Genomic DNA, 72,089 nt, shown 5'->3' with positions numbered 1-72,089 from the left:
GCGTTTATAAGATCGTCCAAGGAAGGCACACCGTTTGTCATTTATGCGGCTCCAACTACCGAGGAGAAGATCTCGACAGCAAGTATACCGGAGCAATATAAGGATTTTAAAGACGTGTTTCAAAAGAAAAATGCTGACATGCTACTAGAACACAGACCATATGATTGCGCCATAGACTTACAGGAAGGAACACAACCGCATTTTGGCCCAATCTACAATCTATCGCAGACAGAGTTGGCGGAGTTGCGGAAGTACATCGATGAGAATCTAGCCAAGAACTTCATCCGTCATTCAAAATTGTCAGCTTGAACACCCATCTTATTTGTGAAGAAGAAAGATGGCTCATTGCGGATGTGCGTGGACTATCGAGGCCTCAACAAGGTAACAAAGAAGAATCGTTACCCGTTACCCTTGATTTCTGGTCTCTTAGAACAACTTAGACGTGCAAAGTTCTTTACAAAAATTGATCTAAGGGGAGCTTACAACCTCGTACGAATCAAGGAAGGAGATGAGTGGAAGACAGTGTTGCGTACAAGGTATAGCCATTTTGAGTATAATGTCATGCCCTTTGGTCTTACCAATGCTCCAGCGGTCTTTCAACATATGATGAATGACATTTTCCGAGAGTACCTTGACGATTTTGTTGTCATATATTTGGAAGATATTTTGATATTCTCCAAAAATGAGGTAGAGCATGAAAAATATGTTTGTTTGGTCTTGGAAAAACTATGCAAGCAAGGACTATATGCCAAGTTAGAGAAGTGTTTATTTCACCAAATAGAGATGGAATTTTTGGGATTTGTTGCAACTACGGAAGGCTTGAAGATGGACCCCAAGAAGGTGGAAGCAATTGTGTCCTGGGAGGTTCCGAAGATGGTTAGAGATGTACAATGCTTTCTTGGTTTTGCCAACTTCTATCGGATCTTTATCAAGAATTACTCTCAAGTTGCTGCTCCTCTCACTCGGTTGACATGCAAGGATAAGCTCAAATGGGGACCTCTAGCAGAAAAGGCATTTCAAGACCTGAAGTCCGCATTTACTACGGCTCCAATCTTGGTACATCCAGACTTTACAAAGGCCTTTTATTTAGAAACTGATGCCTCGGATTTTGCTTTGGGAGCTGTACTTTCAAAAATGGGAGAAGACAAGAAGCTCCATCCAGTTGCATTCTATTCTCAAAAGTTTTTTGCTACTGAAATCAATTATGAGATCTACGATAAGGAACTTCTTGCTATAGTAGATTCTTTCCAAGAATGGCGTCACTTTCTTGAAAGAGCTACACATCCAGTGACCGTATACACAGATCATAAGAATTTGGAGTATTTCATGTCGGCTCGAGTTCTAAATCGACGTCAAGCTCGGTGGAGTATGTTGTTATCTAGGTTCGATTTTGTTATCACTTATCGACCTAGAAAGCAACAAGGACTATCTGATGCCTTATCGAGGAGATCGTATCTTGTACCAAAGGCTGGAGAAGCATCATTTGATCAACAATGTACGACATTCTTGAAGCCAGAGCAATTTCAGCTTTACGCTACTTTTGTGCCAATTGATGCTGACTTCTTGAATCAGGTACGTGCTATGACCATTGAAGATTCAGTAGCCATTGATATTAAGCAGCGTGCCAATAACGACAAGTTCAAGGTGGAAGATCTTTTATACTTTGAAGAGCGGTTATATATCCCAAAAGGACCAGCACGAATCCGAGTTCTTCAATCTCGCCATGATTTTCCAACTGCAGGATATTTTGGATTCAACAAGACCTTGGAGCTTATTTCTCAAGATTTTTGGTGGCCCCAAATGTGGAAGGATGTGAAAGATTTTGTCTTCTCCTGCGATATCTGTTCAAGATCCAAGAATCCTCGGCATCGCCCTTATGGACTCCTACAGCCATTGCCGATTCCACGTCGACCATGGTCTTCAATTTCCATGGACTTCATCACGGACCTGCCATCATCGAACTCATTGGACAGCATCTTTGTCGTGGTAGATCCGCTTACAAAAATGGCGCACTTTGTCCCTTGCAAGAAGACATCGTCCAATGAAGTCATAGCAAGGCTCTTTCTCGATAATGTGTATCGATATCATGAACTACCAGATGATATCGTATCAGATCGAGGAACCCAGTTTGTATCAAAGTTTTGGAGATCTCTCTTTGAGATACTGAAGGTGGATATCAAGCTTTCTTTGGCTTTTCATCCTCAAACTGATGGCCAAACAGAACGAGTGAACTAAGTCTTGAAATAATACTTACGATGCAGCATCAAATATCAGCAAGACGATTGGACCACATATCTGTCGCTAGCGGAGTTTGCATATAACAACACCCTCCATGCGTCGATTCAATACATACCATTCTTTTTCAACTATGGATATCATCCGAAGCTTGATTTATTGAGTCCATCAATAAATAACAATCCAGTAGCTGAAAGATTTGCGAAACAACTATTAGAGCTTCAAAATATGCTGAAGCTTCAATTACAATCTACTCAAGAATCCTACAAGGCGTCTGCAGATAGATTTCGGAATCAAGCACCTACTTTCAAAATTGGAGATAAAGCATGGCTTCTTCGATGGAATATCAAGACCAAGCGACCATGTGACAAGTTGGACTATCGAAGATTGGGACCATTTATCATCCAGAAGCAAATCAATCCAATGGCGTACCGTCTGGAATTACCGGCTTCTATGAAGGTACATCCAGTCTTTCATGTTTCTTTTTTGGAGCCTTATCGAGAATCATCTTTTCCTGAAAGAGTGCAATGTCTGCCACCTAGTATTGAGATCGAGAACCACGAGGAATACGAGGTTGAAAAGGTACTGGATTCATGGCGAAGGTGGGGTAAGTTGGAGTATCTTGTTTATTGGTGTAGTTATGACATTAATGAGCGAATGTGGAAGCCAGCTGAAAATCTCGCCAATGCGCCACAAAAGGTACAGGAGTTTCATCAACAACATCCTCATAAACCTAAGCCTGTTCAACGATAGCTTCTTTCTGAAGCTTGTGCACCCAAGAATATAAGAAAGGAGGAGAGTACCACCAAAATTTGTAGTTGATGTAGTTATTTTCTCCAAGATAAAATAGAATTTTTTTAGTAGGCATAGTTTGGTCTTCTGATATGGATAGCCAAGAGATAGATACTATGCCAATCAGATTATGTCAACTGACTAGCTCACGAAGGCGACCCGGAGATGAAGAACCACCTGCACCACGACGACGACGACGGAGGATACCAAGTAACCAATCACTAATGATTGTATTTGAGTCCGAGCCTGCTTATGATGGTCAGCCAGAAGGCATATTTGCAAGACAATTTCACAATGAAGACACGGAAGTTCATGCTTAGTCAGAAGTTGAAGGAGTGGGCCACTACCGTTGGCTTCAAGGATCGATGAACCACTTACCTCATGAATAACAGTTGGAGTTCATAGCAGACGTTATGCGACAGATGTTCATTTTCTTGCTTTGGTACTGATTGACAACAACATTACTTCTCAGAAACCTCGAAGCTAAAAGAAGGGGTGATGTTAGGGACATACTCCTTAGGACCTTCTAAAGACAAGTTTCTAGAATCTTCTAGAGACAAGCTTCTAGAACCTTCTAGAAGCAAGTCTCTGGAACCTTCTAGAAGCTTCTTAGTTGATAGAAGATGTTAGGAACATAGTCCTTAGAATCTTTTAGAGATAAGTTTCTAGAACCTTCTAGAAACAAGTCTCTGGAACCTTCTAGAAACTTCCTAGTTGGTAGAAGTTTCTTGAGAAGCTTTCTAAATAAGAGTATATATTGGAATCGAGGCTAAATAGTTCTTCAGTCTCGACAACACATCTCTTGGAGCTCTAGCTCACCTCTCTGGTGTTATTCTTGTATTCATCTGATTAATTTAGTTCTTGCCAATTCTTCTTGAACTTCTTGTTAGATCTCGAGTTTGTATTTCTGTATCCGTGACAGTTATGACCATTTAAATTCTTAACCATTTGTTTTACTAACAACCTACTTTTACCAACTAAATTGCTTAACTATAAGTCCAATTCTCAAGGTTATCAATAATCAATTAGTAACTTACTACAAAATTTATTTGCCTATTCTACAAGAAGCTAACCACACTATTCAATATTTTTCAAAGAAATGACACAACTTAAAAAATGACGAGTACTGTTGTCAAAGATGAAAAATTTTAAAAAATAAATTTGTCAAGCTACAATAGGGACTATTGTTGTACTGTAAAAGCTTATAGTATGTAAAAATCAATTAGAATATATAATATGTTTATAAATCTTGGTGTATATTAGAATGATTAATAGATTAATTTAAAAAGAGTGGATTTAAGAAACTTTATTTTGATTTATTTTTTATTTTTTATTATAGCATTTAAAAAAATTGTAAGACCTCAATGTTTAAAATAAAGCCTTGAGAGGAGATTAAAGCCTAAAGAACAATGTCCAAACTATTAAGAAGCTTATTGGGAGGGATGAAAGCAAGGTATGGTTGGATGAAGGCATGGAATGGAAAACTTCATTCCTATTGGTAGAAGGCCATGCCTAATGGGCTTCAAGGAGGCTATCCAAGGCCTTATTGGAGATTAGGGTTTCTTTGTCGAAGGATTTGAGCTTTGGAGGCTAGAATCAGCAAGTTCAAGGTTTTGGGTATAATTTGGATAAAGAGTTTGTGTGATTTCGATTTTTTGTGAAGGAGATATAGGTGTTCAAAGTTAAGGTGTTAAATTTGTACCTACTATCACTCTTTGATGCATAAAATATGCGTACGGAAAGCAATGAAAGATCATTGAATGAAGTTAGAGAAAACACTTTCTTGACTATACTTTATATATATTATTTGACAAATTCCAAGTTTAGATAAAGGAGTTATAGGGCATTGAAGGCAGTACATATAATTCAAAGGTAGTAAGTGAGTCATTTTATTGATAGTAATGGTTGGAGCCATATCTTGAGTTTTTGGACGAATTTGTAGCTCAAAATATCCACAAAATATGAATTATTAAGTTAAGAAGCTATAAATCAAAGTTTCATGGTATTTGAGTACTTATTTTGTGAGATATGAAGACATTAGCACATGGGAGTATGTAAGCTAGGGTTTAAAGCTACTATTAGGATTTTGGTGATTTTTCAAGATCCGTAATGAATTTGCAAATGAATTTTTTTGTGGTAGTTTTTGAAGATATGTTAGCACTTTAGGTAAAATTTAAGGTTGTTTGGATGGTCCGATCGTAAGATATGAGTTGTTGAAATATGGAAAATATTTCTCATAAAGATATATAAGGTTTTAAGATACTTTATTATACATTTGGTTGTTTTCTTGGTACTTAGGCTTATGTATTGATGTAATTGCCCTAAACAAGAATGTATTAGATATATGTATATATATATATATATATATATATATATATATATATATATATAAATTTGGTAATTTTATATCTTAGACTTGATTGAGCATTTAGTTGCAGCCAGAAGCCCAATGCTTTCTTGAGGCTAACTCTCTCTACCTTGACACTGTGTGGCTGGAATCTTGTATAATTCCTAATTAAGGTCTTATTCTCTCATCAGAACCCTTTTCTTGTTTTACAATAGATATGTGTTTAGGATCTAATAATTACAAAGCCTCTACATCAATAGATTTAGGAGGCTCAGCTTATTTTTTAAATAAAGAATTTGTTAAAAGCCATAATATATAATTAGTATAAAAAATTAAACCCGTACACGTAGAAGTCATAGATGGTCATCCGTTGTCTTCTAGAAATGTTACTCATGAAATAATTCCTATAGATGTAGTAATAAATGGTCATAATAGTTGTATAATTTTTAATATAATTAGATCTTCCTCTAATCTAGTTATTTTAGGTTTATCATGGCTAGAAAAGTATAATCTTGTGGTAGATTGGATTTTTTGTAAACTTGACTTTTTTTCAAACATCATTAAGACTTTTTCTAATCCAATAGAAAGTTATAAGTCTAGTGTAGCCAAACATGTACTTGTAGGTGCAAATGTTTTTTTACATACTGCAAAAGAAGGATCATCTTTTGTATCTATGCTACATCCATTTTAAATGATGGAAAGAATTCAAGTGAAATTCCAAGTCAATATGAAGATTTTTAAGATATTTTTGAAAAGAAGAATATATATATTTTCTTAAAGCAACATCCATCTGATTGCTCAATCGATCTTAAAGAAGGAACTCGGCCGCCATTTGGTCCAATCTATAGTTTATCACAAAATGAGTTGGTTGAACTCAAGAAGTACATTGATGAGAACTTGGCCAAGAATACTATATGCCATTTAAAATCTCTTGTAGGAGCTCCTATCTTATTTGTGAAGAAAAAAGATGAATTATTGCGAATATATGTGGATTATCGAGGACTCAACAAGATTACCATCAAGAATAGATATCCTTTGCTTTTGATATCTATACTTCTTGATCAATTAAATCAAGCTAAGATCTATATAAAAATAGATCTACAAGGAGCATATAAGCTGGTGCACATTAAAGAAAGAGATGAATTGAAGATTGCATTTTGAATAAGGTATGGATATTTTGAATATAATGTCATGCTTTTTGGACTTACAAATGTACCAACTACTTTTCAACATCTTATGATTGATATTTTTTGTGAGTTTTTAGATGATTTTGTTGTTTGTTACTTAGATGATATTTTAATCTATTCTAAGAATGTAAAAGAAAATGAAGTTCATGTTTGACATGTATTACAAAAACTTAGAGATGCTGGATTGTATGCCAAGATAGAAAAATATGTATTCCACACTATTCACGTTGATTTCTTATGATACATCATTTCAAACAATGGCTTAATGATGGATCCTAAAAACATTCACACAATCATGGATTGGAAGATGTCAAAAATAATAAAAGATGTATAATGCTTTTTGAGATTTGCCAATTATTATTGGATCTTCATCAAGAACCTTTCTCAAGTTGCAGCGTTACTTATATGCTTAACTTATAAAGACAAGCTTAAGTGGAATAAAGAAGCAAAAATATTATTTGAAGCTTTGGAGAAAGCTTTTATTTTTGCACCAATCCTACATTGCGTTAACTTTTTTAAAGCATTTTTTATAGAGACAAATGATAAATTTCATTCTGTAGCTTTTATTCAAGAAAATTTTTAGCAATTGAGATTAATTATGAAATCCACAATAAAGAACTTCTTACAAATATAGATTCTTTTTAAGAATATCATCATTATTTAGAAGCACTTCAAGTCCAGTTATTATGTATATGGATCATAAGAACCTCAAGTATTTCATGTCAGTACATATTTTGAATTGTTGTTAGGCTTATTGGGACATATCTTTGTTAAGATTTGCATTCAATATCACTTATTAGCTAAAAAATTAATAAGATTGATTTGATGCTCTTTTTAGAGATTCTTATCTAATACTAAAAGAAAGAAAATCATCTTTTGAATAACAAAAAATAATTTTATTGAAGCAAAAATAATTCATTTTCAAGCAATGAAATCAACATTGACTATTGATTTGACTTTTTTCAAGCAGATCCAAGGAAGTATGTCCTCAGATCTTTTTATTCATGATACTAAAAATAATTCTTCTAAGTCTCAAGATACTTCCAAGTTTGAGTTTAAGGAGGATCTACTCTATTTCAAAGGATACTTATATGTTTCAGAAGAAGAAGTACAATTACGTGCTCCTAAAGCTTGTCACAATTTTCCTATAGTAAGATATTTTGGATATAATAAGACTTAGGAGCTTATATCTAGAGATATTTAGTAGCCTCAAATATAGAAGGTTGTTAAAGAATTTATGTAGACATGTGATGTTTGTTCAAGATCAAAAACTCCTTATCATCGACTTTATGGACTCCTCCAATCATAACCTATACCAAAATAACCATGGCCTTTTGTCTCTATGGATTATTATAGATATTCTAATTTTAAATTCATATGTTCTATATTTGTGATTGTAGATCGTTTCACCAAGATGGCACATTTTATATTATGTATAAAATCTATAATAGGTGAAGAAATAGCTAAATTCTTCCTTGACAACATCTATTGCTATTATCGATTATCAAGGGATATTACATCAGATAGAGGAACATAGTTTTTATTGAGATTTTAGAGAACTCTTTTCAAAATATTGAAGGTGGATATAAAACTATCTTTGTCTTTTCATCTTCAAACTGAATGATAAACAAAAGAGATAATCTAAGTTTTAAAGCACTATTTGAGGTACACCATCAACTATCAACAAGATGATTGGACAATCCTTTTGTCATTGACAAAGTTTACTTATAATAAGTTGATACATTCTTCTACTCAACAAACACCTTTCTTTGCCAATTATGGTTATCATCCATGATTTGATACTTTTGACTTTTTAAAAGTTGATAAACTTGCAGTGGAAGATATAACAAATCGATTGTTAGAGCTACATGCAACAATAACGGCACAATTAAAGGATGCTCAAGGATGACAAAAAGCCAATACAGATGTCTATCATAAGGAATAATATCAATTCCATGTGGAGAATAAGATATGGTTACTTTTTTGTAATATTAAAACTATTTGTCCTTGTGATAAGGTGGATTATCGTAGATTTGGATTATTTTCCATTTGTGAATAGATCAATCTAGTTGCTTATCAATTATACCTATCGGAGTCTATAAAAATCCATCATGTATTTCATGTTTCTTTACTTGAGCTATATAAGACAATGGATATATAAGGAAGGAGATAAATACCACCATTTCTTATAGAAGTAGACAATAATGAAGAATTTGAGATAGAAGTCTTAAATTCAAGACAGCACTGAAATAGGTTAGAATATCTGGTACATTGGCATAGATATGACATTAATGAATGTACATAGGAGTCATTTAAGAATCTAATAAATGCATCACCCAAGTTAAAACTTTTCATCAACGACATCCATCAAAATTAAGATGAAGAGTTAAGAAATTCTTTGCTATAAAACAAAAGAAGCCCAATGGAGATTTCAATCTATCTTGTATCATTGCTTCTTTGGATTTTTTAGTACTTAGGAGATGAAAAATCAACAACAAGCAGATTCAATTCAAGAGCTAACATATGTTGAGCTATCAGATGAGACGTTGTGACTATCACAACCTTTAAGATGGAAAAATTGAGATAAAGACCATCAAAAATGACATATTCTTCTTTGAATAGATGGCAAAATTCAACTCATTTGGTACCAAGACCTTAGAGGAGATTTTTAGTATTTAGTGATAGTTTTGGAGGTAAGAACCACTCTTGATGGTATTACTAATGTTTTTTTTGAAAGAAGTTATGAAGGCCTTAATAATGATAAAATATTAGGATAGTCTTTTTGCCCTGGCATGGAACATTATCGATGGTTGAAAGGACCTATCAAGTACTTTTGAAGGGAACAAAGATCAGAGTATATGACAAATAGAATTTAGCGCATCTTAGACTTCATCAACATATAATCACTGCTTCTTGTGGAATTCATTCTTAGAAGGGGGGATAATGCCATAGACATACATATTTATCATGATAATTATCTAGAAAATAAGAATATGTAGAAGTAAGTTAAAGTAAATAAATATGATAATATCTTGTAGAAAGCTTCTTAGAAGCTTTATGGATGCTGCTTTACCTTTATACATGTCTATAGGTGATTGATAGGTTGAAAACTTGGCCAACAAGGAGGCCACGTGTTGACATGTTGACCACTTGTAGTACAAGTTGGACATATGGCACATATCTAAGAAAGTTGTCTTACAAATTAAACATATGTCTTGCAAGTTGGATGCATATTAGAGGTCCTATAGCATGTCGCCACATATTTCTTAGTTAAGTAGTATATATAGAAGCAAAAATGAGGCCTTTCTCACTCTTATTAATTCCTTTCTTCCTTTTAGTTTAGTTTCAAGAGTCTTATCTTTTCTAGTCTTTGGCAATAGCTATTCCAGTTCTTCTTTGAATATACATACTTTCTTCTATTATGTCACTTTTCTTTTAACATAGATTTTATAAGTTTATTTACCTTTTTTTTTGTTTGTATCCCTGATATGGAATTAGGTTAGTGGATCAAGTAGGATCCTCCATGGAATATTTTAAAAAGAGTTTAAAATGTTTATTTGAATAGAACCTACCATAGAACCTTCTAAAAAATATTTAAGGCAAATATCTGGGTGAGTCTATCATAAAACCTTCTATAAGGAGTTTAAGGCAGTTATGTAAATGAGATCCATCATCTAGAAACATTCTAGAAAGTCTAGGGTGATAGAAAAAAGTATAAATATCACTAGCCAAGGCCTTTAGGAGCATTTGGTCAGATATGGCTTTCAATTCTTTTTTTTAATACAATTGGATTTTATATCTTTTTGTTTTTTTTTTTGTTTTGTTATAATTTTGGTTATTTGATTTTATCTTTTGTATCACATTCTGTTTAGTTTTGTTTATTTCTATTTAGTTTTGTTCTAGTCTAATTTATCATACCTTATGATAAGATTTTATATCGTTGTAGATTAGAAAGGTCTTAGATACTTGAGATAGATTGGTATTGTTTCATTGATATCAAAGTGAGTATTATACTGTTCTTTGGTAGTGTATTGATAGTCATTCTTTAGTTCAAGGTGAATTATGGTGGTCACACTAGGTATTATGTTGGAGCTACCATGAGTTACTCTTAAAAAATCTAGCAAGAAATGAGAAGGCATTATAATAGTAGAATCGAATAGAAAAATTACAATATGGAAGATATGGTGGAGTAATCCCAGATAGAAGTTCAAATACAACACCTCTTAGGCTAGGTAATTACTTTGTAAATGCAAATAGAAGCCTTGAGGATAAAGGAGTCAACATCTGTTAGGGTAAAATTGAATAAGCCTAGTACATACTTTAGAACTTCAAGACAAGAAGATGTATGTCAATAGCTCTTCATCATGCGATAATACCTTCAATTATTTGAGGCAAATACTATTGAAGGAATTATGTATATAACCATTTATTTGAAAGATGCGGCAACCATTTGGTGGTGACATCGAGTTCAAAACTATGAAGTTTAAGGTGGATTTTGTAATTAGGAGGAATTTGAGACCAAGTTTACAAATTAATTTTGGATTGTCAATGCGAAGAAGATAGCATACAATCAGTTGGCAAATCTTATACAATCTAGGTTGGTGCAAGATTATATCTCTCGATTCAAGTTCCTATGTCTCCAAATTGACAATATTTTGGAGGCAAAGATGACAGATAAATTTATATAAGATTTGAAATTAGGATCTAAAAAGAGGTAGAAGTAAGAGATCCACAAATATTTGAAGAAGAAATTTGGATTGCAGAGATGATCAATGCTATAGATTTTAGAAATCATAGAGTATGACCTATAGCACAAAATTCTATGCCGCTATCTAATACTATAGTACAACAAGCAATGCCAATAGAGATTGATGCCCTACAAGGATGATTGACATCACAAAGACAATAAATATTGGTGTAAAAGGAATTTTATTTTTATTGTTGGGAGTCAGGCCACCAAATTGAAAATTATCCAAAATATCAAAATTCAAGTACTAACAAAACAATCCAAGTTTACAATCTCAAACCTCACCAAGTTGATAATGAAATAGAATAGGAAAAAGAAGTTCTCTAATAAAGGTGTTGAGAGCTAGTACTAAAGATAGCTACTATCTCTTAGAGACAAATGGCATGGCCTTGGACAACTATAAAAAGAGTTTATTAGTGCATTTAATAGGACACTTAAAAAGAAAACTATATTCAGTACTTGTACGTTGTGGCTCTACAGAAAATTATATCTCAATTGAAATTGTCAACTAACTTGGAATTAAAACTAAGGCAATCAAAAGAGGAAGTATATATCTTGTAGATGACTAAGAGAGCATATTAAGTGAGACATGTGAAGAAAAAAACTTGAGGTTGACTGACACTTACATCCTAAGAGAGAGGTTCAAGGTGACAAAGCTAAGATATGATGTTATCCTAGATATGCCATGGATAGAGATGAAAAATAAACAAGTAGATTGGCTAGTACGGACAACCTCTTAAAGATGGTGGATGCAAGGTGACTCTTTGCACTTCCACATCAAATGAAGAAGAAATATAATTTTGAGCCAAAGACTTACTTGTAGGGACGACTTTTACGAAGAAGCAAATACAACATAAGTAAGCAATATATACGATAGTTTCAAATCTTGCATTAGTGGTAGGAAAGACAATCAAAAGAGTAGAATGGGAGATCAATTCATACTGAAAAATTGGAATGTTATTTTCAACCAATCTATCGAGTAGCATGCCTTTTTATTGAGGTGCATCTTTTTAAATGGAACTATTGCTTAGAGCCAAAGCAACAAGTCAACCAATTTATCACCTAATACCAAAAGAACTTGAAGAGTGGTAGAAGATATTAGATGAACTTTTGAAAAAAGACCTCATCAAAGAAAACACATCACGATAGAAAGCATTTGTATTCTTTGCACTAAAGAAGGATGATAGACTTTGCCTTTCCATCAATTATTAAAGCGTCAATAAGCAGACTGTTAAAAATGCATATCCACTTCTACGAGTGGATGATCTTCTTGATCTACTTTGAGGTGTGGAAATCTTTAATAAATCGGATCTTTGGAGCGGCTATTAGTAGACACCTATTGCAAGACAAGATGTAAAAAAGATGGCATTTTGTATGCACTATGGATATTTTGAATGGCTGGTTTTTCCTTTTGGCTTTACTAATGCTCCAACTTCTTCTATGGATCATATGAATAGATTGTTTTGGAATCTTTTGGACAAGTATATAATTTTCTTCATTGATGATATCCTTGTATATAGCAAAACCTTTCAAGAGAATGAACAACACCTATAAAAAGTACTACATCAGCTACAAGATAATTGCTTCTATTACAAGCAATCAAAATGTGAACTTTGGAAGTGGAAAGTCATCTTTTTGAGGCATGTGGTGTCTTTTAAAGACATGTGTATGGAACAAGATAAGGTAAAAGTAGTAGAAGATTGGCCAACTTCTAAAGATACTTTTAAAGTTCGCTTATTTTTAAGCCTTACTAGATATTATCACCGTTTTATTCAATAATTTGTATATATTGCTGCATTATTGACAAACCTATTAGAAAAGAATATTTCATTTGAATAGAAATTGGAATAGCAAAGTACCTTTAATATGTTGAAGAAGACACTTATTACTGCTCTAATATTAGAATTTTATAATCCCAACCTTCCTTGTATGCTTGACATTGATAATTTTGACTTTGCTATTAGAGCAGTCTTTTAACAAGACTTTGGTAGGAGCCTTCAACTTGTGGTATATGAATCTTACAAGCTTAGAAAGATAAAGCACAATTACTCTATACGTGATCAAGAGCAATTAGTGATTGTACATGCCATAAAAGTGTGGCAACACTATCTCTTAGAGAAGCCAATGGTTGTTTCAAGTGACCATTGATCTTTGTTATACGATTTACATCTAGAAAATATGAAATCATAACATCAATTTTGGGAAGAATACTTGTAGTTTTTGATATGTAGCTTGAGTACAAGCAAAGGTGACAATATATTGTGCCAAATAACTTATTGTAGAGGCCAAACTTGAAGGAAAAATTGAGAGATAAGGTAAAAGTTGCTACCATTAGTAGTGCCATTTCAAATCTAACTAAAGAGGCAAAATAATAAAAAACTATATATCAAGATGCTTATTTCAAGATGATCAGTGATCGATTGAAGATGAGTAATATATAGTATCAAAATTATAGTCTTAGTGATGGCTTGCTCTATTTCAAGAAGTAGATGTATATACTTGACAATGCTATATTTTGGACACGCATACTTCAAGAAAGATATGTCATTCCTATATCTGGATATCTAAGGCAAAAGAAGACTCTAGAACGGATCTCAAGGATATAATTTTGAATAGGTTTGAATCATGTTGTTTGAACTTTAGTATATTCTTACGAGTCATGTCAATATAATAAAATATGCAATGTAGTGTCTCTTGGACTATTGTAGTTGATTCAATTATCTATGGTACGTTGGAAGTACATGACTATGGATCTCATTATGTATTTGCCGCAAATACTTCATAAGCATATCACAATTATTATCTTTATGGATCAACACTCGAAGCAACTTCACTTGACTACAATGTGCTTGGATATTGATGCCTCTACGCTTACACAAGTCTTTTTTGATACTATCTTTTATCACCATGGATTATATTATGTCATCATTTTTTTATAGAGATCCATGCTTCACGAGAAGTTTTTTTGTAAGTCTTGTTCAAGTTCTTGTTACAAGAGGCATGACATTGTCTCTTTACCACATAGAATCAACAAAAGCAGTATGCAGATAACCACCGGTAATATAAGACCTTCTAGAAGGGCAATCAGGTGTTATTTTTCAATACCAAATTGCCACTTGTTACATCAATCCAAATTTGTAAATTAGCACCTTAGCAACTTGGACCTTCTTGCATTTGTATAGTGATTTCTAATGTTGCATATCGCCTTGAGCTTCTACCACATATTCCAATCCATCTAGCCTTCTATGTTTTGCAGTTGAAGGAATATCATATTGAGCCAAAGCGCTTTCCAGGTTGACATCAACTACTACCACCACCAATTGTAGTTGATGATTAATAAGAGTATGAAGTCGACAACATTTTAAAGCATCGCTATCTTTGATGTGGCAATGGACATCCACAACTTCAATACAAAGTTCTTTAGAAAGGTTATCTCATCCTTGATGCAATGTCAAAACCTACACAAAACCTCACCTATTACCAAGAGACAATTTTTAGATCACATCGAGAGTGAAATGAAGACGTTTTACATTAATAGAGAGGAATTAACTGTAACAGAGTATAGATAAGATATTTGTACTATTGACACATAGGAATAGATAGTTAGAACCATATTTGAGAAGTTATGGGAGTTTTTAGAGTTGAAGTTAGGTAACAAACTAAGTAGGATCTACTATAGAACATTCTAGAAAGAATTTAAGGTAGTTATGTAGATAGGATCTTCTATAAAAATTTCTAAAAAAGGCTTAAGGTGATTATCTAGATAGGATCTACTATGAAATCTTCTAGAAGGAGTTTAAGGTGATTATCTAAATAGAGTCCATCATCTAAAAAATTCTAGAAAGTCTAAGGTGATAGAACAAAGTATAAATAGGAATAGCTAGGGTCTTTTGGGACATCTAGTCAAGTATAGCTTTGGATCCTTTCTCTTAATACAATTGAGTTTTCTATCTCTCTGTTTTGTATTGTCTATTTTGTTTCAATTCCAATTACTCTATTTTATTTTTTTATATTCCATTTTGTTTCATTTTATTTAATTTTGTTCACTTTTATTCTAGTCCAATTTGTCATACCTTGTGATGAGATTTTATGTTGCTTTGGATTAGAAAGATCTTGGACACTTGAGGAAAACTCCTTCTATTTCAACTAGCCTTCTCTTCCAACCTTGATACCAATCTCTTAGTTCAAATATTTCTAAATTTCATATTTTGCAGAATTTTTGGAAATAATTTTTTTTATTAATATAATAAATTTGATTTCAATCCAACTTTTAAATTAATGCAAATCTTAGAAACTTTCATTGATCTTTCAAACTTTTTTTTTTAAGACTCCAATCTACTTGAGCTTCAATAACTTTCAAATTAATTGGTTAATTAAGTTCAAATTTACAACATGTATATAATACAACTATGATGACAAATCTATAAATTTTCATCCATAGATTTCTTACAAATCTCACGAAATGCTCTAAAGTATAAAGTCTCTTTATTTCTCAAAAATCAAAGTCAATCCAAAACAACTTTAACTCAGTAAACTTCTTGCAAAGTTGTTGTAAATCCAAATCACTCAAATCAATGTCTAAACAACCTCTTGCTTATTTGTCCTTAAATTCTATCTTTTAATCAATAAAATAATCCTACATTTATTGTGGGCATACAATTTTGTGTCTTAGAATTTGATTTTGATTGTAATTAAAAATCAATCTTCTTCGGATATTAATTCAAGATTTTCATAAGAATTTTATGCCAAAAGCTATTTTTTAATATCACCTTAAGATTTTTTTTATTATTTGTTCCAATTTATTCTACTTAATTTTATTTATGATTCTATAAAATAAATATAATTTTTATTATAAAAAAATAGTACTAACACTAATTAATTTTATTACCTCTTTAAATATTATTAATCTTTTTAATATAATTTTTTATAATATTTTAAAATAAGATCTTTTATAATATGATGATTTTTTTTTCTTATTCATCTATTAGTTATATTAAAATTTGATTGTGAATGTTGCAATTAAGCAAGATTTAGAAGCTAATTCTTTTGAATTTATACAAGGGAAGAATCCATAGTTCTTTGATTCTAGTACAAGCACACATCTAATTGGAGAATATAGCAAATTTTCTAGCAATATATCTATAGGTATTTATTTTGCAATATTCACTACTAGATGAATAACAATAGATATTATGAGTAAAAAAAATCTATTTAAAAAAAAAAAGATGTAAATAATATCTTGTACATGCTACATATTTTTTGTAATTTTTTTTTTAAAAAATATTAAAAAATTTAAATTTACTATATATTTTATATCTAAAAAATAATTGATTTTGAATAAAAATAAAATTATTTTTATACATGAAAAACGTGATCTTTCTAATGAATTACATAATTTAGAAATCATTCGACAAAAAATTTCAAACACAAGAAATAACAACCTCTTAATGATCTTTTCAAACTAAGATGAAATAATGCCAATAAAAATTATGTGAGCAATATTGACTTGTGGCAATAATAACTTATTCATATAAATTTTTAGAGCCTTATTCAAATTATTAATTTAAGAATAATTTTCAATTTTTTTTAGCTATTAACAAAACATATATTTTATCAAATATATATTATAGTTAAAAAAAGAAAAAAATATTTTTAAAATCTCTTAAACAAAGAATATTTAGAGCCTTCAGCTTTCTTATTTAAATGTATGGGATTTAAATAGAATTTGGTCTTTTTCAAAAACTTGATATTTGCTTACAATCATTGATAATTTTACCTAATATATTTGGATATATTTATTTTGATAAAAATTTGAGGTTTTTTCTCAATTTTGTAGTACAATATTGTTTCAATATCAATATTAAGACTCTTTGTTAAGGCTAAAGAAGAGAATATATATTAAAAGAATTATCTATATTTTAGACTTTCAATAAGATCCATCAACAACTAACTAGTATTTATATGTCTCATCAAAATAATATATCAAAAGAAAAAAAATGATACTACTAGAAGTTGTTAGAAGCTTATATATTATTGTATAATTATTTATTTTTTTATAATATAATTATGTCAAGGATATGAATCTCAAACAAAGAAACTTTCAATATATTCTTGTATCACTTGAAAAGACTAAAAAATCACTTAAAGATGGTAATATATTGAGTTAGAATGGCTATTGATAAAGACAAGAAGATTAAAAAGTCTTGAAATAAGACTAAGGACTAAAAAGGTGTTGATAAGAGTGAAGAGGCTTCATTCTTGCTTCCATATATACTTTCTAATTAAGAACTAAGTAACAATATGCTATAGGATTCCCAACATGTATTGACTTTGCTGGAAAAAATGTCTTAAATTACAAGAAAAATTATCTATATGTAGGCCACATAGTAAACTTGTTCCATAAGCTTTAAATATATATAATATATGGCTAATTTTCTGAATAATGTTTATAGGCTACCAATTAATTACAAACATGTGTGAAATCAAAGCAGTATCTATGAAGCTTCTAAGAAACTTTTTTAGAGGATATTATGAAATTAATCTATTTTTACATAATTCTACTTAAATCATATAAGTAACTATTGGAATAAATATATATGTTCATGATATTATCTTCTCTTTTAGAGACAAGTTCCATGAAAAGTGGTCATCAACTTTTATAGATCTTGATATTCTTTATCTTGATTTTGATAGATATTATTGATGAAAAGCTTCAATTTTCTTTGCTACATTTGTAAAATTATTTGTTGTCTTTCATGTCTATTCATTAATATTATATTCCCATTAATAAACAAGATATTCTAATCTATTTCAATGCCACCTTGAATATAAGACTTCTTCCATTTCAAACTTTTAATTATTATCTATTTCTATAGAAAGAGATGGCATTTGTCTTCTTTTCGAGATATTCATTATTTTATATTGCTCAAGGAGAGATACGTGGAATATGGAATAAATTTTCATAAATTCTAATAGATGTGATTGATAAGCAACATGATTGACTTGTTCACAAATAGAAAAAGTTCCAAGCCTATGATAGTTTAATTTGTCACAAGGACAAGTAGTCTTGATATTGCAATGAAATAATCATATCTTGTTACTCATATTGAATTGTGATTTTTTCTTATGATAAGCATCAATATTGATCTTTGTTGTTTTTTTAGTTTCTTTTAATTACATATTTTTTATTGTATGTAGCTCTAATAAACAATTTTTCAAATCTTCTACCATAAGATTAACAACTTTTAAAAAATCAAAAATATCAAATTGTGGATAATAACCATAATTGAAAAAAAATAGTATTTGTTAATTAAAAAATTGTATTGAATTATTGTATGCAAACTCTATCAATGGCAAAAGAGTTGTCCAATCACCTTAATGATAATTAATGGTATACTTCAAATATTGCTCCAAAATTTGATTTACTTATTTTATTTGCTCATTAATTTAAGGATGAAAAGCCAAAAAGAGCTTTATATCTATCTTTATAATCTTAAAAAGTATTTTCTAAAATCTTGATATAAATTGAGTCTTTCTATTTGATATAATATCTAACGGCAATTCATGATAGCAATAGATGTTGTTAAAAAAAAGCTTATCTATTTCTTCACTTGTAATAGATTTTATATATAATACAAAATGTGCTATCTTGATAAAATGATCTAATATCACAAGTATAGAATCATACAAATTTTAGACTAAAAGATTTGTGATAAAATCCATAGAAACAAAAAAACCATGATTATTTTGGAATTGGTAATGGCTAGAAAAGTCCATAAGATCGATGACAAGGAATTTTTGATCTTCAAAAAATACCACATGATTGTACAAAGTCTTTAACTACCTTCTATAATTGATGCCACTAAAAATCTCTTGATATTAGTTCTAAAGTCTTATTGTATCCAAAATTTCTTATTAACAAAAAGTCATGACAAGCTAGAAGAACATATAATTGTCTTTTACCTTTTGGAATATATAATCATTTCTTGAAATAGAATAGATTTTTGAACTTTAATTTAGAAATATCATGAGACTTTAAAGAAGTATTTTTAACATCATAAAGAAGAAGATAAGAGAACATACTTGATTGAATTTTCTTGAAAAATATTCAATCAATAATCAATGTTGATTTTATTGCTCAAAGTTGAAAATACTTTAGGTTCATTCTTTGTTAATAAAAAGCTACATTTCTTTCGTTTGGTGCGAGATAAAAATATCTAATAAACTTTTTTTTTTTTGAATTAATAAGTAATCTTGAAATCAAATCTTAATAAAGACATCCTCCAATGAGCTTGGTGATGATTCAAAATATATATCAACATGAAATATTTGAGATTCTTATGATTTATATATATGGTGACTATATTCAAGGCACCTTTTAGATAATGACACCATTCTTCAAATGAATCTATAATTTAAAGAAGCTCTTTATTATAGATATTATAATTAATTTTGATTGCTAAAATTTTTTTGGAATAAAAAGCTATCAAATAGAGCTTTTCATTGCTTCCAATTATAATAAAATGACATCTATAGCAAAGTTTGATTCATCTATTTCTATGAATTATGCCTTCAAAAAATTGACATGATAAAAATTAGTATAGAAATAAATATTAACTTCAAGGCTTGAAAAGATGCTTCAATTTCTTTATTCCACTCAAATTTATTTTTACATGTCAGATGTATAAGAGAAGTCACAACTTAAAAAAAGTTATAATGAAGATCATATAATAATTGAAAAATCTCAAAAAATATTATACATCTTTGATTGTTTTTGGAATATTTAAATCTATGATAATCTGGACCTTCTTCAGATCTATAATTAATCGTTCATTGGAAATGATATATCCTAAAAAATTAAGTTGAATAGTGTGGAATACTCACTTTTTCATCTTGGTATATAATCTTGTATCTCTAAGTTTTTGTAACATACAAAAAATATAAAGTTCATATTCTTCTATGTTCTTAGAATAGATTAGAATGTTGCCTAAATAGTAGACAACAAAGTCATCAAGAAACTTATAAAAAATATTATTCATGAGATGTTGAAAAGCAATTGATTTTTTTGTGAGTCCAAAAGTTATGACATTATATTCAAAATATCCATATCTAATTTATAAAGTAGTTTTTTATTCATCTCTTTCTTTGATGAAGACTAGATTGCATGTTCTTTATAGATCTATTTTTATATAGATCTTTGCTTGATTGAGTTGGTCAAGAAGTCCTAAAATTAAAAGAAAGAGATACCTATTCTTGATGGTAATCTTATTAAGTGTTTAATAGTCTATGTACATTTGTAGAGATCCACCTTTTTTCTTTATAAATAAGATAAGAGCTCATTTTGGAAATTTTGAATGGCATATGAAGTTTTTAGTCAAATTTTCATTAATATATTTTTTTTCATGCAGCCAATTCATTTTATAATAAGTTGTAGATTGGTCCAAATGGTGTTTGAATTTTTTTTTGTAAATCAATTAAACAATCATATGAATGATACTTTAGAAGAATATCTATATTTTTCTTTCAAAAAATATCTTTAAAATCTTGATATTGGCTAAAAATATTACTTGATATATTTTTACCATCAAAAATAGGCATGGTATATATATCAAAAGATGATCTTTCTTTTATCACGTGCATGAAAGCTTTTACACTTGATAGTAAGGATTTTGATATATTAGACTTATGTATTTCTATTTGACTAATAGAATTTTGGATCAAACTACAAGAAACTTAAAAATTATGAAAAATCTAATCTATTTTAGGATTACATTTTTTTAATCTTGATAATTCTAAAATAAACAAATTGAAAGGAGATGTCATCACATTAAATATTATTATGCTATTATAATCTTTAATTTTAATATTTAAATAAAGAATTTTATTAAATACCATCTCTAGAAGATAACAAATGACCATCTATGACTTCTACATATATGGATTTAGTTTTTTTGATTAACAATATTTCTTATTTTTTAATAAAATCAACGTCTATAAAACAAATTGAGGATCTTAAATCTTATAAGGCTAAGATTTTATGATTTTTTGGTCCTAAAGAAACTTCTATTATAAAATAAGGTGAAGGATCTAAAGAAAGAATAATACCTTTACTAGGAATTATACAAGATTTTAGGTGCATAGTCCTTATTGTAGCTAGAAAAACTTATTTTTTGACACATTGTCTTCTTTAGCAACTATGCTCCTCATTTTGTGGTTGTATTGCTTCTTTGAATAATATTAAATAGTGTATTTGGATTCTTTAAAATATAGGTACAAACCTTCTTGGTAATGAAGTATCTTTTCTTGCTTAGTAAGAAATTTAAAATGTATTGTGTTAATTTGTACAAGTTTTAGCCTAGATAAGTAAACTTCCAAAAACTTAGAAGATGTTGCTATGGCTTGACTTATACTTCTCCAATCAAATCTTTCTTCTTAGTGTTTTTCAAAGAATCAATTGTCACATGTAATAACTTGAGCAATAAATTATCCAATGAATCTACTTTTGATATTGCAAATAATACATATTATCATTTAATTTATATCAAAAATAATTAAAAAAATCTTTGTCATTCTAATCCACATTATAAATAAGATTCTGGAATTCAATAATATATGTAAAGATTGAATATGATCCTTATTGTAGTAATATAAGCTTGATCTTTGCTACCCTTTTTTGATCTCTTTTTCCAAATTAAGCCATAAATACTTCCAAAAATAAATTCAAATCATAAAATAATCATGAACCTTTTTCCACCAAATATATTAGCCTAAAAAAAATACTTTTTGATAGAAGTGCACTTATGAATCTAACTTGAATAAATCCATTGAGGTATTGGAAAGGATGCAACTTCAAATAGAATTTAACTTATTGCAAAAATCCTTGAAATTTTGATCTTATTCCATCAAACTTCTCCAACATACTAATCCTTCCCTTCTTTGTTTTTATAGAAGCAAGACTTCTTGGATTTGGTTATAAGACTGATTTACTTATTTCCTTCAAATATATAATTTCTTGGCATAGATTATAGACTTTTTCTATATATGTAAGAATAATATATCTATGATTCATATTAGAAATATATAAAATTTCTATTATTAGAATATTGATAAGCTAATAAAGATCTATAATAGTTCTAAATCTATTTTCACTTTTGTTGAAAGTAGCATCCATAATCTTTTGTTCTATAGAAAATTCAAACAAATTCAAAAAATTACATTAGAAGAGAATAATCTACAATCTCTAATATCAAATGAAAATTTCTACAAAGAGAGGCAATCCATTCTCTTTAAGGAAAAAATCAATTTTAGAAAACTAAATTATTTAATTAAAGGTGGGTAGTCTGTAACCTTCAAAAGTCAATAGTAGAAGTGGAATAATACTAATCACTTCTAAAAAAAGATAAGAATAATATTTTATCATTATTATCAAACTATCAAGGACATAAATCTCAAAAAAAGAAAGTCTTAATATACTCTTATGTTATTTGAAAAAACTAAAAAATCTTTCAAAAATAATAATATATTGAATTAGAATAGCTATTGCCAAAGACAAGAAGACTAAAAAATCTTGAAACAAGACTATAGTCTAAAAAGATGTTGATAAGAGTAAAAAAAGCTTTACTCTTACCTTCATATATACTCTCTAATTATGAGCTACATTGTAATATGATATAAGACATCCAACACGTGTTGACTTTACTAGACACATGTTTTAACTTATAAGGCAAGTTATCTATATGTAAGTTGATTATAAACATGTGTGATACATGACTAATTTGTTGACCAAATTTTTAGCCTATCAATTAACTACAAAAACATATAAAGTCAAAGTAACATCTTTAAAGCTTCTAAGAAGCTTGTTTAAAAGATATTATGAAATCAATCTACTTTTATCTACTTCTATTCAATTATGTAGGTAATTATTGGAATAAATATGTATGTCTATGACATTGAGTCATTTAAAAGTTATTGGATGTTCTGCGTATATACAAATCCAGCTACTCAACACTCTAAATTAGATCTGAAGTCTATCAAGATAATCTTTGTTGGATATGATGAAGCTACTAAAAAGTACTAATGTTTCTCATTACAAAAATAAAATATTAATAAAACTAAGTTTTATGCTTTAACAAATTTGAATTAGATGTTTATTCAACTTTGTTGTTTATTTCAATGAAGATAGACTTTGAAAAAAATCTTGCATCAAATATTGCACCTACATTGACTAACTAAATAGATGTACCATTTGAAGAAACAACCATCTCAAATCACATAGATTCACCAACAAAACTACCTAATGAGACAATACAGATTTCTATACAACCACTTGATGTACTAGGATCAAATCCACTTCTTATTCAAGTATCAAATATTTGATTTGTATTACTAACATATTGTGATTAATGCCAAGACTTCAAACTTAGCATGAGACTTATTGATTATTACATCTGTTTATCAACAAAAAAAAATTAATGCATATATTAGAAAAACCAATGAATTAATAAGCAATAATATCTCACTTATTGACTTTTAGTTGGTTTGATTGGTATACAACAATGTAAAAAAAAAAACTTGAATCAATTCACAAAAATCAAATATGGACTTTAGTTTTTTTTTTTTTTTTTTTTTCTAATAAACAAGATATGCCTTACAAATGGATATTCAAAAAAAAACCAATCAACTTGAATCATATTAAATTGAAAGACTAGCTAGTTGCAAGAAGAAATTATTAAAAATATAAAATTGATTTCTTTGAAATTTTTGCTTTGTTAATCAAATGGTCAATTCTATACATTATGACTACTATTGTTGTTGCCAAAGGATAGGAATTAATACACATGGATGTTAATATTGCTTTCTTAAATAGCAAATTCACCAAAATCATATTTATAAGATAATTTCTTAGATTTGCTATCCTTGGCATAGAAAACTTGATATGTCTTCTCTCCAATTCCATATATAGATTCAAGCACTCTGTAAAAGTTTGATTTAAAAGATTAAATATTCTTTTGCAAAAGCTAGGCTAATTGCATGTTTATTAGATATAAAACTTTACTTCTTTTATAATGAAGATTCCATCACTTTACTATTAACATATGTTGATGATTTTTTTATCATCAAGAAAAATTCTTTAAAATTAACATGTAAAGATTTCATTTGACAACATTTTAGGATGACAAATCTTAGATAGGTCAAATAATATGTAAAAATTGAGTGTAAGTCCACTTCTCAATAATATAGTGCACCAACAAAGTCATTATAAAAAAATCTAGTTAGAATTTAACATAGACTAATATAAGCCAACATTTAGTTAGACACAAATCTTACAGCTAGCTCTTCTTCTTTGACAATTGATCCTGGTTTTTACTACCACATGCTTGATAAGTTCATATATTTAACAAATACTCAATTCTATATTTCTTTTGTCTTAGGACTAATCAGCCGCTTCATGCAAGCACTCCATGAAAAATATCTCCAAGCTGCTCTTACATGTTTTCAGATATATCTGTTTCACTGATGCCGATTGGGCCACTTGCCCAACTACTTGTCATTCTGTGGGAAGTTATTTATTTACTATTGGCGGTTGTTCTGACTCTTGGAACAACAAATGGCAACGAACAATGTCTCGATCCTCAATCGAATTTAAATACCTAGTCCTCTCCAACGGCACCTAAGAAGTTGCAAGGTACAGCAGGCAGGATGAAGATTATATATTAGACAATTACTACTCAATTTCAACTTGGATGTTCTAGCATCAATATTTAATGAGGAAATCCATTCTTGCACATTCATTTTTGTTCAAAATCAACTCTTTGTGGAAGGAAGTAGGATTTGCGAACAGGCTTGAGGAGTGAGAACGAGAGGGTTGAAAGAGTTTAGAAGAGAATTCAAGCTTGATATCGATGGAGGAAGAGACAAGACTGACGTGCGAATTGCATCCGAACACTCCTCTTGTGTACACCATCAGAACTGGCGGTCTCGAACATGAAACCTATGTTCGTATTTCGGCGTCGAATGGGAATATCATTGCAAGAAGTGCGAGTATAATCTTCATCCTGCTTGTTGTACCTTGCAGCCTACACTCCGGAGCTGCCTGCACCCAGAGCATCCGTTGACGCGGATGCCGAAGAACCACCACGCGAGCTCCAAGAAGAAATGAGACTGATGCAGCATTGCATTGGTGGACTGCGAGTGGAGCTACTGGTGCGAGAGTTGCAATTTTGATTTGCACGCTCAGTGCGATAAGTTACGGGCGAAGATAAACTGTGTGTTTCACGATCATCCCCTCTTGTTGCTGTAGAAGTTGCCATTCCCTGCGCGGCACTTGCAGTGCGATCTCTGTGACGAGAGAATGCCCACACAGGGATGCGTGTAACATTGTACGTATTGTTATTTATATGTGCCATTAAAATACTCTGTATGTTGCAATCAGCGTTTGCAACTCTGGATTGAGTTGCTCTTCATGCCACATACTATTCACATCCAAGGATAAATCACATCAAGTTATAGCCTTTCTTGCAAATGATAGGCCATGTGCATCAACTGCAATATTCACCTTTTTCACAGATTCAGCCGCAAGCTTCAGAAAGAACGTCTTTCTTGGATTCTTCACAACACCTGAACTCTTACCATTCCTTCGACCTGCAGTCTGAAATTTATTGCCATTCATGATAGCTTTTCTCTTGTATTGATCCCAAGAATCTGCTAAGCATCCTTGATCTTCAAAATCACGAAAGAATTGCATGGTTGAGGCTTGTCACTACTGTAGGGAGGCATTCAACCGGTGCAGTGATGTGAACGAAGCTTCAATATCATCATGCCCCATGAGGTTGTCCACAAAAATAGTTCTGGTCGAACTTTCTTGCAACGGAGTAACTTGGCAGCGTTCCTCATTCAACCAGTCATTCCACACAGCTCTTGTCACAAAGCCTATCTTCGCAGTTCTGTATGCTATACCAGGAACATCATCACGAATACCTCTGATTTCACAAGCGCACTTTGCATTCCCGAATACCAGCATAAGCACCTCAATGGAAGCTCGAACCTCTCTGGAAAGGTGGACAATCATAGTCATTCCCTGCCCGCCAGAAACAACATTTGTATTCTTCACACTATCATCACCGCGAAAACCCAATGTCTTTCCGTTGTCCATATTGACAACAAAATGGGTCTCATCAACATTCTCTCCAAAATCTTCACTCACTGGGCCGTTCTCAAAGTCTCTCTTTACCTGTCCCAAGTGAAAAACGATAGTCTTGTCAATGTGAGCCTGCCTGTCTGGATGCACCATCAATTTGCCTGTCTGTTTTTTCCCAACAATGTTGCACTTTCCTATAAACCTCTAAATCCAACGAGTAGAAATCTTCTTCTGCAGATCAACTCGCAAATCAAAATGAGAATGCCCAAGCTTATCGAGAATGTGCTTCTCCCAACTGCTGCAATAGTCTTGGACTGAACTTCACTCCTGTTTTTCTCAATCAATTGAACTCATTCAATATGCCTGGGTATAGCGAAGTCACTCAATGCCTTCTGTATAATCCCATCTTGGCGCATGTTAATAGAAATCTCAGTTTGTTTGTCAATGTGTTGCCAAGCAACTCGATTTCTCCACCAGTCAGATGCCTTCTTGAGGTTCGCATTCCTGTCAGCTCTGAACAAAGTCGAAAATGTGACTATTGCCCTTGAACACATTCTTGATTGTTCATTCTCTTGTACGTCGTTGAACATCCACGTTACGAACCTCTCACGACCCTGCGTAATAACATATTGTAGCGCCTTCCTTCGTTTCTTCTGTTTTTTTTTGGCTCCTGAACATTCGCGATAGGCAAGATTGGTTGCTTGAGCTGTTCCCCTTGCTCCTACTCTATCTATTTGCATACTGGTTGAGCTTGAGCTCGAGACCTTGCCAGCGCTTGTAATCGCATTTGTGCAAGTGCGGCAAGAATTGGCGAAGCTGAAGACATCTCCATTGTAATGAGGAAAGCTCACACCGAAACGCAACAAGGAAAGCTCAACCACCAAGATGAAATGTTGCGAAATTGCTAAACTTGCTTTGAAACCTTAATCACACATTCTGTGTATTTTGCGCAGAGCTGGGAGCTAGCCTCCTGACCCCCTATTGAGGGATTCATATTTTGGGGTTTTTCTCTAAACCTTTGTTAGAGTGTGTGAGACTAATTAGGAAGAGAAACCATTCAAACACGGAGAATAATTACGGTCATGAGTGTATAGTCTTAGTTTTTGTTTTGTTGAATATTCCTTTTTTAAGACACTCAGAAAGCTTTGATATCAAATAAGTTTTCTGCCAAAAGAAGGGTTTACATCCAACCATTTACAATTATATTGTTTTTGACGGAGAATGTATACGTAAATGTATACAAAATATGAACCTACTGACTTTGTGGAGCTTGTAACATCGTTTGGAAGGAAGCCATCTATTTTATAGGCTCTATTTCTAAGCTCATGATACGTTAGCAAAAGTTAGACAAGAACAAGAAGAAAATGAAAATTTTAAAGGGTGTTATATTACAAAGCTAATGATCACCAGATTTCATTCGTTTTATTTGTTATTTTCAGAAACAATGGCAATGGATGAATAATGTCAAAAACTCTTGGTCACTATTGTTTTCTACAGAGCATGAAAGAATAAAATCGACAACATTCTGAATCTAACAAAGATGTTGACAGATGGAATATACATACTTAGAATCTTGTTTGGAATCTTAATTGCAATTGAGTCATTGACCCTGTCATTCAATCAAAAGACACCCATCCAACAACAAACCAGGATGCATTGATGGGACGAATTGAATATTTTATATAATGCCGAAATTAACGTTATTTTCTAGTAGGTCATTACAAGTTAAACGTTATTCCCGTTCGCGTGTGCTCACATTGTATTAGGTTTAAAATTTCCCGATGGATGAAGTATTCAACATCCGTCGGTCGAGGCATGAGGGCCAATCCTACGTGGACCGGGACCTCGATTTGGGACCCTCCATAGGAGCGGTGTGCTGGTTCATCGCTTTCTCTCCTTCCTCTGGACAAAACTCTCTTGCTGCTTGAACTTCGGTGGTTTCTTGCAGTGTGCACCGATCCTGCAATCCACGCAGCACGTGAGGGTGTCCAATCGAAGCCATGGCTGCCAAGCAGGCTTTGCAGAAGGCCTTCGACCCTATTTGGAATTGGGCGTCTCGCCGTTACCAGGCTGCTGTTGCCAAGGAGCTCAAGAAATATGGTCAGTTTCAAGATGTAACCTGAATTCTGGTTCCTTCGTCAGTCTCGGCGATTTGAGTCGAATTTTTGTTTGTTTCGGTTACCTTTTCTGATCTGTGATGTTATTCTGTTTGGGGAAATCGATGACGAAGGTCTGCGGTACGATGACTTGTATGACGACTTGTATGATCTAGACATCAAGGAGGCCTTGAGCCGGCTGCCTCAGGAAGAGGTCGACTTGCGGAATCAGCGTCTGAAACGGGCGATGGACTACTCGATGAAGCACCAATACTTGCCTAAGGAATTGCAGGTTTGGCGCCATTTCAGTTGCATCGTATTTTGATTAATTAGGAAGCGTTTGGCTTGGGAAATATCGTTTGGTGCAGTATGTGGAAATGTTCGAGTCTGTTTGATCTCCAGGGGAATATTTTTCTTCAGTTGCTTTTAGGTAGATGGCTATTTACTAACATACTATCTGGAATTGTACTTATTAACCTACTTCACCTTCCGCATTCTTGAACTTGCATTGTGCTATTATTTTGCAAGTGCTAGTTCATTCACGTTAAACCCAGTAACATCACCAGTGTTCATAATAGCTTTTTCCGCCTTGAAATTAGTTTACTTATGTGGTTGCTTCTAGTCCACTAAATGTCTGCTATTGTTTAGACTTACAAAATCCATGCAGCAGTGTTTAACCTGGTGCAGCAGAGGACCTCCAAGTGGCAGTGTCCGCTCGTCCACCGGACGCATGTTCCTGACGCGTGTTGATTCATGTATTAAAATTGATGGCACTGGGATTCAGTCTAGTTTTGTGATTTATATCTCTGATTTTTCATTAAATTTCGCTAATATCGTCCACCTGTCTTGTTGCAGGCAAAGCAAACTCCGTACGAGCCCTATTTGCAAGATGCTCTGCAGCTGGTGAGTTGTCGCTATATCACGGATTAAAGTTACACGATGTTTTGGCTGTCCATATTTGGTTTGCTTATATTTGTATAATCTTAGCTCAGTTTGTTTTGTTCTTGTTCTTGTTGTAGGTCAAGGAAGAACGAAGGGAACACGCAGAATTGGGATCCGACTTGCCCTACACACGTTCTTTACCTTGAGGCATGAAAGAATATCTTCATTCTGTTTGACAGAGTTTCTTCAGATTTTGCGTAGGTTCAGGGTGGCATTTTTTGACCATCCTTGTAGGAAAGTAAAACTAATTGCTCTCAATGTTTCTCAGTTGTTCTTCAAGTTTTGGATATCAGCAGTGGTTATACCTGTCGAGCTCCTTCTTACATTATTCATTAAGATTGACTCCATATTATAAGCAAAAATGCAGTTTTGAATCAAATTGGTTTCACCTTCAAGAAAACTTTCTTTTTCATTCGATAATGTTACTGCCATGTCTTAACGGTGTGTAACCATGTTTGAGGGTTCTCCGTTGTATATTCTCTTAACGAAACTTGACCATTACTTGCACAGGTTAACTAAAACTTGCGAAACTCATCTTTGTCTCTGAAGTGCAACAGCATGAATTTGTAAGCCCAATTTTGCAATTCTTCTCGCCGTAGTGCTATTTAAGAAACATGAACATTGCTCTAATTCAGGATTCTAACCACATTGACGCTCCAGCTGTTTCTCAGATTCAGTAGGTGAGTATAGCAGAGGCTCACAATCAAAAGAAGGCTTTATAACTCTGAAACGAGTTACTTCAGAAAGATTGGCCTTCCTCTGTTTGGACCTCATTGTTCACTTCCACATCCGCCTCCAATTCCACCCCCGATTCTGCCTTCACTACTGCTGTTGCCCTTGTCCTTACCACAATAGATCAATGTTGCTACGCAAAGTACCTCGTCTAAGACTGACCACATGGTGCTCTGCTGATTCCAAACAGTATCTGCTTTCAGGAAGAGAGAACAAATCCTTGCCAATTTTCGAGAGTCATGCACCAGAATGACTGGCTTTTTTTCGCTCACGAACGAAAGTTTACACATAAACTGTAAGCCTACAACTTGCGAAAGTGCCACAAGTGCACAGTAAACTTCGGATCTCCTTTAAACCTTAAGCTATTTGAGACTTTCCACCACTTCGGTAACTGATTTCTGCTGAAGGCTCCGAAGGATCTCATGAAAGATAAAATATGTGAATATTTTACCTTGAAAACAACCTGTGCGGTCGTCCTAGAAACTATTCTATGCAGTGTTGTTACCACTTAGGACCAATCGCCGTTTCTTAGGATTATATGTGGATTAGTAGAAGACATCAGCATAGGAGGTCAACCAATATAGCATCTTAAAATGCAAGAGAACCTTTTACATGGAAATTCGCAGTAAGATGTATTGTTCTCAGTAGAAGAGAAGATCGATTCTTTAAAATATCTTAATGCTTCTTTCTTGAAGTGGCAAGTGATCACAATGCATTTTAATTCACGCTTTGGCCACTTTTAAATCCTCAATATCAATAGAATTTTGGAATGTCCAGAGCGGTGAAGATTGTCTTTGCAAGAGCAATGCACTGAAAAGAATTAAATCACATGTATTCAGCAAAAGAATTCCCATTGATCTATTCCCTTCCAATGAACTAGTATGCACCCACTCTGAACTTTGATGTGTGTCACATTCTAGGTTGATTAGGTGTAATCCTGACAACCTGGTGACATCTCTCTTGAGGAAACTTTGCTTGCGTGCGAGAAGATTGCTTCGAATAAAAAAAAATCTGGACTCCTGGAGATTCCCAGAACCACGAACTAGATCCTCCTGTAAAACTTTATGTCAACTGCATTAGTTTAGTTCAGGCGATTCAATTAATGCCATTTGGAAACTCCATATATGTGTGTTAAATTCAAGCTTTGATATGGTTAGGTCATCCATGAGCACACCGAATGTGCAACGTCAATGGTCTGGGGGTGAGTTGGCAATTTCGTAAGCATATGGGCATCATCCATGAAGCTCAACGTTCATTCTTCTTCACAGCACAATGTCACACAACTCAGTGGTTACTTCACGTTATCTTATCTTCAGATGACCACAAGACCTGAGAGAAAGATAGAGCTCAGCTCATGAACGTCGCTTTTTGTCAGCTTAAGTTTCGAGACTTGGTCAAATGATGTGATTTTTGAAGCACAACTGCCAGAATTTAACTGTTTTTGTAAAAAGGTAACAAGTACTCCTCTTTCTGAGATTTTCGGAACAACGAGTACCAAGCTGTATTAAGTAGCTTCATTGTTAAGCATAATGCGAATTACGATCTCTCTGTGTGCTGTTTTCGCCTGCAAATGAACTGCCTGCTGCCATTGACAATAATATTGTCAGACCAAAACGGTGATGTTTGCACAGGCTCTGTTGCATGTGAAAGCAACACCTTTGTAAGTGATTTAGCCTCGTCAACAGCTGAAAACTATGAGAACACTCATGCGCCAGGTCATGCTACCTCTTCCACCAATATCACAGGCTAAGATGGTTAAACATGTTGTTGAAAATAATGCTCACATAAATCCCTTCAGAAATACTATATTATCTGTTGAACTAGTTTTAGAAGATTGTTTCAAAGTCAGCTTTACCCATCAACCAAAATTTGGTCAGCAGTCATTTTAATGAAACTGTACAAAACACTAGACGTTCTCACATACGTTTAATAAAATCACACAGGCATGTGCAGAAATAGATTTATACAAATATGGGTCCAAATCAGCATGAACAGGACATCCCCAAATACTAACCTAAAACGTGCTTCTGAACATGCTTGATCACGTTCGAGTTTCCCTTCACTATTGAGAAGTAACATGTGTTTGTTGTTTTTTTTTTATTGATGATGATGGTGTGTTTTACCAACACGTAGCGGTGCACAATCCTTGAGGAATTGAACCAGTGCGTGGGTATTTACAGGGAGTGTGTGTCATGTGGAGTGGTGCCAGTTTCCACCTCGGTTTCATTGCCCATCAAAGCGACAGGTCCGTGTCCCTCGACGTTCAATGAGCTGGGCATCGGCCTGGTTCCGTGCGGGGATGCGGGCATTGCGTTGCGTGATGGCTTTGGGCTGTCTTCCATTGACTGCTCGTAATTCCCAAGTCCTTTTTCATGAGAAGTTAGATAGCTTCCATTGCGTAGCATACTTCAGTTTGCGAGCTATGGAGGGCGGGGGCTCCTTAATCGCTCTTCCTCTGGGACTCATGTTCATCTTCTCCGGCTTATTTATCAATGGCCTTCAGGTTAGGGCGGAAGCGTTTGTAATTGCTTTCTATCGTCTCGATGGAGTTTTATTGCCGTTGTTTCTCGAAGCTGTAAAGTTTTTGAAGCATTCTATGAGCTTCTTCTTGTTGTTGCTGTTGTTGTTGTTGGGTTGTCTCTTTTTTTTTTTTTTTTTTTTTTTTTTTTCACTTCTTTTTAGCGCAGCGGGCGTTGTAATGGATGCCCTGGTTGTCGGTCTTACTGCAGGTGATCTCAGTGTTGTTCATTTTGCCATTTTCGAGGAGGGCATATAGAGTAGTCAACATGATTATGATGGAGGCGTTGTGGTCGGAGCTCGTATGGCTGCTGGACTGGTGGGCAGGAGTGAAGGTAGGCAGATTGGGCGGATATCTCTTTGTGCTTATCGGGAATCTGACATCGCTGTTGTGAGAAATTGAAGATCTGGGCAGGATCAGCAGGTCCTGATTGAGTACTTGTGGAGCTTTTAATTGTATTTTGTTTATTTCTCTAATATTTGTTTTGTTTCAGGTGAAGGTTTACACGCCAAGGGAGACGTCGGAGCACTTAGGTGAGTTACCCAATTTATATGATGTGTTTTGGTATTGTTTTGAGTGCAGTTTTGATGTGTTTCGGGATGTGCTGCATGCTTGATAATTGGAAAAATAGGTTTAGTTTCCTGTGTTCTGCAGGGAAGGAGCGCGCGTTAGTGATTAGCAACCATCGCAGCGACATTGATTGGCTCGTGGGGTGGATTATTGCTCAGGTTTGTTTTTTTGCTTCCAACTTGTCTCAGAAATCTCTTGTAAAAGTTCTATCTTGGTATAGTATCACTTGGAACACGTCCGCCGTTCTAGTTTTGCTTATGCTAAAAAAGGGGGTGTTTTATGGTGGTGCAGAGATTGGGGTGTTTAGGTGGGACTCGAGCTGTCATGAAGAAGTCTACCAAATTTCTTCCGGTAATTGGCTGGTCTATGTGGTTCTCGGAGTATGTGTTTTTGTCAAGAAATTGGACCAAAGACGAGAAAGTTTTGAAGGTATTGATTCCTCACGCGAATTTAATTGATTGTTATTCTGTACCTGTTAGGTTTTAAGATGTAAGCTTCAATTACGTATTGCACTTTTGAAACATGTCTGTCTTGGTGTGTGCGCAGAATGGTTATTCAAGCCTGAAGGGCTTCCCAAGGACCTTGTGAGTGGCTCTTTTTGCAGAAGGTACTCGGTTTACTAAGGCCAAGCTTGAAGCCGCACGTAAATATGCAACTGAGGCAGGGCTACGTGTTCCAAGACATGTGCTTGTTCCTCGCACAAAGGTGAGTTGGTACATGCATTTTTGATTCTTGATATTAGTTGCAACAAGTGGACCAGAACTTGTCAACTTTTTTCTAAGTATTGTTTTGACATGTTATTACTTGTATAACGTAAGTTTTTTAGCAGAAAATCTTGATTCTGCATTTGATTTTGAGATGTACACTAGACTCTTAGGAGCACTGTTTACCCATGAGTTTATATGCACGCTTCCATCCGGAAAAGGTCTTGTTTCATGAAACTATGATTTGCAATTAATGGTATTTGCGTTCACATTGATTTTTGACTACGGTTTTTGTCTTCTAGGGGTTCGTATCAGCTGTGGAGAACTTGCGTGAGTTTGTACCAGCAGTTTATGACATGACTGTTGCTGTATCTAAAGAGCTGCCTAGTCCCACCATGGTCCGAATTTTCAGAGGGCAACCATCCGTGGTAAAGCACAATCTGTATGTTTGAGTCTCACGTTGCATACGTTTACCTTCATTTGCAGCTAATTTTATTGTACATTCTTTTTCCTGATGTATTTGCTTTACATCAGGAAGTGCTTACTCTTTGGTTACTTGGACAGGTTCATGTCCACGTGAGGTGGGTTCCTATGTCTGATCTGCCTCAAGAGGCCAATGAAATCTCCAAATGGTGCCATGATGCATTCGAAATCAAGGTTGCACTCGAAATCTGTCACATGCCCAACGTTCTTACGGAAGAATTCGTATTGGCAAGTGCTTTCTAACACATGTAATTGTTCTGTTCTATTGTGCAGGATGATCGGCTGGAGCAGCATGAGAAAGAAAATACGTTTGGAGAGGATTTGTATATTCCGATTGAACGGCCTTTAAAACCTCTTATTGTGAGTTGAATGACTCCTACTCAGTAAAGATGATTTGGACCATGTGCACTGTTAACTGCGTCACATTTAAGTGGATAAGTAAAGTCTTTTCCAACTCTCTTTTAAAACATAATTCAAACTCTCAACCTTGAATGTCTCTCGCACTTGTCACCCTTCTGTAGCTCTAGTGAGTAAGCATATATTCTCTGTCTCATTCTACACGTTGGGTGCTGAGAGTTTGTGTTGGTGATGATGTGCAGTTTGTGATTTCCTGGGCAATTACTTTGCTAGCTGCAGCATGGTGGATGCTTAGACCGATATTTTCCACGTGGAAGGGAATCGCTTGGGTGGTCGGAGTCCTCGTGGTCGTTATGCTATGTGTTCAGGTTTATCTTTTCTGATGTCTTAAGCAATTTGTTTATTAAATCTCTCCAGACGAATTTGGAAGAAATTGTTTGCATCCGCATTCGCAAGTCAACAACTTAAGATGCATATGCTAATGAACTTTCAAATACTCATGCACTTTTTTACTTTCTTCTCTGTCATCGTTTGGGTTACTGAAAATTTTCTCTGGATTTAGTAGCAAGAGAAGTGAACGCTTTTCTCTTAATTATGGTGATTGCTTACTGCTGCAGCTTGGCTATTCTTGAGTGCAAATGATCGAGTTATCAAGAAGTTTGATGGAACTGATTCGCTTGTTGCTTTTCAGGTTCTTATAATGTCATCACAGTCAGAAAGAAGTTCAGATCCTACAGCAAGGAGAGTCAAGCAGAAACAGGCAGCTTATTTTGATAATGGCCATAAGAAGGACTGATGTTTCTACTTTAATACAAGCTTCCAGTTAGTCGTGCTTGTGTCAATTTGCAGCCAGCATTCAAGAGCAACCATCTTTAGAAATTTTAGAAACAATAGCAAAGAGTTGGGAAAATATTTTGTGAATCCACCCACTGCTGTGTACGAGTATTTCACATGTATTTAACATGTATTTAAAAGTGCGGTAATTTTTACATGTAATATTTAAATGGTCTTGCTTTTTGTCTTGGTTTAGCTAACATGTTGGCATGGCTTTATTTTTCTTGTTTAATTATATTACACTTGTTGTAATGTTTTAAAATATTGTATTTCCCTTCAAACTATCTCTAGGCTATCTTCATTTCCTTGGCTACCAATATCAATACCAATTTAAGTGGGTAAATTGAAAAAAATTAGATCTATACAATTTTTTTATGTAGATGAATATATGTTATAAATATTTATTCTCTTTGGTACTTAATTTGGAGGTAGTTTCTTATTAACCCAATAAAAGAACATATGAATAGGTTGATATGTGAATCTTCCATTTATATATTTTGTCCAATGATAGAATATATGAATGTATTCTAACTTAGCATATCATTATTTGTAGTTTCTTTAAATTTGTAGAATTAAAGAGATGAAGAATCAACACATAACAAATTCATCTTAAGAGTTATCTTTTGCTTAATTACTAAATAAGCTATTGAAATTGTCATAGCCTTCAAGATGATATAATAGAAATGAAGACCCTTATGAACAACATATTCTTCCTTGAATTAATAACAAGATATAATGTGTTTGGTATCGTGACTTTAGAAGAGATTTTCAATGTTTGGAAATACTATAAGTAAAAACCACTCTTAAAGGTGTTCAAAATGTTTTATTTGAAGAAAGTTAAGAAGGCCTTGATAATAATCATATAATAGGGTGGTCTTTTGGCCGTAGTATAGAACTTTTATCAATGGTTGAAACCACCCTCAAAGAGAACAAAGATCAAAGTATGTGGCAAATATAATTTGCATGTCTTGGACTTTTTTAATATGTAATCGCCCCTTTTTGTAAAACTTGTCTTTAGAAGTTAGAATAATGTCATGGATGCATCAATATTTGAAAAAAAATCTAATAATCTAGTAATAATTTAAGGTGATCAACAAGCTCTTTGTAAATCAAATCCAAATTTGAAGAGGACTTTCTAACATATTGGATTTTAGATCTACTTAAACTAAATATGAAAGTTCAAACCTTAGATTTATTAAATTATAAGTCTTCATTCTCTTTTTATAGTGACATATAATGTCAACTTGAATAATTTACTAGCCAATCAACTATGCAATTAGTATAATATTCTAAATTAATAATTCTAATAAAAATTATAAATTAGATGATCAAATGATAGTTTTACTTTGTATATTAAAACAAAACTTAAAGATAAAATCAAAGACATAATAGTTGAAAAAAGATCTTTAATCTAAATAGTATACATTTTAAGTTTTATAAAATATTTTGGAAGATAATATGAATATTTTAATATAATAAATCAAGCACTAAAAAGACAATGGTTTTTATTTTAAAATATAATAGTATTATCCATCTTTTTATAAATATAAAACAATAGCATAGTTTAAGAATTGGAGATCCATTGTTTCATTTAATATTCCATATAAAACGTATACTTAGAAAATATAATGAAAATAATAAACTATAATAATTATTAATAAAAATAGTATATCTTGATTAAATTAATTTTTCATTGTTGAAATATATCCTTGATAATATCTTATATATATATATATATATATATATATATATAAAAATTCTAAGATCATATTTTTTTAAAACTCATCATAAAATCTTTTAGATTCCTCTTTCTACAGCATGAAAAAATATTAGGATTCTAATTTGAATTTATTCATGTAATAAATTAAACAGGTTTATTAGAGCAACTACAATTGAAAACATAAAGAATCCTTCATTATACAATTTTAAAGTGAAAGAGACATAAGACAAGAACATTTTCTTTTTGTTTTAATATTTGTATAATTAATTTTTTTTTTTAGCATTGCCAATTAGCAAAAATAAAATACTAAAGCATATGTAAGATTATAGTTCTGAAAACATGTTTAGTATTCATCCTCAAGGACATTTAATGAGGCATAGAATTTGTTTGTTCAATTGTATGCAAAGTATTAGGACCTAATAAGCCATACTCCTCAAGAAAACCAATGATTCAAAGCACTAGACTAATCTTTCACCTAATCTTTCTCAGCTGGTTCACTTTTCCATGTTCCTTACTTTTTGTTTTATTTATTTTTTTGTTGTGGTGCTTGCTTTCCTTCCGGATTTGTATTTCTAATTCTAAAATCACAAGTAAAAAAGAAAAGAAAAGAATTTAAAATTAATATGAATTCGAGAAACATAAATCTTTGTAAAACGCATTACTTGAAAACAAAATAACCTCCTTTACAGAGAGAAAAATCAGAAAACAAAAGAAGGAAATCCTGGTTGTGGCGGAGATCGATGTCCCTGCTGGCTATGGAAAGCATGCACACATCTGCCACGCACAGAGCCGACTTGTCCGAGGAAGACTGAGATTTACAGGAGCTCCATCTCTCCGTGCCCCCCATTTTTTTTTTTTTTAAGCAATTGATTTTTTGTTTGTTTGTTATGTTTTGTTGTTTTGTTTCACGTTGTCTTCTCTCCTTCAATTCACTCTTTTGCCATCGTACAGAATGGCCACCTCATAAATTCCAGGGTGACTCTACATTTGTTTGCGCAGAACAAATGTAGAGTCACGATTTTGTTTTCATCAAACTGTAGGGTACCAATCTGGGAGAGGAGGTTCAGGTATTTGGGCTTCATTGCTTCCTCGCTGCGGTGGCTATTGGTTTGTTTAGAGAAGGAAGTGACGATACGTGGATCATGGAGGTGTGTGTGTGAAGAGTTTTGTGTACAGGTCATGGTTTTGTGATGTGTATATGTGTCAGTGAGCGTGAGTACGAGCGGGAGAGAGAGCGCCGTGTCTGTGATATGTGAAAACAGTTAGCAGGAAACGTCGTTTGTCATGAAAATGGCTGTAGATGTTGTAGGGAGTATTTTTGGTTTGAGAGCAATTGTGAACCATGTCAAGGTTTTCGGCAGTACTTGCGCTCGAGTTGGTGTTGTAACTTGCTAGCGTGTTGGGCATTTTTGGTTGTCGCTGGAAGTAAGGACGAAATATTTGAAGTTCTTCCTTGAATCATGGGCGTAAATTTACGAGCGCGTACTGTAATATAGGCTCGAAATGGTTGGGCTCTGCATTCTTGATTCCGGTTTCCACTGGTTTCGAGTCCAAGATGTGGAGCTGAAAGTTGAAAAGCTCGCTTGAATCAGATTTGGATAGTTGTACGAAGCATCGCAATCGTCTGCCGTAGAATTTTCCTGTGAAGTGAATTTAGGGTTTGGGCAAGGTGATCGAAGAAAACCCCTTATATAAACAGTTTGCTGGTGCTTCGGTATCTTGGTCTGTAACCTGACATCGCTGGGTTTTGAGATAATATATTTGCACAAGCTCGGATTCTTACGTTATTGATCACATTTGCAGGGATCTTCCCTTGCAGCAATCTCATTTTCAGTGGTTATTGCAATACTTGTACGTAGGGGATTGATGCTTATTTGCTGATTTGTTGAAGTCTTGTGTAAATTCATGAATGTCTAAGTTCCATGTTCTCTAGCCTAGGGTTGACTTACAGTGCAAGTGGAGTGAGGTAGAAAAATCAGCAAGCGGAAGCTTTCGACTACTTTAAGTATCCAGTTGTCGTAAGCAGGAACTTTAAAATCTCAGGATTTTACAAGCTGTTCATAGATTCTTAGCTGATAGTTTTGTCTTTAGACGTTCACTTTGCGGAAGTGTCGAAAGGTTCCTCTTTATAAAATATTTCGCTACCAGCTCTAAAGTAGCTCGTGTTCTTTTTCTGTGCCGAAGGTTCTGTACAGCAATCTCTCGAGAGTCGAGTAAAGTTTATACTTTTTTAGTAATCTGATTCTAATACAAATGTACTCAGACAAATCTGCAGTTTATGTGTTGTTTTTTACAGACATTGGGACTGCGAGAGGATGACTGGAATTTGTAACTCCGGTTAATGCACTCTCTATCCCAGGTCGAGAAATAATGGGAAGCACAGAAGAACCTGACCGTAAACGACGCCACCTTAACAAAGATCATCTGGCGTCACCCCCAGTTAAGAAACAACCTCATACACCCTCATCTGAAGAGAAGAAAGTACGTTTCCCTTTTCTGTGTTTTCTTTGCGTCTTCTGTTTCGCGTTTCAGATACCACGCCTTGAATTAGACAAGATAATGGGAATTCGCGTACTGAAATCCTGTACCTTTCGGAGAAGTATATAGAACGTGTTTAAAGCATTGGGGTCAATTTGCAATTGACGGATGATTGGTGGAAATGCAGGTGGATGCCCAAATGTTGCAGTTTCAAAATCATAAGCTTGCCCAGCAGCTCTATGTTCAGCGCAATGAAATAAATGTTTTGGAGGGCAAACTGAATCAACTTCTTAGCAACCAGGCCTCATTTGATGACAATCTCTCAAAAGTCAGTCGGGTTTGGAATCAGGTTAGATTCAAGTCACCCACTGAGGTACACTGGTCCAGTTAGTCACATATGAGGATTGTCGGAAATTGACAGTTAAGAAGGTAGAAAGCGTCATCTTTATCAACTCCTCTGGGGCACATGTGATTACTGCTACTATGCCGCAGAGTAAAGCGATCAGAGTTTGTCCTTGAAATTCTTTATTTATTATTTCTAAAAATAAAATAATGATGTTACTTTTGTTGTTGCAAAATCTCTCAGTGCAACTAATCTATCTCAAGCTGCAATGTAAATCAAGATTAAATTGTGAAGCACATTAAACCATTTAGAGCTTTTCCAACGTGAGGAGGCTCTTCTAAATTTTTGTTTCTTTGTTCCCCTTTAGGTTGTGGATGATTTGGAGTCGCTTACAGTGCGATACAGTTCCTCATCTAATGGAACTTATTTACTGGAACCTGCCTCTAATGGTGCGTTTGAGTCATATTGTGATTTCATTTTATTATGTGATGTTATGAATCTCTATCGTATGATTCGTGTGGAGTTTATAGTTTTGATTATATCGTGTTGGCTACTCATTAATTAAAATACAAGGTCTTTACTATTATTCTGATTCCAGGTGAAAGCTCTGTTTGAATGCAGTATTTTGAGGTTGTGGTGATTTCAGACTGCTTGGCGTTGATAGATCGGAACAACTCCTCAGTTTCTTCTGAGCAAACTTTTCTCCAACGGTTTCTCGATAACGGAGCTACCGGAAGTTCCACAACCAATGGAAGCAACGACTTCGTTAAGTCTGGACTCTGCAGTCAACAGACGTCTACCGCTGAAATCTTGAAACTTCTTGTGCAAAGCATTGATTATGAGCAAGTTCGAAATGAAGAGCTTTTGAGCACTTTCCTGAATGGGATTGCTTCCAATGGTGAGAAATTTACACAAATGGGGACACTGTCAAAATGTTGTCATTAGCACGGGCATCACAACTTTTACATATAAAGATATGAAAATTTGTTCTACTGGGTATGTTTCTCATATCGATCGTGATTCTTTCCACGAGAGTGTATCCTCTAATCAATCTACTTGTAGATGTGATTTGTTAACGCATATAATTGGCTGCCAATTCTGTTGCTAATTTTAGGCACGAGGTGTGTTTTGCAGGCTTAGCAGTGAACCTTCTTCCGCTTGTAAAGGAAGATGAGGAGCTATATGCTGAAACAAAGAAATTGCGCAGTCTTGTGGATGGATTTCATTTAAAGCACCGAGAACTCTCAGCTGAGCTTGGAACTTGTCATGATTTTCAAGCGAAGGATCGAGCTGAGCTCAAACGATTAAAAGGTGCATTTTGGCTTTTTTATCTTCTTTAACATTTTTCAGCATTACAAATGTTTGAACACTATGGAATACACATAAATATGTGACGTTCCTCATCTGCTATTACAGACAGGAATTGCTGCAAGATTTTTATTAAATACTTACGGTATTTACATTGCAGACGAACTCGAGGAAGCTTGTGCTGATCTAGAGGGTGTTAGGCACCAGTTGGCTGCGCTACGTTCTGAAAATGTGATTTTATCTGGTCCGCCTACACCTAGTGCCACTTTAACTAGTAATAAATTTGAATTTGGAGATGGAGGTGCATCACAAGAAAAAGTTTCGAAAGAATGTTGTCAACTGGAAGCAGACTTGGAAGAGGTCAAGGTATTGAATGCTCCTGTGGCACATGCCGTTTTGTAAATTCTTTCAAGCAAAGAGTATTTGCGCAGGCAAACACCTGTGGTAGACTAAACGTATTATTAACATTGAATCCTCATGTTGCTTGTAGATTTGTATGTTGCAGGGAGTCGATGTGGTTGTGCATGTGTATAATCATGTTTGCAAGAATTTCACCAACGTGCTATTGGAGCTTGCAGACTTTGGCAGCTCGAAGGCTCATGGAGCTTCAAGAAGCTTTGCAGAATCATTTGGATGTTATTAAAAAATTTCAACACATGCAGGTTGGTTTTGCAACGATTCTTTCTCAAGTTTTGGTTAGGTTTGGGGATTATGTTGAATTAATACGTGTAATTGTTGCCTGGCTATATACATCATTGATTTTTATTGACTTTGTCCGTTCTTGATGAACAGAACGAACTGGATGACCAAGAGCGCATTGTGTCTTCTCGACAATATCAGTCACTAACCGAGCAAGTTCAACATCTGAGGAGTGAAGTTGAGAGGTATCGGGCTATGGTGGACCAATTACAGGTGTGTAGTTTCCACTTGGTAATCCTACTGCTCATTTTTCGAGTTTGAGTTAGGTCAGTGAATTATAATCCAATTGACTCGTGACTGATCGTAAATCTCTCTATGTGTAGGGTGAGCATGTCTCTCTTTTACGTCGCGAGAAAGAGATTGCATTGAAAACTGAAGCTGGTGATGCAGCTCAAAAGGCTAGCACCACCTCAGATGATCGGGCGGCAGCTTTGGAATTAAAGTTACGGCAGTGCATGTCTGATTGTGATTCTTTGCGTCTAAGAGTTGAAGGCGCTACTCATGCTTCAGGTGTGTGTTGTCGAGGTCTTGCAATGTGTGTAAGATCATGCTCTCTCCCTGAAAACCTGGGTATCTAAAGTCGTTTGAGAATTTTTTGTATACATTGAAATGATCTTACGACTATTTAGTCTCTTGATATTGGCGAGCAAATGTTGTAAAATATACGCATCGATCTAGTCTTTTTAGGCTCTCCTTGATGTCTGATTCGATTTTGTAGGAAGAAAAGAGTCAGTAGCTGATCTTGAGAAAGTGATTACCAGTCTTCATAAAGACATGAGTATGATGCAAGCACAACTATTCGAGTATAAAGAAGCAGGCTCAGCTGTCTTTTCTCTGCGAGCAGAGCTTCATTCTTTACGTGCAATCATTGATAGGAAAGTAAGCAAACACTTTTGTGACACATCTGCGAAAAGAAGTACGGTAGTTTTTTGAATCTATCATACTGTTGGTATATTATTTGTTGGATGTTGCAGAGATGATCTTTCACCTGCGTTGCATGCGCATGCATACATGCAGCTGGTAATCTAGTGGCTTCTAATTATGAAATGGGTTTTGATCATAATGCCGCTTGCCACATCTTGCAATTGTCTAGATACTACTCTCAGCTTTCATAGGCAGTTGGTTTTTGTTTATGTTCTATTTTATTTTGTTTGTTTGTCTGTAAAAATCCACATATCACCTTATAACTTGCTGTTATTAAGTGCAGTCTAATTTTGATCTTGTTCGTTTGTAGACAGTGGAAACTCGGCTTCTATCTGACCAGTATGCCCGCAAAGTTTCGGAAATCAATTCACTTCAAAATGAGGTAGCTTTGTCGTCCTGGAGCTCATTGATGGCCATCTTGTTGTGGAGAGGAAGACTAGTTTTACATTTTCCCTTTTTCCTTTTCTTACTTCATCCTGTCAGAGATTCGATTGTGTTTGCTGTCATGCCGGAATTATATTCTGCACTTTGTATTTTTACGTTCTTTTCAGTTACTACTTTGAAATGATGAAAAGGCAAGAGAATATCTGTTTGTAACTTGCAGTTCAGGGTTTTGCGAGGTAGTGAGAAAGAACTGAAGCTTATCTTCGATATGTATAACAAGGAGTCAAATGATTCAAGGTGAATGTTTTGATCACTTGTGAGAATTAGATGTCATAGTTTAGTCAATGTGTAATGGAAAGCTGCTACATACGAACAGACTTATATCTTATATTAGTTGTGGACTTTTCTCTCAAAAATATCTAACCACCTTGACCCTGGTGAACTGCCCAGGCAACTAAATTAACTGGACTGTTTTGGCAGTGAAATGAGGAAGTTACAGCAGGAAGAGTGTAGAGCTCAGGCAGAAATGGGACGATTGCAATTGGCCCTGGACGAACACAATCTAGAACTTCGCGTAAAAAATGCAAATGAAGCAGAGGCAGCATGTCAACAGAAGCTTGCTGCAGTGGAAGCTGAGATTGCAGAGCTGCGGCAGAGTCTACAAGCTTCGTACAGGTATAACCATCAACTCATGACCTTACTGTCGTGGTTGAATTTTTCCGAGTCTATACGAAAGACTCACAGAACTATCATGTTTAGTTATACGTGTTGAATATATTCAGTCTAAGCCCTCAGTTATGTTGTATAATTTAAATTTACGACCTGGGAAAACTCAGATATCTTAACCTGCAGCAATTTACGTATGTATAGCATCACCAATGGTCGTCCGCGTGGGATATCCTTGTACTTCCTGTATTTTCTGTTTGAAACTGATAATCACACCAAATGTTGTTCAGGAGGTTTCGTAATACTTTATATTCACATATTCTGTGGATAATGTGTTAGTCTTTCTCTTGCAGCCTTTCTCTCTTCAGAACAGTGCAACTTCCAATGCATCTGGTTTTTAGATTTTTAGTTATTGCTTTCTTTGGTGCAGGGTTTCTCTAGATTTAAAGGAGTCCCTGCAGGCCAAGAAAGAGGAAGGGGATCCATATATTAGTGAAATAGAAGTACGTTCTCAACTCATTCTTTTTATAATATCTTTAAGTTCTTGTAACCAACGATTTTGGATTGAATAACCTGACTATGTCCAATTATCGGAGGTTTTTTTTGTTCTGCCTAGTCTCAGTTCTTCCTTAAACTTGTCACAAAAATGTTGTATTCCTTTGTTTCCAGCTTGGGTTCTATGCTTCATAAATTATTGCCCGACGTTGCAGGCTATTTTACATGCGTACGAAGACGTGCAGACTCAAAATCAGAGGCTACTTCAAGAAATCAAAGAGCGCGACGAGTACAATTCTCAGGTGAGATTTTATGCTGCACCATAGGACGTATAGTTGTAAGAATTGTTATGTCAAAGGCTTAAGCTGTGTGTGGATATGTTTTGTTAAAAAAATTTCGGACGTTGCGGCTCTTTTCATTGGGTGTTTATTCTGATGTTACGAGAGGATGCCTCGGGACTTCATTAAGATTCTTTCTTTTAAATCTCCTCCATTTTGGCCTGTTTCTCCTGGTCCGTGAAGAACTAAAAAATAACGTCCTTTTGAGCAGTGTGAAGAATGATGTGGATGCTCTTACGTTTGAATCCAGTTAATGTCGGAGAGCCTCAAGGCGAGACAGCTGCAGTTTCCTCTACAAGCCGAGAAGCAAGTGTTGGATGCCGATATGCAGCATGCAAATTCTGATGCTGATCTTCACAAACAGCGGATAACTTATCTAGAAGAACAAGTATGCACCTTATTATTTAGTGGATTTGTTACCGAGTGTCGGACTGGAATTAATGAAGGCATCGTTGGGTTTCTTGAGTGCAGAAGTATTCAGGTTTTTTGAGCTCTTTATGAATCAGTTTCTATAATTTGAGCGTTTAGTTTGTGTTCAACCTTCCTGCTTTGTTAGTCGATTAATGTTTCCCTTCTTAAGCTCATTCAATTTCTTATCAATGTGATCTTTGCAATAGATCAAAGATTAACCGATCTGCAACTGACAGTTCATATTCATAATGAAGCTGGATGAAATGGTTGCTGCAGGCTAGTACATTCATTGCTCATCTTGAGAAAGCAACAGACGAGAATCGGCAGCAATCGTCAGCAATGGAAAGTGCGAAACGGAAGGCTGTTGAAGCAGAGAAACAGTTGTCTTCTGTCAAGTTAGCGCTTGATGCTGCTCACAAATTGTTGGAAGAGCGTGGTCAAAATTTCCTAAATGTAAACCTGCAATTAGAAAAGGAAAGGTCAGTAATGATTTTCCTGGTTTCATAGTTTTGCGTGTGGATTATGCTTATTACCGTGTTTTCAAATAGTTCTTCAAAATTCCCTACGGCAGGATGAAATTATGCGAGCTTGTTTTCACTTCCTAAAGCAGATTCTGAAGATACTTATGGTTAATGTGTTCCGCTTGACATAGGTTCAACAAAAGAAGAGCTCGAGAAGAGTTGGAGGTTCTGAATATGAAAATAACACGCCTGCAAACTCCTCACGATAGCGGACCTACGGTAGACCGATTACGCGAAGAAATCAGGAACTACGAGGCCATATTGAAATGCAGTGTGTGTCAGGATCGATCCAAGGAGGTACTCCTCTAATTTGCTTGTAGTTCGAGCAGGACATCGTTGGCAAGTGCAAACACGTGCACGTGTAGTGCTCATCAGGCAGTCACTCGATGTTGTAAACGGCGTTGGGCGGGCAGTTTGTGTTGTACTGATCGGTGGACCATTGTGGAGACAGGTGGTTATTACCAAGTGCTACCATCTATTCTGTAGTCCTTGCATTCAACGGAACCTCGAACTTCGGCACCGGAAGTGTCCTGGGTGTGGGATTCCGTTTGGACAGAATGACGTGCGAGTTGTGTATATTTGACGTGCTTGCTGCGAGGTGGCCTGGTCTGATGAGGTGAACATTGTGGCCCGGTGATGAACTTCGAGGCTCCATCCCTTTCGCTGTAACAGAGTAAGCAGCAGTGTTGCATTGAATGTTTGTCGTGTCGCTTATATTGGAATTGAGTAAGATGTGCAATTGACTTTGGGTACGTTGTGACTTGGCTGTAATCCAAACTGGTTGTCGTGGAGTCAAGAACATGTGCACCTCTTCTCATTGGAAAGCATGTTGAGCTGTGTAGGGTTTGCTTCATGGTAGTGTTAGGGCAGTTGCCTTGTTGGAGCAAGGGCGTCGTCGGTGATGAGCCTGCAGCATGCGACTTCATGTCATGATGTATCATAGGAGACACTCGCATCCGAGGTAGGGGAAGGTGTATCAGTATTTGTGGAGTATTTGGCAACGGAAAGTGTGGCATTTGGAGCAGGTGTATTCATGAAACATGTGACATTGTGTGCAATAGTTTTGAGTGCTGGGTTGAATAGTTCATTGGTTATGGTAAAGCATTAGAACAGGACGATCCTTGTGTTGGTGACGAGTGTGTGATGAGGATGTTTTTTTAGCTTCATAAACACGAATCACATTTAACTTACAGATTGTGACTGAATACGATGAGTATGACCAAAGCTGGAGTGAGATTCCCAACCATCACTCAATGCTGGTTGCATGAGACTCTGGTTTTCCTCAGCATTGAAAATGAAGGTGTATTTAATGTAAGTTTTCTATGGAATCCAACTCAGTAGACAGTGATGTACAGTGACGAAATTTTACAGATTGGAATAAGATAAAAGAAAAAGTGAGATTGCAACCGAAATATGAATCATGCACACAGTATGCAAACTATTCATATGGATCAAGTAAAACTCTTCATCATGCTAATTTTTTTGTAAGGGAGTAATATCATTACTGAACAGTGAGAGCAAGATTAAAGTTCACCTCAAGTGCTTTTTGTTAAGTTACCATTTTATCAAAACTGTTGTATCGATACCTTCTTTGTGCTCATGATTATAGTCTGTTTTGTGTGTAATGTGCTAATTCACCAAGTTCAACATAACAAAATTATTGAAAAAATTATAAAGAAAAAACTTACACAGTTTATTTTGTTTGTTTTACTTTGGTCATGACATGTAATAAAATGCACAAGTTACAATGCATGCAAAAGTTGTTATCATATAAAAACCACTACATCTTGTATGTGCATTTTGATTACAAATGGTCAAAGTCTTGTATTGCATGTGGATGGTATGTACAGAATAGTCTCTGATTTTTTACAAGGGCTTTCATCATTTTAATTGATACCTCAAACAAAAGTCTCTTACACCTCATGTTTGTATGCTGTTTGTTCAAAAACTCATCCTTCACTTGTTTGCTTATGTGTTCTCTTCCATGCACACATCAGCTTTGCAAGAATAGGTTATTTAGACAATGTTTAATTTCACCCAAAATATTTTGGAGTGCTGTTGTAGTAATACGTAGATCGAAAGAAATCACCAGATTGATCAGCTTTCTACATGAATTTATATTACTACATCTATGGAATAATTCATGTGAATAATTATAGTTCAAAAGTTTGACCTTGTCTAGATGATGAATGGCTTTGTACTAATGCATTGTGTTGTCACATTCAACCATGAACCATGATCAGAGTACTTCATCCAATAAATAGAACAACAATATTAGATTCAAACACAATATCAAATTGTAAAACATGGTTGTCAATTCAATTCTTGTTTTATGATCAAAGTTTATGTCTTTAACAAGGTACAACATAATCTAATAATAGTTGTCTTTACATTGCATTGTGAAATTAAATGCATTCAATGCTTGTTTTACGATCAAAGTTTACGTCTATAACAAGGTATAATACAATCTAATAATAGTTTTCTTTACATTGCATTGTGAAACTAAATGCATGATAAGATTAAGGATAAAAAGTCAAAAAGTTTATAAAGATGTGGATGCTAATGAAGTTTAGAAATTTTGAAGTTGTCATTTTTTGAAAAATTGAATGTAAACCTAGATTCAAAAGATCATTAAGATTTAGCAAAGGCAATACCTTCAATCTAGTGCAATCAAGATTAATCGATCTCTTGTAGCAAGTAGCCCCTCCTCCAATGGTCAAGCCTTGAAATACATCATGTTGTGTTTGTTTGGCAACTTACTCATTACCATCAGCACCAATTGGTCCAAAACCATCTCTTTAAACTCATTTGGCAACAACTCCTTTTACAACTAATAATCAACGACCAATATCAATTTTGACTAGTACTAGAATCTAACTTGAATAACATCAAAATTCTAATACATTGCAATAATTCAAATACATTTACAAGCATCCCATGGTGTAGATTTTGATGCCATGACTATTTATGTTCTTGTATAAAGAGATATAAAGAGTGTCTTTTTATTTGTACTAATTTAGCTATCACATAACTTACCAAGCAACTAAGAATGGAACATACACTCCTATTAGGCAAAGCTTAGCAATTGTACTTCAAAATCTAAGTGTGTTGCAAAAGAAAGAGCTCTATAAATAAGGTACTATCTCAACAAGCAAGCAATTTGTGTTTGTTGCAATTACAAGCAAGTTACTTCAATAAATAATAATAAAATAAAGTCTTTTATGGCGTATAATTTCAAATTTGAATTCCTTCTATAATTGAACAATATTGACTCCCTTACTTACTTACTTAACTTAGCTAAACCAAATCCTTTCTTCACTCATTCATTCAATTACTAGCACTTAATAATAAGTATAATTGACGTCAACTTAGATAATGCAAACAATACTACAAAATAATTTGAATGATAATTGTAAGGATATCACATATATACATATTCCAAGCCAAGTCTAAGAGTGGATGTTTACACATTTAATACTTAATCTTGTACAAGGCTAACTTTTAATCTTATACAAGGTAAATTCTTGTAATTTTATAATATTAAGAATTAAATTAAATATTCTTTAAATTATAGTTTAAGTTTTTTTTCCTTTAAATTATTTTTTATAATATATTTTTTTAATATATATATATATATATATATATATATATAATAAATCATAAAAAACAATAATAATAAAAATAACATATTAGACATCTTGAAATGAAGAGTACAATAGCACAAATGCAAGAGAGATTGAGGGAGTTAATACTTGTGATGCATCAATTCAATTTACTACCTCAAGGATCAATAAAAATCGCAAGAAGCAAAGATATAGAGATGATTGTAATTGCTTCAACATCTGCACTAAATCACGTCTCTTTTCTTATTGTAGAACATCCTTCCAATGTTAGAGAATCAAGGATTATACTGCTCAAGAAGTTTGATGGCACAAGATCCAAGTTTTGAAGATTTATTAATCAAGTAGAACTTGTAATTGAACTAAAATTCCAAAACTATTCAACTTTAAAATCACAAGTTAGATTCATTGATATACTTCTTTCAAATTCACCATTATCATAATTTTTTTCTTTTTTTGAACAATGAGATCTAATATTATATAATCTAAAGGCTTTTTTGGTAAATTTTTAATCTATTTATGAAAAACATGATGTAATTTGTATTGCAATCAATAAGATCTATATATTGTAATAAGATAATTAATTAATAATGTTATATATTTTATAGTTTTGACAACTTACAATTGATATTAAGTGGGATAATGCTGCACTTATTAACTAATTTTTCTACAGATTATAATATGAGATCAAAAAATTGATGTTCAACTTACTTGATCCTCAAACATTGAGTCAAGCAATTATCTTTGCTATAAAATATGACAAACAACTTTTTCAATTTTGATCTGAGAGTGATACATGTGCTCTTCAATATTACTATAATTCAATGGCAATATAAATATAATGGAACATAGATAATATAATTATATTATTAATGCATAGAGATAGGTAATTAGATCTATTTTTGAAAAGATTTTAGAAGTTTTTAGAATTGGGGCGAAGTTGGTGGTCCTTATAGAGCCCACCATAGAATATCTTAGAAAAACTAAGCGTGGTTATCTAGGTAGGATCTACATCTAGAATCTTTTAAAAAAGTAGTTATCTAAGTAGGATCTACCTTTAGAATCTTTTAGAAAGGTGGTTATCTTAGAGGGATCCACCATTAGAAACATTCTAAAAAGTTCTAAGATGGTTGGACAAAGTATAAATAAGAGTGATTAAGGCCATTTGGAAGCATTCAGTCACATATGGCTTTGATTTGTTTCTCTTAGTAAAATTTGGTTTGCATTTTTTGTTTTGTTCTTTTCTATTTTTTCTCTTTATTTTGTCTTTCATATTCTATTTTGTTTAATTTTGTTCAATTTTTTTTCTAGTTTATTTTGTCTTACTTTGTGATGGAATTTATGTTGCTATAGACTAGAAGAGTTTTTATATCCTTAAAAGAATTTAATCCCATTTCATTGGTATCAAAGCGAGTGTTAGTTTATTCTTTAGTAGTATGTTGATAGCCATTGTTTACTTAGAGGTCAATTGTTGTGGTCACACCAATTACTATTTTGAAGCTATCATGAGCTATTTTTAAGAAGTCAATTGAAAAGATAGAAGGCATTACAATAACAAAGTTTGGCAAAAAAATTGCGGCATAGAAGATATGATACAGCCATCCCAAATAGAAGCTTAGTTGCAACACCTCCTATATCAAATAGCGATTCAACAAGGATAAATAGAAGCTTCTAGGATAAAGAAGTTGACATCTACTAGATTTAAATTAAGCAAGCTCAAAACAAATTCTAGAACTTTAAGGCAATGAGGTGTATGCTAATGGCTCTTTAGCATGTGACAATATCTCCAACTATTTCGGGTAAGCACCACTAAAAACATTGTGTATGCAACTAGCTATTGAAAGATGCGGCAGCCATTTAATAGTGACATCAAGCTCAAAATTAAGGAAGTTAAGGTAGATTTTGTAACTGAGTGGAGTTTGAGATTAAAATTAGGAATCAATTTTGGCCCATCAATGCAAAGAAGTTAGCATACAATCAATTGACTAACCTTATATAATCTAAGTCAGTGTAAGATTATGTCTTCTGATTCAAGTCTCTATGTTTTTAAAATTAAAAATATTTCAAAGGTGGAGATGATGAATTGGTTTGTATAAGGATTAAAACCTATAATTCAATGAGATGTGGAATTAAAAGATTTATAAATATTTGAAGAGGTAGTTAGAATTATAAAGAGAGTCAATGCTATAAATTTTAGAAACCGTGGAGTATGACCTATAATATAAAATCTTATATTATTATTCAATATTATGGCACAACAATCTATGCCAATGGAGATTGATGCCTTGCAAGGACTGTTGATATGACAAAGATGAAAAGTATTAGTACAAAAGAAATTGGCTAGCAAAGACAATCTCCTTTAAAGACGATTGATACAAGATGATACTTTATACCTCAATATTGAATGAAGTAACAAAATAATTTACAACAAAAAGCTTATCTATAGGGATGACCTTTATGAAGAAGAAAATATAACATAAGTAACAAGTATATATAGTGGTTCCAAATATTGCTTCAATGATAGAAAAGATAGCCAAATGAGCAAAACGAGTAGAACAACTCATACATAAATATTAAGATATTTTTTTAATTGAGTTATTTAGTGGCAAATGAACTTAAAGAGTTACAAAAGATATTGAAAGAATTCTTAAAAAAGGATCTTATTTAAGAAAGCTTATTACTATAGAGAGCACTTATATTCTTTGCATCCAATAAAGATGGTGGACTTTAGCTTTGCATTGATTATCAAGGCTTCAATAAGTAAATTGTTAAGAATGTACTTTCACTTCTATGCATGGATGATCTTCTTGACCAACTTCAAGGTGCCATCATCTTTAGCAAATTGGACCTTCACAGTGGCTATTAACAGACACCTATTGCAAAAGATGATATAGAAAAGATGGTATTCCATATGTGTTATGGACATTTTGAATGACTTGTTTTATCTTTTGGCCTCACCAATGCTCTAGCTTCCTTCATGGATCACATGAATAGACTGTTTTGGGACTTTTTAAATAAGTATGTAGTTTTTTTCATTAATAATATCTTAGTCTATAATAAAATCACCAAAAAGCATGAGCAACACATATAGAAAGTAATTCTTGAATAGCTTGTTTTATCTTTTAGCATCACCAATGTTCCAGCCTTCTTAATGAGTTATATGAATAGACTATTTTGAGACTTTTTTGACAAGTATGTAATTATCTTCATCAATGATATCCTAGTTTATAGTGAGATCGCTAAAAATCATGAATAACACCTACAAAAAGTACTGCACTAGCTACAAGATAATCACTTCTATTATAAGCAATCAAAGTATAAACTTTAGAAGTCAAAGGTTACATTTTTAGGGCATGTAGTGTCTTTTGAAGCATGCATATGGGACATGATAAGGTCAAAAAAGTACAAAATTGGCCAACCCTCAAAAATGCTTCTGAAGTCTATTCATTCTTAGGCCCTACTAGATATTATTACTATTTTATTTCACAATTTGTACACATTGCTATCTCATTGATGAGCCTATTGGAGAAAGGTGCCTTATTTGAATGGAAATTAAAGCAGCAAAGTACCTTTGAGAGGATGAAGGAGGAACTTATTATTGTTCTAATATTGCATTTGTATGATTTGAATCTTCACTTTACACTTGACATTGATGCTTCCAACTTTATTATTGGACATGTCCTTCAACAAGACTTTAGTAGAGGCCTTCAATCCATGGTATATAAATCATACAAGCTCAGAAGAACAAAACACAATTACTCTATATATAATCAAGAGTAATTAGCAATTGTACATATCACAAAGGTGTGGCGACACTATGTGTTGGAAAAACCAATAATTATTTTAAGTAATTACTAACCTCTGCTATATGATTTGTATTTGAAAAATATGAAATCTTGATATCATTGTTGAAAAGAATAATTACAGCTTTTTGACATTTAGCTTGATTACAGAAAAAAGTGACAATATATTGTACTAGATAGCTTATTGTAGAGACTGAAATTAGAAGCCAAATCAAAGAACAAGAGAGAAGTTAGTACCAATAATAGTATCATTTCAAACTTAATCAACGAGATAGAATAGAAAGAAACTATGCATTGGGATGTTTATTTTAAGATGGTTAGCAATCGACTCAAGGTGGACAATGTACAATATCAAGATTATAGTCTTAGTAATGGCTTGCTCTATTTCAAGAAGCAAATTTATATATCTGACAATGCAATACTTTGAATGTGCTTGCTTCAAGAGAGATACAATATTCTAATATTTGGACATCTAGGGCATAAAAAGACTCTAGAAAAAATCTTAAGAACATAATTTTGTATAGGTTTAGACCATGATATTCAAGCTTTTGTGCACTCTTATAAAACATGTCAATATAATAAAGCATGTAATGATACATTTTTTAGGATTTTGTACTCAATTCTACTACCTACAACACGTTGGGAATAAGTGACTATAGATCTCATTACGTGTTTGCTACAAATACCTCATAATCACATTACAATTGTTGTATTTGTACACCAATTCTTGAAGGAACTTTTCTTAGCTGTGGTGCCAACTGATATTAATGTTCCAACATTTGCTTGGATCTTTTTTGACATATTCTTTTGTAACTATGGATTATCTCGTGTCATTTTTTCAGATTGAGATCTACGCATTATGGAGAGTTTTTGGCAAGCTTTATTCAAGCTACTAGGTACACAACTTGCCATGTCTATGGAACTCTATCCTTTAATAGACGAACAAATGTAGCATGCAAATCGGACCTTAGAGGATATGCTATGGACATTTGTAGTCATTATTGATGTAAGAAAATTCATTTTGATGTTTGTCTATGTTGATTATAGTATTTAAATTATATAAGAGTTAAATATTTAGTATAAATTTTTTAGAAAAGATTAGGGTCCAAAGATGAAGATTCAAACCTCTAAAAAACTTATGTAGAGGGATGAAAGTAAAGTATGGATGGATGAAGGCTAAAAAAAAAAGATCTTTATTGCTTTTGGTTGAAGATCATACCCAATAGGCATTCAACAGGTTATTTGCAACCATAACAAGGATTTTGGCAACTTCAAAAGAAGCATTTGAGATTCAAAAGCAAAGATTTTAAGGTTTAAAATTTGAACTATAATTTTTGTACAAATTTTAGAAGATTTGGAATTAAGATGATGAAGTTTTAGGTGTTTGAAGTTAAGGTGGCTTTTTAAGACATAATATTGCTCTTTTGAGGATTCAAGGAGTTTTATGAAAGATTTTGAAAATTGAAAGATGTATCTGCAAAGGTGATTTTAAGATATATATCTTTTATAAAATAATTTTTGAATTTGGAATTTTTATGAAGAAGTTATAGAGCATTGAAGATAGTACATATAATTCGAAGAGAGTAAGTTAGTCTTTTTGTTGATAGTAATGATTGGAACCATATCTTAAATTTCTAGATGAATTTTTGGCTTAAAATTTTCAAAAATGTGTATTATTAGGTTGAAAAGCTATATATCAAAATTTTATGGTATTTAAGCACTTGGTTTGTGAGGTATAAAAAAAATTACATAGAAGTATATGTAAGTAAGGATTTGAAGCTATTATTAGAATTTTGGTGATATTTCAAGATTTGTGATGAATTTGTAGTTGAAATTTGTTGTAGTAGTTATTAAAAATACACCTATACTTCATGTAAAATTTTGGTTTTTTTGGATAGACCGATCGTTAGATATGAATTGTTGAAATTCAAGAAAAATTCATCTTAAAGATATATAAGGTTTTATAATATTTTTATGACATTTTTGGTGATCTTTCGTACTTGAGGCTTATGTATTGATGCAATTGCTCCTATAGGAACAATTTTATTTGTAAATTTGGTATTTTTTAAATCTTGAGGCTTGATTGAGCAATAAGTGATAACTAGAAGCTCAATGCTTTCTTAACACAAATTCTCTCTTACTCGACACTACATAGAATCTATAAAAGTATTATATGGATAACCACCGGTAATATAAGACCTTCTTAGAGAATGATTAGATATTACTCTCCAATGCCAACTTTCTATTTGCTACATCAATCCAAGTTCATAAGTTGGCACCTTGATGGCTTGAATCTTTCCATATTTTTGTAGTGATTTTTGATGTTGCATACTGCCTTGAGCTTTTGCCATATATGTGGATCCATCCAATCCTCTATGTTTCATAATTCAAGGAATTTCATACTAAATTAAGATACTTCTCAAACCAATATCAATGACCATTACAACTGGTTGTAATTAATGATCAACAAGAGTATGAAATAGATAGGATTTTGGAGCATTGCTACTTTCGTCATGGCAATAGTCGTCCACAACTTCAATACAAAATCATTTGAAAAGGCTACCCTATCCTCAATGTGATAAAAAATCTTATATAAAACCTCACTTATTATTAAGAAATAATTTAGATGTACCATCGAGAGCAAAACAAGGATGTTTCATTTAGTTTCATTTCCACAAATGTTTCTACAACACATACATTTGAAAATAGAAGATATGAAAATTGATATGGTATATTTTAAACCTCTTATTAAGCAAAAAAAAAACTCGTTGTTGTTAAAAAGGATTATCCTTGTATTGTAGAGAATCTAAAGACATTGCTCAACATTGTTCAAAAAAGCAATACAACCACAAAATAAAAAATACAATTGTCAAAGAAGATAGTATGTTGAAAAAAAAGTTTGTTTAGCTACAATAGGATCTATGCAATTGAAACCTTGTATAGTACCTACTGAAGGTCCTATTTTCTAGTCAAAAATATCTCCTTGTTTTATAATAAATGTTATTTTAGAACCTAAGTATCACAAAGCTTTTGTCTTGTTAGATTTAGGAGCCTCAAAATGTTTCTTAGATGAAAGATTTACTAAAAGCCATAGCATATCTTTAGTGAAGAAAATTAAACATATTCATGTAAAAGTCATAGATGATTGTCCATTGTCTTTGAGAGATGGTACTCATAAAATCCTTTCTATAGAAATAACAACTAATGGTCATAGTAGCTTTGTAATTTTTAATATCATTAAATCTCCTTTTAATCTAATCATTTTAGATTTATCATGGCAAAAAAAATATAATCCTAAAATAGATTGGATTTCTTCTAGACTTAGCTTTTTTGAAAGTATAACTAAAAATATAATTAATTAAGTAGAAAGTCGTAAGTCTAATATAACTAAACTTATATTTATGGGTGTAAGAACTTTCTTGTATGTTGTAAAAAAAAGATTATCTTGTGTCATTTCTTTTGCATGTCATTCTATTGATAAAAAGATTTTAAGTGGCATTTCAAGCTAATATCAAGATTTTTAAGATGTATTAGAAAAGAAAAATGTGAATACTCTTCTAGAACATTGTCCCTATAATTACTTAATTAACTTTCAAGAAGGAACTCAACCACTGTTTGGACCAATCTATAATTTATCACAAAATGAATTGGTTGAATTCAAAGAATATATTAAAGAAAGTCAAGCCACAAACTTTATACATTATTCTAAAACTCCAATAGAAGCTCTAATTTTATCTATGAAGAAAAAAGATGGATTACTATAGTATCATATTACATGTCATCCTATTTGGAAATGCACTACATATGAAGCTATAGAAGGTGGGATTGTGTTTTACAAATATCTAAAAAATCCTAATATGTTTTACCCTTATAAGAAGAATGTAATTTGGATTTTAATTCAAAAGTGCTTAAATCCATAAAAAGTACTCAAAAAAATTCTTTTTAGTAACCACAACCATACATAAATTCCAATTGCCTTATTACTTCAATAATTAGGCAATTTCGAACTTTCTTTACAAACCTTAATTCTAATCACCAAGCTTTAGTGAACTATAGCTCGTGATCTAACTATTCACTTGGAACAAAATTTTGCATACAAATCTCACTATAAGTCTTCTATGTGCTTAACAAGAATTCATTCCTATTCAACTTGTAAATTGTGAGAGATTGCCCAAAAACCACATTGATATTACTTGGCCACCAACTGGAAAGTTGATACAAATATTCCAACAGTGATTTCTTCTTCTCCAACTATTAACTTCAACTTAAAATTTGAATATTCCTTGATCTTAAAGTCTTCTAAAACTATGCCAAATTTTACCTTGATCCAAATTGTAGATCTTCAAATATCATAGAAATCCTATCCAATTCCAAACTACCAACTTTTGATACATTCTTGTACCAAAATCCAGATATCTCTCAATTGCATTATTAGATTATCACAAAATTTTATATATACTTAGCACACCTAATTAACTAAGCACTTTCAAAATTTGAACTATAGATGTGACACCAATTTTACAAACTAGCCAAGAGTACTAGCCCTAATTGTATTGCATAAATTCTAAGTTGCCAATACAAACCTTGATTTTGAACAATAATTATAAAATTCAAACAAATCCTATCAAAATCAACCTTATGTCTTTGAAATAAGCTCCAACCTAGCTCTTAAATTCTATTCTCTAATCTTCAAATGAATCCCTATTTTGTCCTAGGCAATCGTTTTAGTAACCACATGTCTGATTTTGACATTGTCTCATAAATGGTTAACCACCGGGTATCAATCTAACCTATCCTAAGGATTTTTTAGCCCAATCCTATCCTCAACTTAATCTTGGTATGAACCATATTAATTATTTATCTCTCTTAACTTAATTTTATCAATTTATGGTCTTTCTAATATAATAAAAGAGTCTCTATAGTCTAAAAGGTAAAGGTACTAACCAACCTTCAACCTACTAACTATTAAGATAAGAAAATAAACTAAGAGGCTTTTATAAAAGACATGTTTAGATACCTTAAATTATTATTGAACCAAGATAATTAGATATTAATTAGAAATTCAATTTTGATTATAGTTTCACTTTATAGTTGTATTACATCACGATAGCGGATGTATGTTGATTATCAAAGATTCAACAAAATTACCATTAATAACAAGTATCCATTACCTTTGATATCTAGACTTCTTAATCACTAGAATGAAGCTAAGATTTATACAAAAATAGATCAATGAGGAGTATATAATCTAGTATGCATTAAAGAAAGGGATAAATGGAAGACTGTATTTTGAACTAAGTATGGACATTACAAATATACCAAAAACTTTTCAACATCTAATAAATGATGTCTTTTGAGAGTTTTTAGATGAATATGTTGTCTATTACCTAAATGATATCTTAATCTATTTTAAAAATATAGATAAAAATAAACTGCATATTTGTTGTGTATTATAAAAATTAAAACATATGAGATTCTATACCAAAATAGAAAAGTATTTATTTCATAATACTCAAGTTAACCTCTTAAGATACATAATTTCAAATGATGAACTTATGATAGATCCTAAAAAAGTTCAAACTATTATGGATTGAAAGATCACAAAAATAATAAGAGATGTTCAATGATTTTAGAGACTTGTCAACTACTATTGCATCTTCATCAAAGATTTTTTTTAAATTATAGTTCTACTTATATGTTTGACTTGAAAAGACAAACTTCAATGGAATCAAGAAGCAGAAGCAATATTTGAAGCTTTAAAGATAACTTTTAATTTTATACGAATCTTGTATCATGTCAATTTTTTAAGTCATTCTTTATAAAAATAGATGTATCAAAATTTACTTTGAATGTAGTATTTTCACAAAAGAGAAAAAATGATAAACTTCATCTAGTAGCTTTTCATTTATGAAAATCTTCATTAGCTAAGATCAACTACACGATTCACAACAAAGAATTTCTTACAATTATGGATTCATTTTAAGAATGGAACCATTATTTAAAAGGCACATCTAATCTAGTCATTGTTTATATGGATTATAAGAATCTTGAATATTTTATATCAATATATATTTTGAATCATAGTTAAGCCCGTTGGAACATGTCTTTATTAAGATTTCATTTCAAAATCACTTATTGATTTAAAAAAGAACAAGGTTTGTCAAATATCCTTTTTAGATATTATTATCTTTTATCAAAAGAAATAAGCATATCTTTTAATTAAAAAATAATAATTTTCTTGAAATCAAAGCATTTTTATCTTTAAGCAATAAAATCAAAATTGATTGTTGATTCAACCTTTATCAAATAAATTCAAACAAGTATATCTTCTTATCTTCTTATTCATGACATCTAGAATTTTTTTTTTTAAGTCTCATGATGCTTCCAAGTTTGAGTTCAAAAACAACCTACTTTATTTTGAAGGATGCCTATATATTCCAAAAGAAGAAGAATATTTACATGTTCTTCAAGCATGTCGTGACTTTCTAATAGCCGGACATTTTGGATATAATAAGATTTTAAAGCTTACATCTAAATATTTGTAGTGGTCATAAATATTGAAGGTACTAAAAGACTTTGTCTAATCATATAATATTTTTTCAAGATCAAAAAATCCTCGTTATTAATCCTATGGACTTTTTCAACCATTGCCTATACTTAAACAATCATGGTTTTTTTTATTTCTATGTATTTTATCATGAATCTTCTAATCTCAAGTTTTTATGATTTTATATTTATGATAGTAGATTCTTTTATGAAGATGACATATTTTATATTATGTATAAAAACTATCACAAGTAAAAAATAAATGAGTTTTTTTTTAAACATCTATTACTATTATGGATTGTTCAAAGATAGTATATTAAATAAAAAGACTCAATTTGTATCAAAATTTTAAAGAATTCTTTTTAATATTCTAAAAATAAATATAAAGTTATCTTTAGCCTTTTATCTTCAAATTAATGGATTGATGAAGTATATTAATCAAATTTTAGAGCAGTGATGTGTATCATCAACTACCAATAAGATGATTGAATGACTCTTTTGCCATTGTCAAATTTTGCCTATAATAACACAATATATTTTTTTATTCATCAAATATGTTTTTTTTGTTAATTATGGTTATTATCCATGACTTGGTACTTTTGACTTTTAAAAAATTGATAATCTTGTATTAGAAGATTTAGCAAATTATTTATTAGAGCTACATGCAATGATGAAAGTGCAATTAAAATATGTTCAAGAATAACAAAAGATAAGCACATGTGTCTATTACAAAGAATAACCATAATTCAACATGAGTGACAAGATATGATTACTTCATCGTAATATTAAGACTAATCACTCTTGTGATAAGTTGGACTATCATAAGTTTGGAGCTTTTCCTATTTGTGAAGAGAAAAATCTAATTACTTATTGATTATACCTACTAGAATCAATAAATATTCATCTCATATTCCATGTATCTCTTCTTGAATCATATAAGATAATGAACATACCAAGAAAAAAAAAAGTGCCACATCTTCTTATAGAAGTAGACAATAATGAAGAATTTGAGATAAAAGAAGTCTTAAATTCAAAGCGGTACTGAAATAGGTTAGAATATCTTATTCATTAGTGGGAGTATGATAATAATGAACATATATGGGAGCCACCAAAGAATCTTAAAAATACAATAAGAAAGGTAAAGGTTGTTCATCAATGACATCCATCAAAATATAGATAAAGAATAAAAAATCTTTACTATAAAAGAAATAAAATCAAGAAAAGATAATATTCTACTTTCTATCTTTTTTTTAATTTTTGTATATATTATAATACAAAAGAGATAGAAAATCAATAATCAATAGATTCAACTTAAGAGTTTTCTGACTTCTCGAATGAGACATTGCGATTGTCTCAACCCTCAAGATGACATAATCAAGATAAAGATCTTGAAAAATAACATATTCTTCTTTAAATAGATGGCAAGTTATGTATTTGATATCTCAACTTTAAAAGAGACTCTTGCTGTTTGGTGATTTTATTAGAGATAGAAATAACTCTTGATGGTATTCCAAATTTTTTATTTGAAGGAAGTTATAAAGGCCCCAACAACAATGAAATAATAAGGTGGTCTTTCCGCCTTGATATGGAACATTATTGATGGTTGAGAGGACCTATCAACCATCTTCAAGGAGAACAAAGATCAGAATATGTGGCAAATATAATTTGTTGTATCTTAGATTTCTTCAATATATGATGACTGTGCCTTATAGAATTCATTCTTAGAAAAGATGAGGGGGAATAATGTTATAGACATATTGTCACAGAGATACATACTTATTCTAATAATTACCTATATGATTAGATAGAAATATATAAAAGTACATAAAAATAAATTAATTTCATAATATCTTTTAGAAAAGCTTTTTAGAAGCTTTATAGATACAATTTTGATTTTAGACATATTTATAATTGATTTTTAGGTTAGAAACTTGGTCAAAAAATTAGCCATATGTGACATATGTAGGTAGTTTGTAGAATTAGTTAACTATGTGGCGCACACATAGAAAACTTATCTTGTAAGTTAAGACATGTGGCTTGCAAAGTCAATACATGTTAGAAGTCATATTAGAATATTGCCATGTAATTCCTAAGTAGATAGCATATATAGAGGCAAGAGTGAAGTCTTCTTCACTCTTTTCAATTTCTTCCTTGTTTTAGTCTAGATTCAAGAGTCTTTAGTTTTCTTATCTTTTGGCAATAGCTATTCTAATTTTCTTTAATATACATATTTTCATACTTCTAATTTGTCATATTTCTTTGAAAAAAGTTTCACTCATTTATTTGCTTTCATTAGGTTCTTTTTGTTAATATAGTCTTGAAAAAATAATAAAATTGATATTTTTTTTTTTCTTATTTTGTCAATTTTTTATTTTCTACCTTTATTATGAAAAGTATTAGGATAAAAATAATCAAATACTAAACTATGACCATTACAAATTTGTCTTTTTATAATTTTTTAAACATTTGTATAATTTTTTTTATTTTATTGTTGTCATAGTAGAGAGAGTTGCATTAAAAAATCATTGAGCCTTTGGTTGCAATTAATCACTCAAATAAGTTGCAAGTTCATTAAATACAAATCTTATTTAGAGCTTGTCCTTATGAAGGTAATTACATCAAATACTCAAGTCTAAAATGCACAAGAGTTCTCAAGATGCAATTAGATATCCTTAAATCATTTCTATTCTTATGAGAATTCCTTCCAAATATGTATTACTCAGTAACTTCTAATAAAATTGTTCAATTAGATTCAAACTTCTCTACAGATTAATTTATATTTATAACTACTTTCATGCAAAAAATCAACTATAGATTTATTTAAGATCCTTAGATATTACCTAATTTCTAGTAGGTACTAAACATGTCAATTTTCAAGCACCCATGTGCTAAATCTATCATATCTCAAAAATCCAATATTCAAATATCATGAAATTTTATATATAACTTTTTCACAAAGTCATCTATACTTATAAAAATTTTGAACCAAAAATTCATTCAAAAACTCAAGATATGGTCCAAACTAAAATCTCTATAAAAAGAAATCACTTAAAAACTCTAATTTTGAAGCATTGACTTCTAAAAGCTCTTTCTCTTTTATTCCAAATTGGAAATATATCAATTTTTTTACATAAAATTTATCTCCTTAAGTCAGCTTTTGAATCTCACTTTTTGACCTCTAATAGTTTTCATATAACTTCTTGTATTTGAAAAAAAAAGCAATAGGTATAAATTCAAGATCCTAATTTCAAGTACCTATTTCTCCCTTATAAATATTTCAAATCCTTTGATTTGTATAAGAAAAATATAGTCTTTAACACAAGCTAACAAACTTCAATTTTTGAACTTTGAATGGTTTGTCTTCTTTTGAATGGGCCCCTTTAAGTCGCCTCAAACCCTAATATGGTCCTAGATAACATCTCAAAATCCATTGGACATAATCTTCAACCAATAGGAATGAAGTTGTCTATAATTTACCTTATCTATCCACATAGAATGGCTTAGGAGTCAAAATATTATACCTTTGATATCAAAGCTCTGCTACACTCCTTACCAATAAATCCTACAACTTCTATCTTTAATTACAAAACTTAAAATATAAATTTAAATAAATTAATCAATTTTTTTATTTTTTTATTTTTTTAATTGCAATCCAAATTTTCATAATATTTCATATTATTTTTATATATTATACTACTTTTTAGGACAATGTTGTATGATGAAAATTAATAGATTATGAAATGACATGAGATAGTGTCCAATTATTGATTAGCTTGGATATAAACTTTTCACCGTCACAGTTTGTTGATGGAGAAGTGATTGAATAAAGTGACATGTGATAAAATCCAAAACATGATTATGTTGTTTTATCATTCTACAATTCTTCAATCATTAGTGCAACTAAAAAAGATTGGTATTGTAGTTACAAGACTCCTTCTTATATATACTTATCAACATCATACAGTATAACTCATAGTATCTTCATTGTGATACATAAATTGATCCTTGTACAATCAAGACAATACAATGGGTGTGATACATAAATTGATCTTTATACAATCAAGACAATATAATGGGTAATTGTAAATGGAAGTATATAAATCTTAGACTCTTGGCTCAGTTGCTGTCTGTATAATTTATTTATGATTGCTTAATATTCAATGCAAACTTTATTTAGGAATTGATAGATATACACTACATTTATGGTGATAGTACCATCTCAAAGAATGACATCTAATTTTCTTCCATCAAGCTAACAAGTTTTGATAGCATTAAATTTTTTTTATTGTATAACTAGCGGTTGGCGCTTGCTTTGCAACGCATTAGTCCAACCATTTTAATGTAGTTCTTATATTACAAAATAGTTTAAAAGGAAGGTAACAACAATCTAGATATATAAATATGTCTTCATGACCTAAGCATGAATTTTAAGAATGTAATATAATAGAATAAAGTAATAAATTTTAGAAATAAAATGCATCTAAAGATGCATGCATTGGAAAATATCCATTCATTGAGTAGTGAAATTCAAGATGTAACCTTCTTCAATTGAATGGTAAGTTGTCTCAATTGAGAAAACATAATTGAACACCAAAAGAATGCAATTGGATGGAAGGGGACGTCGCCAAAGCGTGCATGAACCCTAAACATGCAGAGTTTGAAACAAACTCTTAACTTTTCCATCCACCTGATTCAGGTGTAAATATTTATAGGAATTTATATGACAATGTCATGTAAAAACCTCATGATAAACAATGTTTTTAACCATTCCCACGGCTTCATTGTTGTCATTGGCAACCTTAATGTTTGCAGGATGTCTACCACGAGACAATGCCACATATAATTGACGATGGCTAAATACTTCATTGCGAAGATAAATGCCAACTCGATCATATGATTGGCCCTGCGATTTGTTGATTGTCATGGCAAAAGCACCAGTGACAGGAAATTGTCTCCGACAAAGTGTGAATGGCAAGCGGCTATCGTTGCAATGATGTGTGATTCTAGGAATCAATACCTCTTGGCTACGATAGCGTCCTTCTACAATTTCACATAACAACACACTGGAAGACACTTGCAAAAGATGCAAACGACTACCATTGTACAAACCTTTTGCCGGATTCAAGTTCCTTAGCAACATCAAATATTGGCCACATTTAAGACTTAATTGGTGAGGAGGCAAACCGCTCAATTATAAAGAATTCAAAAACTCTATTGGGTAATGATGGGCATATTCATCATTCTCGTGAATAAAATCAACACTAAAACATTGATGCACATCACCAGGTATACGATCGGTGATTTTTCGGTTGATTTCTTGGGCATCATCATTTCGGACAGCCAAAATGACGCGCTCAGAAAAATCAACCGGATCATCAAAAATAGCATCAATGAGACCATCTAAAGAATTTCCAGGAGCAACTAATCTTAGCGGTAAATCTACCTTTGGACCGGTTTTGCCCTCACCAATATCTAACAAAAATCGTTGAAAGTCCGCTTGACTTTGCAAACGCATGTTAGTGGTCAAATGAAAATGTTGCATTAGTGGAAATAGGTATGAATGTCGCAAGCAAGCTTGAACAGTTTGCTTGCGACCTCCACGTACAACTACAGGCAAAGTTTGGCAAAAATCACCGCCATATAATACTACAACACTACCATTTGGACTATCTATATTGCGTATATTTCGCAATGATCTGTCTATAGCTTCAAACATAAAACGATGCCCAGCACAAGCTTCATCAAGTACAATCAATTGTACTTCACGTAAGCTTTGACCTAATGTAGACTGGGTACTAATGTTACAAATTGATGCATCGTGCAACTGTAAAGGAATAGCAAGAGCTGAATGTGCCGTTCGCCCTTCATTCAAAAGGCATGCGACAATTCCACTTGTTGCCATTGCCATACACTTGACATTACGACCACGAAGATAATCCAATATGGTGTTATACAAAAAGGTCTTACCTGTACCACTAGGACCATCTAAAAAGAAAAGCCGATCTGGAGAATCAGAATTTAAAACGGCAGTGGTCACCGCATTAAAAACAATGTATTGTTCTTCGTTGAGCCTACCTACATCCTCCTCTAGAAAAGTAATGTTTTGGTTATCAAAATCAATATTGTCATTGGAATCACCGCCAACATCAACAATGTTTGAATAACCACACTCATTCAATTCTTCGATATTAAAAAAATCTGTAAGATGTTTGTCTGATGATGACAAATATTCTTCAATGGACAAAATTGCTTTGCAATAGCGATTTTGATCATTGCGCCAATCATCAGACATAGCATCAAGATGTGTCTTTAGTAAGCTAAGAGGATCTAGCGGTTGTCCAAACACAAGAAGTGTTGCAAACAACCCCCAAACTTGTTTAGGCAACAGAATGACAGTTGCCTCTTGCAGACAATTTTTCCATTCAGAATCATCTTGTAAAAGTCCTCTTGCAATACAAGCGGCCTTGTACGTTGGATGCACTATATCATGAAAACAAAATAGGTCCTCAAATGAAGTTGGTGCCTCGACATGAGTCAACAACAAATGCAAGTAAAATACTTAGGTATCTATGGGAACCATGTTTATCCGACCAAAAACTTTTATCTTACGTACTCTTCTTTCCCACATGTTATTCTTCACATCCCACTTGTAATAGAGTGGAAGATCCATGTAACGAAGAAGCATATGGTTGCCTTGATTGCTAGAAGCAATTAAGGCACCAATATGGCAATTAAACTCAAAAAACTTGGTGAGTTTAGTCTCAACATTTTGATCAATCATCGAGTGCAAAGATGTTCCTTCTTTAAAAGTAACATATTGCTGACCGGGAAGGTGAACAGGCAAACGACAAATACTATGGCTCTTATTATTAGTTTCAAAACCAAAGAGCCTCCAACATGCTTCTTGGGCGGCCACATAACGACCCTCCAAGAAATCCTTAATCTCATCTACCACTTCATCTGTTTCTACAACACCACGATCTGGACCTTTAAAAATATACTTGTGGAGGTATTTGACAGTTTTTACAGAACTGCAAATTTTCACATTAATGTGACAATTAAACCGACCTATCAAATATGGATTGTATGGCACAACCCATCGATTGTCTAAACGGACAATTTGTCCACGTACACGTTTCTCGATATATCGACCTTGATTTCGACGACGGTACAAAACATGTCCATCACCATCCACCTCGGTAGTATCTCGAATTTGCATCGGATAGTTTTTTGTACATCTATCGTCTTCCATGCATGGACAATTGGGATTGTCCAAACCACATGGTCCATGCATCATGTGCTTGGCAACTGCAGCATACAATTGCGGTTGTCTATCTAAATCGGGAATCTCCGCACATACTATCCTATCTACAAGGTCACAGTTATTGACCTTGTCTTTCAACCAAAGAAGAATGTGTGCATGAGGAAGACCACGTTTTTGAAACTCAATAGTGTAACAAAAAGCAATTGTCTCTCCCATGACATTCTTCTTCGTAATATCATCCATTAATGCTCTTAACTTGAGCTCGAAAACACACACAACAATATCTGGACGATCAGGAGGACTTTGACCTGGCTCAAGCTCATCAAGAATCTCAGGCCAGGTCGGATTACATGTCATTGTCACAAACAAATCAGGTTTTTCTAAAACTCTACCCAAAACCATACTATCATGAAAGATTTTTTGCATGTATCGGGGGGAACCAATGAATGTTGTAGGTAAGACAATGCGACGCCCAATGCGTGCTTGTGAGCTAAATTCCTCCACCCTTAATTGCGTTTAGAAGTCAAGTGGATTAACTTCACTCACACGTAATTTTTATAAACCCTAAGTTCATCCATAAATCCTAAGTTCATCCATAAACCCTAAGTTCATCCATAAACCCTAAGTTCATTCATCCTAAATTTCCATTCATCAATCATCTATCCCTTAAATCTCATTCATCCTATAATATTCATTCATTCAAAGTTTGTTCATCCAATTTTCATCTAAAGATTCATTCATCCAACCACAAGTCAACTTATCATCCAACTGACAATTCGTGCAATTGACCTAATTCATCCAAGATTCATCCTAAAAATTAAAGAAAATTGGAAGTCGCCACCTTCCAAGTCATGGTAGCGACCCCCTTGCACGAATTCCACTACAATGGTTGCATCACTAACTTGTTTATAACAAGCTTTGCTATTTTAGAAAGTAGACTTACAAGCGCTTGTCTTCCAACAAAATTCAATGCAAAACAACAATTAAGCTAAAAGAAATCTTGCCTCAAAGTTGCCTGACTTTCTCGGCCTAGTCAGAGCACCGCTGGCCACAAAAACCCTTGCCCTTGCTCCATTCCAGTTGTGCAATGCATATGCTTTAGCATTCCAGAAACTAGAATTGAAGCCGCATCACCTCCAACAATTTTTTCTTGAAAATCTTGAGTGAATTCCAAGATATGACCTTCCAAAGTAGCTTGAGTTGGCGGAGTGCTACATCTTCACCATGGCCGACTCCTCTTCACTCCAACCACCATAACTTCCTTGGCCTTTACTCAATCTAAGCGTGCAAATAGTCCTTGCAAAGCTGACAACAAGAACCATCCCCCACAAAAGTTTCAGCTCCAAATTCAATACTGTCCGCCAACACTCGCCTTCCAAAGTCGGACCTCCAGATCTGGCCGGCAGCTGACCTCCTTGTCACTAAAACCACCACAACTTTCTTGTTTTCTCTCCAAACAAAGCGTGCCTACTGTCCCGAGGAAGCTAACGACAAGATCTAACTATTGGTAAAGTTTGACGTTCTATTTCTAGATAACTAATACACTACAGCTGTGCAATTGCAGCTCTATAGAAACAAGGGTACGTGGGGATGCAATTTGGCATGGCTTCGCCCCAAAAAAAAAAAAAAAAAAGAGAGAGAGAGCGAGTGTGGCCACCCCCACCCTCTTATCCAAGTAGGAAGAGACCAAAGGGTGGCGGCCACATCTCCACCATCTGAATCCACCAACCCTAATCAAGATCAAGGGCCCACATTAACCCTAAGTCCTAAATCCGATTTTAGTGCTAGACATGCCCAAAATTCCCAATTCAAAGCATTTTTTGACAAAACTAACTCCACCAATGTGTTTAAAACATATTTAAACATCAAGTTTGACTATTCATACACCCAAATCTAAGTTCTAGATCATTAAGAACCAATAATTTGACAAACCCATCACAATAAATTTACTTCTAATTATTTTCTTCTCCTTTTTCTTCTTCTTCTCCTTATCCCTCTTCATCTTCTTCCTTCTTTCTTCTTGGCTTTTTTGTTTTGTTTTTTTTTGTTTTTTCTTTTTTTTTCTTTTGGCTCTTTTTCTTATCTTTTCCACCACTCCCTTCTCCCTTGATTTTTCTTTCCACTACTAATCATCAATAAGCCACTAACATTAATGTCTATAACTAACTTATTATAACAAAACATAATCAAAATCTTCAGTTTTTTTTAGATTGTTTTATTTTAACCAACAATGTGAACCAACTTTTGGGCTCACATAATTGGCGACCATCAGGGGACGAATCCAGCTTCTCTTGCTAATTTTTGTCCTTTAAAGTATTTTCACCATGCCAGTTCATACTATTGCCTTGTCATTAGATAGAAAGGTGGAGCTCTTGCCCAAAATTGTGCTCCCTCATGTCTTATATTCTTTACACCTGCTACTTGATGTTCGTGTGAGAAACAATTGACCATTCAAGGTCTCCAATTGCACGGAGTTGTTTAAAAATACCTCCTTGACAAGATAAGGATCCAACCATACGGCATCAAACTTGCTTGGAAAGTCGATCTTTCGAGCATCTTGTAACAATACTAGCATACTAGGTTGCAAGACCCGAGTCTTGTTCCATTTATCAAACACGACCTTGCGCCGCCTCTGGATGGCCTCAATGTGTTGAGCCCCTCGTCTTCTGCTCTCATCCAACGCCTCGAGCTCTTACAACCTTGTCTTTAAAGATTGTCTGTCAGTCAATCTGGAATCTACTGCAATCCGAAGGAATGGAACCTCAAACTCAATTGGTAAAACTGCTTCCAGTCCATAGACTAGAGAGAATGGCGTAGCCTGCGTGGTGACCTTGAATGTTGTTCTATATGCCCATAAGGCGGCTGGCAGTTTCACATCCCAATCACGCTTGGAGTCTCTAACATTTTTCCTCAATATAGTACCAAGTATTTGGTTGACTCGCTCTGTCTGACCATTGGTTTGAGGGTGATAGGGTGTAGTCTTCCGGTGATCAATCTGGAATTGCTCAGTCATGGATTCAATCACCTCGTTGAAGAAATGAGTACCTCGATCACTCACAAGGATCTTCGGGACTCCAAATCTAGTAATCACATTCTCAAAGAGAAAGATTGCAGCATTCTTGGCATCATTTGTCCTCACAGCCTTGGCTTCAGCCTACTTAGTGAGGTATTCAGTGGCCACTACAATATATGCCATTCCTCGAGATGAATGAGGATGAATCTCTCCCACATAATCGATGCCCCACTTCTCGAATGGCACCAATGGTAGGGAAATGTGAAGCGGCAACTGCATGTGAAGGTCATTCCTAGCAAATCTCTGACATGCATCGCAACGCCTCACATAGGTATGAGCGTCCTTGAAGAGTGTTGGCCAGTAATAACCAGCCCTAAGAATTTTCTGACCAGTCAATTGGCCAGAAAAATGTCCGCCACACGCACTGTCATGACAAGCCGACAAAATGGAAGGAACCTCATCTTCCATCACACAACGTCTTAACACTCCATCCAATCCACGTCGATACAATCAGTTCCCTAACACCACAAAATGACGACTATTGACTCAAATCTTCTGCCTCTCGTCCTTGGATAAATCCACTGGCCATTGTTGAGTAGTCAAGAACTCAATAATCCTAAAATACCATGCTGGTCTAGCTATCACCAAGAAAAGACTCTCGTCTATCAATCTATCATCAATTGGGTGGGTCTCCATTCCTCCAGGCAATCTCGACATGTGATCTGCTTGTTTGTGTACGGATCCAGGTTTGTACTCCACAGTGTAATCAAACTCTTGTAGCAACAAGACCCACCTAGCTAACCGACTGCTCAACTCAGGTTTGTTAACCAAATACTTGATGGCCATGTGATCCACATAAAAAACCACTTTTTTGCTCAACAGATAATATCTAAACTTCTTAGCTGAGAACACCATGGCTAGACATTCCCTCTCAGTGGTAGAATAATTTTTCTCTGCAAGATTTAATTGCCTACTAGCGTAGGCAATTGGATGATCCTTGCCCTTGTTTGGGCCTTCTACAAGTTGGCACAGAATGTTGCCAACCGCCACCGCACTTGCATCACAATAGATGTGGAAAGGCAAGTCCCACCTCGGGGGCCTCAATATTGGATAAGAAGACAATTCCTTCTTTAGAACCTCGAAAGCATCATTACAAGCCTGAGTCCATATAAATTTGGTGCCTTTCTTCTGAAGTCTAGTGATGGGAAGGGTAATAGTGGCGTAATCTTCAATCAACTCCCTATACCAACCGGTGTGTCTCAATACACGTTGCACTTCCTTCACACTGGCAGGACGTGATAAATTCTGAATTACCTTCACCTTTTCTGGCTCGGGCTCACGACCCCTCTTACTAACCATATATCCCAACAAAATACCTCTAGTCAAGGCAAGATAGGTTTTTTCTGGATTCAGGGCCATTCGAGCTTTCTTGTACCTCTCTAAGCTTTCTTTCACCAAATGAATGTGAGAATCTGCATCAGATTGGGTGCTGAAATCATCAATGAACACGGTCATTGATTTGTATAACAAGTCTGAGAAGATAGACATCACCAGACGTTAGAAAGTAGCAGGGGCGTTACATAATCCAAATGGCATCACATGCCACACAAACGTCCCCCAAGGTGTTGTAAATGCAGTCTTGTGTCGATCTTCAGGTGCAATAGACACTTGGTTGTATCCAGAATATCCATCCATAAATGTATATAAATCGTGACCTGCCACTTCTTCCAAGATGCTAGTGATAAATGGCAAGGGAAAGTGGTCTTTTTGGGTGCAAAAATTCAACTTCTTATAATCCACACACACCCTAAGTTTACCATTCTTCTTCTTTACAAGCACCATGGGAGAGACCCAATCTGTGATCTCAACAGGTTTA

At 33.3% G+C, this 72,089-nt stretch overlaps 3 protein-coding genes and 1 pseudogene across 22 annotated transcripts; 3 read left to right on the top strand and 1 right to left on the bottom strand.

Moving 5' to 3' along the window:
• The first annotated feature begins 28,393 nt into the window (after window positions 1-28,393).
• On the top strand, window positions 28,394-30,884 carry LOC112283252 (cytochrome b-c1 complex subunit 7-2, mitochondrial). 6 transcript variants are annotated; one of them, XR_016503372.1, is made up of 6 exons: window positions 28,394-28,544; window positions 28,675-28,832; window positions 29,396-29,443; window positions 29,560-29,629; window positions 29,993-30,048; window positions 30,405-30,884. XR_016503372.1 is itself a non-coding variant. In XM_090251332.1 (5 exons), the coding sequence occupies exons 1-4, from the start codon at window positions 28,445-28,447 to the stop codon at window positions 29,626-29,628; spliced, it is 375 nt and encodes a 124-aa protein (XP_090107458.1). In that variant the 5' UTR covers window positions 28,394-28,444; the 3' UTR covers window position 29,629; window positions 29,993-30,228. The 6 variants fall into 6 exon arrangements, 3 of the variants coding, with proteins under 3 accessions (XP_090107458.1, XP_024377497.1, XP_024377496.1); XR_016503370.1 differs by lacking the exon at window positions 30,405-30,884 and adding an exon at window positions 30,154-30,270; XR_016503371.1 differs by lacking the exon at window positions 30,405-30,884 and adding an exon at window positions 30,143-30,270.
• Window positions 30,885-32,282: 1,398 nt separating this feature from the next.
• On the top strand, window positions 32,283-35,842 carry LOC112283271 (1-acyl-sn-glycerol-3-phosphate acyltransferase PLS1-like; annotated as a pseudogene). The gene is made up of 11 exons (XR_012217624.2): window positions 32,283-32,717; window positions 32,944-33,066; window positions 33,226-33,265; window positions 33,387-33,460; window positions 33,594-33,731; window positions 33,849-34,007; window positions 34,309-34,434; window positions 34,571-34,663; window positions 34,763-34,849; window positions 35,089-35,214; window positions 35,538-35,842. The product of XR_012217624.2 is annotated as a 1-acyl-sn-glycerol-3-phosphate acyltransferase PLS1-like (transcript).
• Window positions 35,843-38,257: 2,415 nt separating this feature from the next.
• On the top strand, window positions 38,258-47,157 carry LOC112283634 (E3 ubiquitin-protein ligase BRE1-like 2). Of its 14 annotated transcripts, none has more exons than XM_073534699.2 (21): window positions 38,258-38,467; window positions 39,676-39,839; window positions 40,066-40,227; window positions 40,589-40,670; window positions 40,868-41,119; window positions 41,356-41,532; window positions 41,690-41,895; window positions 42,108-42,191; window positions 42,322-42,441; window positions 42,552-42,738; window positions 42,947-43,107; window positions 43,463-43,534; window positions 43,757-43,833; window positions 44,017-44,211; window positions 44,633-44,705; window positions 44,913-44,999; window positions 45,286-45,423; window positions 45,723-45,925; window positions 46,099-46,264; window positions 46,419-46,640; window positions 46,810-47,157. In XM_073534699.2, the coding sequence occupies exons 2-20, from the start codon at window positions 39,771-39,773 to the stop codon at window positions 46,548-46,550; spliced, it is 2,643 nt and encodes an 880-aa protein (XP_073390800.1). In that variant the 5' UTR covers window positions 38,258-38,467; window positions 39,676-39,770; the 3' UTR covers window positions 46,551-46,640; window positions 46,810-47,157. The 14 variants fall into 14 exon arrangements, with proteins under 14 accessions (XP_073390800.1, XP_090107453.1, XP_090107456.1 ...); XM_090251327.1 differs by having other exon boundaries at window positions 38,258-38,548; XM_090251330.1 differs by having other exon boundaries at window positions 38,258-38,548; window positions 40,843-41,119.
• Window positions 47,158-65,127: 17,970 nt separating this feature from the next.
• On the bottom strand, window positions 65,128-67,557 carry LOC112283701 (uncharacterized). Its single transcript, XM_024522747.1, has 2 exons — window positions 66,834-67,557; window positions 65,128-66,416 (listed from the first exon to the last, which is right to left on the bottom strand). Exons 1-2 carry the CDS (start codon window positions 67,555-67,557, stop codon window positions 65,128-65,130), a joined length of 2,013 nt encoding a protein of 670 aa, XP_024378515.1.
• Window positions 67,558-72,089: the final 4,532 nt, after the last annotated feature.

The sequence above is a fragment of the Physcomitrium patens genome, chromosome 6, assembly GCF_059467195.1.
Source record: "Physcomitrium patens ecotype Gransden chromosome 6, ASM5946719v1, whole genome shotgun sequence".
Lineage (NCBI taxonomy): Eukaryota > Viridiplantae > Streptophyta > Bryopsida > Funariales > Funariaceae > Physcomitrium > Physcomitrium patens.
This window is presented reverse-complemented; position numbering and strand designations above follow the sequence as displayed.

Bases quoted from the DNA above. Each gene is read 5' to 3' on its own strand.
- LOC112283252 (XM_090251332.1), top strand. From the start codon at position 28,445: ATGGCTGCCAAGCAGGCTTTGCAGAAGGCCTTCGACCCTATTTGGAAT. The intron at 28,833-29,395 runs GTTTGGCGCCAT...GTCTTGTTGCAG, and splicing joins ACTTGCCTAAGGAATTGCAG to GCAAAGCAAACTCCGTACGA. The intron at 29,444-29,559 runs GTGAGTTGTCGC...TTCTTGTTGTAG, and splicing joins TGCAAGATGCTCTGCAGCTG to GTCAAGGAAGAACGAAGGGA.
- LOC112283634 (XM_024522622.3), top strand. From the start codon at position 39,771: ATGGGAAGCACAGAAGAACCTGACCGTAAACGACGCCACCTTAACAAA. The intron at 40,228-40,588 runs GTTAGATTCAAG...GTTCCCCTTTAG, and splicing joins TCAGTCGGGTTTGGAATCAG to GTTGTGGATGATTTGGAGTC. The intron at 45,926-46,098 runs GTCAGTAATGAT...CGCTTGACATAG, and splicing joins CTGCAATTAGAAAAGGAAAG to GTTCAACAAAAGAAGAGCTC.
- LOC112283701 (XM_024522747.1), bottom strand. From the start codon at position 67,557: ATGACATGTAATCCGACCTGGCCTGAGATTCTTGATGAGCTTGAGCCA. The intron at 66,417-66,833 runs GTTGGAGGCTCT...TTCATGATATAG, and splicing joins TGTGGCCGCCCAAGAAGCAT to TGCATCCAACGTACAAGGCC.